Here is a 55,086-nt window from a genome sequence, read left to right as displayed (position 1 = left end):
ACTAAAACGCATGCTGCAGGAAAACTGGTTAAGTCATTACGTAAGTTTCCTAAACATGAAAAAAAAAATGATGAGAACTTTAATAAGTACTTGACCATGGTTTAATCCAAAATGTTTTGTCTAGAAAACCACTTATTAATAGTAGTATTAAGCGTATCAGGCTACTAAACACATCTTCGACCGAAAACTTTTAGAATTAGTTCATATGGTATATATGTGTAGCCAGTCTATGTGAAAAATGTATATAGATATATAAGAAGTACAGCCAACATAGTTAATTAACCAGAAAAAGAAATTATAAAACTCGCCTGGGTTGCTTTTTGAATTTGTTGTATTTGCCAGTGATAGTTGTATGAGTTTAATTAAAATCCGCAGCCATTGTTTCGGAATACCTAGCTTATGTGTCCAGTATTTAAAAAAAATATTTAACATAACACTTATATATCAAAGGCAAAAGGTCTGGGGAGTTGTAGGTGAGGCGGAATGAGGAAAAAAATTATTTTTAAGTAGATGCAGGGTCTGATTAGCTACGTGGTCAGATTTTATCCTGCAGCCGAAACTGTCAACATCCTTGACTGACTAATTAGATGTGCCCAGCGAACAGTTTTAGTCATTTGTAAAGATTTATCATCTTTACGTTTCGATTCCGTGATAGATTTGTCAGTTAAACGATCTAACAACACATATGGTGGTTCATGATCTAGATAAGCCGGCTTTAGCCTATCAATACTTACTGTGTCGATGTTTCCATGTTTTTCTATCACGAAATATTTAGATTTTCTTGAGACGACTTTGAAAGGACCTTCAAATGGAGGACTGAGTGGTGCTTTTATTTTGTCACATCTTATCCAGACGTGCGTGCAATTGCTTAGGTCTTTAGGTACATATACGGCGCGCGATTGTTCGCGAGTACTAATTGGCTTAAGTTTGGACATATGGTCCCGTAGTTGATCTACGTAATTTTCTAAATTATGTTTTTGACTGTTAGTATTAGGGTTAATAAATTCACCTGGTAGTCTCAGAGTTGTTCCGAAAACCAGTTCCGCAGCTGAACACTGTGCGTCAGTTTTGACAGATGTTCATATTCCCAACATAACTAACGGTAGGAATTCTGTCCACTGATTGGGGTTTGAGTGAGATATAAGGGCTGTTTTTAGCTGACGGTGAAAACGTTCTACCATCCCATTAGCCTGAGGATGATATGCAGTGCAGCGTATCCTATTGGAGCCTAGAAGTTTAGCCAAGTTATTAAATAGTTCGGATTCGAATTGCGCTCCTCTATCCGTCGTTATTGTTATGGGTGTACCAAAAATGGTTACCCAGTTCTGCATGAAGACTTTGGCTACTGTTTCCGCTGTGATGTCCGCTATCGGGATGGCTATAGGGAATCTGGTAAATCGATCTATGCATGTAAAAAGATAATTAAAGCCGTTTGAACGTGGTAAAGGACCTACCAAGTCGATATGCACATGGGCAAAACGTGCATCTGGTTGCGAGAAAACACCTATGGGTGAATTTGTGTGACGATTAATCTTTGATTGTTGACATGCTGAACACTCTCTAACCCATTTGTGTACATCCTTCTGTAAATTCGGCCATATATATCTGGCATTGATTAGTTTTGTTGAAGCTTTCGCGCCAGGATGAGACAAAGAATGAAAGTTATTATATATCAACTTTCGCATATTTTTGGGAACGTAAGGTCGCGGCATTGTCTTGGTCGTGTCACAATAAATTAGAATACCATCGATAGGTGATGGGAATTGTTTTAAATTAAGACTTGAATTGTTTGTTTTAAGTAGGTTTTGTAATTCTAGGTCCTGCTCTTGTTCGTGTCTTAACGTCTCGAAGTTTACTGTGAACTGCTGTGGCACGTTCATTTCTAGCCTAGATAAAGCATCTGCCGCCTGATTGTCCTGACCTTTGACATGTCGGATATCGCTTGTGAACTGTGATATATAGTCAAGGTGTCGGACTTCTCGAGGTGAGTATTTATCGGCTCTCGCTTTTAATGCATTCGTCAGTGGTTTGTGATCCGTAAAGACTATAAATTCCCTACCTTCTAACATGTGTCGGAAGTGTTTAATGGTCAGGTAGATTGCAAGAAGTTCTCGCCCGAAGGTAGAATACCTTGTTTCGGCTGGAGCGAGTCTTTTTGAGAAGAAAGCAATTGGTTTCCAGGCGTTTTTAACCAGTTGGTTAAGGGTACCGCCTACTGCTTTATCTGAAGCATCCACCATCAAAGCAAGTGGGGAAAGAGAATTCGGATATATCAACGTAGTTGCTTGAGCCAGTTTATCTTTAAGCTGTTTAATAGCTTCGATGGCGTCAGAAGACAGTTTGAATTCTTTTGGTTTTCCTTTAAGTGAATCTGTCAAAGGTTGCATTAATTGTGCACAACCTGGTATGAATCTGCTATAAAAGTTAATTAGGCCTAGAAAACTTCTCAGTTGTGTTAGAGAACTAGGTACGGGGTATTGTTTGATGGTATCCACTTCTTTTTTTATAGGTTTAATCCCTTCTGGGCTTATTGTGTGACCGAGAAATTCTAAAGCTTGAACACCGAAAACACACTTACTTTGATGTATGTTTATTCCATGTTCATCCAGTCTTTTCAACACTGCTTGTACATGCTGTTCGTGTGATTGCAAATCGGGGCTGGCAATTAACAAGTCGTCTATATACCCCTGCGCAAATGGCATATCTCGAAGTAGGTTATCTATGAATCTTTGAAATGTCTGTGCCGCATTTCTCAGGCCGAATGGCATGCGTACAAACTCGAATAAGCCAAAGGGTGTAGTAATAGCTGTCTTGGGAATATCTTTATCAGCCACCGGGATATTGTGATATGCCCTGACTAAGTCAATTTTAGTGAATATGTTCATACCCTGCAAACCGTTTGTGAAATCTTGGATATGAGGTATTGGGTACCTATCTGGTACGGTTTGACGGTTTAGGGCTCTGTAATCCCCGCACGGTCGCCAGTCACCTTCATTCTTCTTTGGGACCATATGCAAAGGGGATGCCCATTGACTATCAGAGGGACGGATAATACCCAATTGTAGCATATAATCAAACTCGGCCCTAGCGATTTTGAGTTTATCTGGTGCTAGTCTCCTGGGTTTTGCAAACACCGGTGCACCTTCGGTTTTGATAGTGTGACTCACTTTTAGTTTGTCTTTAGAAGGCTGTGGGTTTGGTTTAGTTAAGTTTGGAAATTCCGCGAGTATATCTTGGAATTTCGCTGTTGTTACTGGAGGAGTTTGAATCAAGTTAAGAGAGCTGATGTGACTTTCTTTGCCTTTTGTGTAATACGAAGTTTCTTTTAGTGTTAATCGCCGTTTCTTGGTGTCAACTAGAAATTCGTAAATCTCTAGAAAGTCCATCCCCAGTATTGCCAGATCTAAGTCGGCTACCGTGAAAACCCAAGGGAATTGCCTCCTGAACCCCTAATCTAGTGTTAAAGTTTTCTGCCCAAATGTCGCAATTTTAGTTTTATTTGCAGCTTGAAGTGTAATTGATGATGTTTCTCGACTAATCTCAGTTTTATTTCGAGGGATGATGCTAAGAGCAGCGCCAGTATCCACCAAGAAATTCAAGCCAGAGTTTCTGTCTCTAACATAAAACAAGCGACGGTTTAGGCGCCCCTCCTCAGTCGTCGCGACCTGGGGAGGGGTTACTCGTTTCCCGCTGTCTTAGAATTATGCTTAGGCCAGGCGCATGGTTGCATGCACTTGGTTGAGTTGACACCAAACTTCCAGTGGTACCAACAAAACTGCCCAGATTGTCTGGACATTTGTGACCTGTTTTGTGACTTGGATCGTGGCCGTTGTGGTGACCTGCTCCTGTTTCTATGACCCATTTGCATTCTGGTGACAGCCTCAGTGAGACTCTTAACACTCGCAATGAGTCCTTCTATGACGGGGTCTTTTGCTGATTCTACTTTTTGTGTGTGATTTATTGTGCCTGATCCAGTTGGAGGACCTCTTTCCATTATTCTGTCGGCTATACGCGCTAAATGAGGTAATGAGGTTTCAGGATCTTGTGCATCCAAACAGTGTTGGACGTAGCATGGGAGAGCTTGTATCCATCCTTGTTTTAGGACTGCTTCACCCACTGTGTTATCACCCACTAAGACTTGGAGGTGACGTAAAAACTGTGACGGCGACCGATCACCTAGTGTTTCACCTTGAAAAAGTCTTTGGATTCTTTTACTGTCTGATAATGATAAACGGTTGATTATCTCTCGTCTTAAGATGGTGTATGGTTGTGGTGATGGTGGATCTAAAACCAAGTCACGGACTTCTTTGGCGACTGAAGGAGGAAGGATAGAACACAAGTCTCTATAGCGAATCCCTTCAGATTTGATATTGTGTCTCGTGAAATAATGCTCTAGTTGAGCAAACCACAACTCAGGATCACTACGATCAAATTCTGGAAGTCGGGATTTCGTAGTCATAACAGTGTCTATCTCCACTGGTGACAAATCCTCCAGATTATGGGTTTCTATTGAGTCTGACATGAGGTATGTGACAAATATAGCAATAAAGTTAGCACAAAAAGTGGTTACTATAACACGAATAACTTAAGATAATACGGAATAAACTAGTTATATACTCAAATTAGTTTACGGATAATCAGGTCTACTTTTACGATTAAGTAAAAAAAATGTTAATAACAGAAATCAGGTTAAATTTGTGTTCAAAAAGGGCTCACCAATTTCGTGCCTTAAGGTAACCCTCGTGCTATTGATAGAAGAAACCAGAGAAGTAGTGAATAGGTCTTTATTTCGATCTTCGCGCAGTCACAGTGGAGCGTGGGATTATCTGTTCAGACAAACAAAGGCTCTCAACATTCAACATAAGATAATAGGGAATATAACGCTTATACAAAACAAGGAAGTGAATGAATACTTGAACAATACTGTTTTGGCATATGCTTGGTTGTTTGGGGTCAACTCTTAACCAACCAACCTAAGCTGTTACAGACTCACCTAGCTGAAGGCGCTCGGTCAGGCATCCGCACCAGATCACGTGTGTTAACGCCGTGCTCAACATCAACCGCAATCGCTAGCCAGATTAGATCAGAGAATTCCGATATATTGGTCATCGCCAAATATACTCTTCCGGTCTCCTCGACTCTGTCTTTTGATTTCTCTTGGTGGGAACGAAATATATTAGAAGGTGTTACTGGTAGAAGCGTTGTCAAACACTGAATACCTGTGACATCATCAAGACCCACCCACGGGGAAATCTCAGATGTTTCAGATCTCAGAAAGTCAAGCCACCCCAAAGTTGCTTTAATTCAGTTACGTTTCTCCTATCTCATTCCGGCTGCAGACATTGTTAGCTTTGAGGAGGGCATACGTTCTTAGATTAGACCAATCCTACGAGCATAATTTGCAAGTTTCCCACCACTTGTGTCAAGATTTGGTACCTTACGTTACACTTTTTTTAAACATACAACTTAGATTAAAGTCATTTTGTTTATTAAATTCAGATGGTCTTCACGGTTTTTTTAGAGAATTCTAGTGTTGTTTCGGACTTCTAGAGACTATCCTCTTAATTTCCAGCTGAGACGATCGAAATTCTTACAATACTTGTATACACAGCAATTGACAGAAGAGTCTTGGTGAATTACGGTTTTCGTCATCGGTATACCTAACAGGAAACATAGAACTAACCAAATTTATCAACTTTTATACGCATAATGGCCGCACACTCATGTCTGTATGCCAAATCGCTCATAAATACATGACAATCATAACAGTTTTCGGAAATTGACAAAACTACTACTCAAACACCCAATTGTAGCCCAGTGACATTAGTCCTTTGAATCTGAGCGTATAATTACTGAGATTCGCTGTCGATATGTAACACTAAGAGATGGTCGTGAATAGTCAACGCTGGAAGAATGAATCGGTATAGAATGGCTCAGCCTTGCAGGTGTGGTTGTTTCATATGAAATATATTATTCTATTCCCAGCTCAAACGTGTTCTTTAGAAGTGCTAGCATAGTGTTGCTGACTGTCGCGATTCGATAAATCAGTGTAGATAATGATGTGACTTCCACGTAAGGTCATATAGATTAGGTAGTCACATCACTGCAAATCTACAATTTCGGGATTAGGTCTATCATTTTTATTGGAAAGCATCCCCATGACACTTAATCAATCATAAAATCGAAGAGCAATCCTTAAAGCATAGATAGATATATTTGCGTTAGACACCTACTATCAGTATTAACATTGACATCAAAGATTGAGTCCAGGACGTCTAAAAATCAGCAGGAAAATCCACAGAATGTAAGTGAAAAGGTTCTTGATGAAAACTATATATCGTTGAAATGAAGCAGAGTGAAAAAATTTGGCGTATCAGATTTAAAGTTCAGGAGACAATACCTCCAATCTATTTTGCTTTTGCTTACAAACACGTTCATAGGGTAGTTGAGTATTTTAGAACTGATTTGTGATGGAAAATAGTTTCATTTCGCCTCGTATTATTTCTCATACATTTCAACATAATAATTGTCCCGTAGCTATGTTTTTGAGTGAGTGTACATGATCAGTTGCATGTATTTTTCTGCCCATTCCTTCTGCTTACTTGCTTTAAAAACAGTCGCTTAAAACGCTTCATGTAAAATATCAAACTGACTACTTACACCCAAATGCCCAAAAGTTTTAGCATGCTGAATATATTCTTTCTTTGTCTAGATTTTGTCGGTCTCATTTTTCGGATCTTGTATCGCAAATAAGTCGTCATAACAACTAATCTATATTTTCTGAATATTATATGCTGTATATAGTCTTTCCGATATCTACATTCATGTCAAACTGGCTATGAAGTATATAAATGAATTTTCTAGTCTTTACTGCAAACGTCTGAGCGACATAAGTCCCAAACTCTTATGATGCAATTTTTGGAGATAATCGCACAATGTGGTAACACCAAACCATTGCCATAATTCATCCCCACTGGTCAATGAATACTTAACGTTAAATGTTGAAAACCATTATTGACCAAAGCGGAAACAAGTACTACGGAAACGAGTATTTTGTGCCCAAATATATTCTATGAAGTTTCTTACAAATAATTCCACAGAATGCCAAAATAAGAATATTCTGAATGGATAGTTGTGTGTGATCTGAAACAAGAAGATCAGACATTTAATAACCACTAGTTGTACAGATATTCAAGAGACTTTGAGGTCATTGTGTCAGATCTATTACACAGCGCCTAGAATATGTGTAGTGGGAGTCCCTAATTTAAACGCACAAACCTTCTACTACTCAGTGTAGAAACAATAAATACAGAGATTATACAAAATGGGGGAGTAAAACACTTCTTATCTTTATTGTTGTGATCCTAGAAAAATATAGACCAACTCCTAACTGCCTAATTTGGACCACCGTAAGATCATGTGGGTTAAGGTTTACTCTCGTCCGTGGTTCCGGTACATTTGCCCGGCCTACACGATTGACGAACCTAAGGGGCCGCCCTTGGAAAATATTTCGTGTTGTGTAGTCAAGCTAACTGAATCCCAAATAGCGTGCACAGAAGACAGAAGTCACAGGAAAATGTGAGCTCCTGAACTCCTACACTTATGTCGGAAAACTAACTAGGACTTCAGTTAGCAGCTTCATGGCTATACGGACAAACTCTCACTCTCACGCACTGAAGGTTTCATTTTCAGGTTCATTAACAAAAAAGGATAATGGGTTGCTGTCACAAATAACCAGAACAACACGGTAATCAACGTGGTGAAAATCGTGGAGCGAGAGATATGCTACCGACATGACCTACCCAATTTTATCGTCGCATCGACCAGTGACCGGAACATATGGTCATTCACACCGGCTATAACTGTTGTTAAAGGGTGTGGATAGGGTAAATACTCGTCGTAGTAACAGAATAAGTAATGATAAACTTTTTGTCGGAATAATTACATAGTTCTCAGCAGTTTGAAGACGTTTTGTGGCGTGTGTTATGGTACCAGCACCACCAACGGTGTTTGCCATCATGTACTTGTAAAGATCTCTTATGTGAATATTTTCTTGGTAGAGTTTAAAAGTTTGTAAAGGCTTTAAAAGTTAAAGAAACGGGTTGCAGAAATCAGCACTCTGGATATGGGATATGTAACATCTTTCTCTCATGGTGCACCCATCAGTAGCGAGGTTCCTGGTAAATTCCAGCCTGCAGAAAATGCTGATATACCCACTGTCTCTTTTAAAAATAAGAAACAAATTGCAATTGTAGCGTCTTGAAGAGAAATACTCGTCAGAAACATTAAAATGAATATGCATGAAATACACATAGGTTTATAGATTTCACAAGTATTCGGAGTTTGACATCACCATAACCAGTATCACCCTTTATAAACGAAGCATGCCAACCTAATCAAATCAGAAGTCAGAAGTGAGGAGGTTCGAAGATATAGTTGGTAGGCTGCCAATATATCTAGAAGTGAATAATCTCAGCTGACTAGCGGTTGTAGATATGTAGCCCAGCGTACCCACTTGTGATCTGGTGTGGATGCATGACTGAACGCCTTCAACTAGGTGAGTCCAGTAAAACTAATGCAGTCAGTAAACGTCAAGGACTTACAGAGCTATTGATTTTGGGGATTTATTTACCGCTACGGGTTAAAATTTGGTATAACTTTCTAACATGTCCTTTGGAATATCCGGCCATCAGTAGCCTACCAATAAAGATGTGTAGCGGTATTGAAAAGGATAGAAAACCATTGCCCAGGTTTTCGTTACCAATCTGAATCGATAACATATGAGGAGGAGGGTGAAAACGGTATGAAAGAAAGGTATATTTGATTGTTCGCTGGAGAGGGAAACATAACAATTATAGATTGGCCATAAAGGATGCTAAAGGCACTTCCTGTCAAGTTATACCGTGATATGATGATGCTTGACAAAGCTTCCTCGACTAGGAGTGGCCATTTAAAAAAACAATTCTGTACATTTACCACAAGTTCAGCGTAAGTGCGGAGTGCTTCCGAAACACCTGATTTCAGAGAGTTAGTGTTACATCTGTCTATTCAAAAAATGTATTAACTTTAAATGGCTCTTTCAATACACGACGGTCAGTTTGTTAGACTAGATTCACTTTATTTATGTGAATATATCAAAGCATAACACAGCATCAAGATGAAAGCATGACTGTAACTAGCTTTAGCAACCCTATTATTACATTTGTTATTGAAAGGACTGACTAAACTCAAATCCTCAAGGTCGCTCCCAGAGATGCCTAATATAAGCAGCGGGTGATTAGATCCTCCTGCTAAAATGTGATATATGATGTGTTCTGCTAAAGTTGCCGACGTTATTCCAGCTGTTGTCGCCTGGAGTCTTATAGTAGGTATCACGGCGGTATACCTCACCTTCATGTAACACAGTTTTTACCTATATTACTCACTCTTAAATAGTTGCTTCCAGTTCGCTGCAACTTACTCCTGGTCTATATTTGTTCTTCATGCTATCCTAGTTTTTTATGTGTTATGCTGTCTAACGCGAACAACTTTCATGGACCCTGGTTATTTTCCTTTCGGTAGGTGATCTCTCTTTACATTTATCTCTTGCCAGCAACGGAAGGAGAGGCTGAATATGAAGAAACCAAGTCTGCTCCTGTTCATCGTGAATATAATATTAATGGAGTATTGGCCAAAGTCAAGTGGTGCAGTACATGTTTGTTCTACCGTCCCCCAAGGTGTTCACATTGCTCTATTTGTAACCGGTGTGTGGATGTAAGCATCAGGTTAATTATATTACTTCTTGGTAGACTTTTGATCATCATTGTCCTTGGGTCAATAACTGTATTGGAAAAAGAAACGCGCGTTACTTCTTCATGTTCTTAATTTCGCTTACACTTCATATGATTGCCGTGTTTAGTGTAACCCTAGCATCATTATTACTTAACGATCAGCCGATCGTATTCTATACAAATATTATACGGTATCCTTTGTGCCATATGGGTTTGTTTTCTCTATACTTTTCCGACCCTAGTTCTTTGTGTCCTCGTTTTTGCTTACATAGGAACACTAGAAATACATGGTTGTCATTTAGCATCGATAAATTCTTTTACATCAGATCTTTGGATATTTATCGTTTTAACTATTTATAGCATCCACTAATATTGAAGAAGTAAACTAACAGCAATTTAGCTCATCTTGTTTCTCTACTTATTTGGCCATGAGGCAGCTTAGATGTAGTTATTTCAAAGGTCTGGAGGAATTAAATCTATTCTGTTTGTAACTGCCACCTAAATAATTTTCATCAATATTGAGGGTAGACGTTCATGCTTTCAGAAACTCCTATTCAAGCCACCTTGGTACCACACCGTTAATCTAACCGCGAAATTCCGGGTGTACAACTCGGATACTGGCTGTTCTGACCCGTGTTTGTAACGACGGACTCCTCTACGTTAAGTGATTTTTTCGACCATCGTTGTCGCCGAGGAATTAGTTGTATACAGAACCGAGATTCTTCATGAAATAATGCAGCATATTGAATTCATGGTCGTCTTAGTCTGACAGCAATTTCCATGTGGGATCGTAGCGATTATCCAACTCAGTGACTTTTGAAGTTATCACATGAGATTTATAACTAGTGGTGACCCTGCAGGATATACAGTTGGTTGTACATTAAGGGATGTAGAGTGGTGACTTATTAAAAAATACCTGTATTTCAACTATTGGGATCCGTGCTCCGAGCCATTTATTTCGGTTTGAGGAGCTATGTAGTATCTGTAGACTTGACGAAGTGCGACTCAAATGTAAGCACAAACAAATAATTGACCACCTCTGGGAGGGGTACGGTCTTTATTTATTTTCGTTTATAATGTTACATTTACTGTTATCATTCTTGCCAGTTTTTTACGACTTGGATTCTTAAGAAATTATCTTACTTGATTCAGGTCTTGTCGTGCCAAACATTTTCGTGTTACACATAGACGAAATATATATTTTTCGACAAGTTAGCCTGTTTTTATTTAATTTATGAACAATTGAGTGTAACTTTATCCGTTTCTTGGCGTTGGAAATCCTACTTAACTACAAGCGTCACAAAACCCCAATTTTTTCCGATTAGATGTAGAAGCCAAACATTAAAAACTTAAGACCGACCGTCTCTGTTTAGCATCCTTTATATCTATAACGACAGCATCAGCAGAATTTCTAAAAAAAATACGAGAAACATACATCAACAATGTTTAATTTACTCAACTCAAAATTAGCTTAAAATTTTGTCAGATTTGACTTGTTTCCTATCACTACTTTTGATTCAGTTTTGGTTGTTTTACCACCTTAACTCACCGTTATAGAATTATTACACTTTCTCTAGTTGGTGTTAGTTTTATTCCGGTTTTTGGACTAACTTCATTCCATGTATATCTAATATCCCGAGGAATGACAACCAATGAACAGGTTAGTTATTTTTCAATATTTCCCTTAATCGTTCTACATGTATTTTTTGTCCTTTTAAAATGAAAACTAGCAATTTTGTTCTGATAGTAGTTGATCAGGTTAAAAAGAGTGTGAAATGTACTTTTTAACAGACGATTCAATGCAGAAAAGGAGGTAGTAATTACAGTTATTTTGTTAATCTAGTGAAATGTTCTAGTTAGTCCCTCTTAATCGTTTTTTTAAGAGAGGTACACGTTATCATGATACTATTATACTGTTCGCTTTTCTACTAAAACTGGTATAATGTTTCTCTATTAAACTATCAAGTGATTACTGCTCTCCTTTGTTCAATAATCGTACATATTCCCAAAATAGTCAAGTTACTGGAGTTTACAACTTTTTGCCATTTGGTTTCACAGTCAATCCACTGTAAAAATAACTTTCAGTTGGTTTATATGGTTGACCGATTTATCCACGTGCTAATTTCACTAATAAGTATGTACAATTTTAATGTGCCACCTAAGTTACTTATTATGCAGTTATTAATAAACAGTATACTTAACACTATTCATACTACGTGGCACTACTTATACCTTGCATTCCTCTATAATTCATCTTTGCTGGTTTAATCGGTTCGTCTTGGGATAAAAGGGAACTGAGGATACAATATTTTAAAAATAAGGTCAGCACTTCACCACCACATTCCTACCCAAGGACAAAAATGACCCAAAATTTCATCAAGTAGTGTACCTACAAAAGCATGACTCGATCAGGCTGTATTCTGAGTTTTTCCTGTGATGCCACACACTTCTTACCATTTTATACCATTCTATCAATAATCACTTAGTTCATATAGGATCCGTTGTTGACGCTATCGATCAAGACATTTGAAACTCCTAATAACTTCGTTCTTGATAAGTTTTCATCAAATTCATGAAGTTTTACGGGTCAAAATGACAAGTTATCTTCTGCTCCTGTCCTAAAGATGGACGTATTTCATCTCCAGTTCATTTGTTGTGTTCTAAGATTAATAGATAATTATCATCAACTCTGGCTTAGGTTTAAGGTTATCAACTTGTGAGATTATAAGTTACATATTTGAAGAAATATTTTGCCACTTCCAACTAGTAAGGGTTTATCGATCCATATTCTTTCAGACATTAGTTTTTGCCCAACGACATTTATCTTAATCTTCAAACCCTAAAACTGATGTTGATGTTTCATAATTGTCTTTATTTTAATTCAGTGATGTCATTCTGCATTATGATGTGTATGCTCTTGTGACTAAAGCCTTTTTAAACAGATATGAAATCTTAAAGAAATTACGTTTAAAAGGAAAAAAAGACAACTTCTGAAGCATGTGGATTAGACGCAAAATACACATTCTTGTGTAGTTGTACGCAACTATTTTCAGTAGTAATTAGTTTCCACATTCCGTAAATTTCACTATATCCTTCACAGTATGACTGTTGATTGAATGTTATTGAAGTGAATTATTTATCTCTGTAAATGTCCGTTTATTTTACGAACTTATTATGTTCCATGTAATTAAGGCTGCGAACTAGTTGACAATATATTAACTTTAAATGACTTAGCTGAAATCAGTCAGTAATCCAGATGCAGTCATTATTTTCTTTTTCCTTTATGTCTAATATTTTGTTCTATTTTTCCACTTTGCTTATAACCAACTGATTTACAGCACTTATTCAGTAGTCATCTGTTTGATTCACAATGTTTCTACCATTGTTATTCCTCATCATGATTAAATGTGACTTTGTAATAAATATAAACCCACTCAAACAGATCTCATATAAGATATTAATTAAGTCTCAGTAGTAATTTGACTCTCTGTTTAACTATAAAACAACTTTAAGTAATATAATCTAAAGTGAATATTTACTGAAGATTGTCAGTTTTTTATGGCATAAGATACTATGTAATTTTTACTTCCATGAATAACTAATAATTTCCACTAATTTTACTAAATCAACTGAGCCGTCACTACCATGTCTTCCACTTTGACATGGTCTTCAGGTCTGTCTATTGTGATGACAACCAGGTTATATTGGCAGGAGCGTTTGTCCTCCCAAGCCCTACTACCCCAAACAATTTGGTTAGAGAGCAGTAAGACTAAAAGCTGTAACTCGGTATTCGAAGGTGAAATCGTACTGCTAACTGCACAGGAGTGTAACGGCAGTAGGATGTTTCTTTCAGATAGTCAACATTCACAGTAATGCTGCATTTTCAGAACGTACGGAAGGGATTAGTAATAGTCGGCTCTGAGAATGCCACATGTCACTTTACCCCATGGATTTGCATCGCTATTGGAATGATCTTAAAAGTACGGAGCTAACAAATCAAGAAATTCCCACGCAAAGGCCATTTGTGATCGACCTCAAGGAGTTGTCTCTTGAGTTCTGTGGTCGCGGCCCTAGTTTGTCAAGACCACTATTAATCCTCCAATTGCCGAGAGTGGGGAGAGTTAGATCTCCTTCTCGAAATACTCTCACATGACCACGTGCATACAGCCACTGCCAGGCAAGTCCTACTCACTGCCTTCTCGCGGCGGGGGTGTTGTCTACGAAATTGAGAGGAGGAAAAGCGAATATCCGGCGCCTTAAACCGGTTGGTGGATACGGAGGCTTCACCCAGGGGAGTTGGAAAAGCCTGATTCCAAACCAATGGTGCACATGGGCTCCAAGATCCTGAGAAAACATATGGCGTGTGAAGATATCGTTGGTGACCGGCTACCATGGGACTGCATCTCCTAAAGTTGCTCCGCCACATTATGGATTAGACCTTCAGGTCAAAGGCTCGAGGTGTGGCCCCCTGAGAAAACCACGTGCTTCGGTTTGGGCACCCGGGGCAGTATCCCGGCCCTCACACAAATCGAGTGATTTATGTGGCGCATATCTGTTTGGTGCCTGTGTGTACCAATGTTTATGTGTTCAAATAAATAAATAAATATCTCTGAAGAAGAAATTTCGAATTATGCCCATATATCGTAAGTTCTACATCGTGTATGACCAACTGAATTGACCAGTCCTAATTGTTTGTACCGAACTATACGAAAATTTTGGTAGATTAGACATTGTTTTACATTATTAACCAAGGTTTAGTATTAGATTGATAAATTATGATTCATTATACCTTGAAAACGAATCATATATTTGTCATACTTGAACATCTTGGATAAGTGGACTGTATGTTTTGTGATGATTGACTCATGATTGATATGTCAGTAATAATACATCAGACATGATTCTTGTCGTATATCACAATTTTAGTCGGGATTAATAGAGTTACTTTCCAATACCAACTGAGATTAGTGATCGAGATTATTATTATTATTATTATTATTGTCACTAATACTTGTAAATATGTCAAAACATTCAGATGTGTAACTACTTTGTTCACAAAAGATATCTCGTTGTCTACATTATTACCGTTATATTTTTCACTCCAATCAGGTTACAGATAAATTTCGTGGACTGTTAAATCCATTTACATTGGGTTGTTTGTTAAACTGGCGGAGATTTTGTTGTGAACCTCAATTTCCTCGGTAAGTATAATTAAGTATTTAAATCCTCCTATCAATAAATGAATAAAATACAATCGATTGATCATCGAGTAGTGATCAGTATTATGTTTGACTTATCCTTTTAGTGATGACCAAAAGTCAGTTGAAGCCTGAATAGCTCAGTTGTAACATATCAGACTGTTGAGCGTGATGCAACAGGGCCAATTCCACTAAAAAGTACCAGTTCTCTTAAGAACTACAGGTACATTTTGCTATCGAGTGCTGAATTGTACAAAACGTAGGTCCAAGATTTCCTATCGACTACCTCCAATACCTAACACCTGAAGTAAAATATTTATCAAAAAATGTTTTATACGTTTATAATTTCATGGTATCACAAATAATTACAGATAGCTTTTATTAATTGCTTTTCGCTCTAACTGTTTAAATAGAAATCTTTTCTATTAAGATTACGAACAAGCCCACGTAAGACAAACACCGAAAACCAGAAAGCACTATCCAACTGTTTTACCCTAGTATGGGACTTCATAGTGACTTCTCTATCCGAACTAGGTAGAGGCTGTGAATTTTCACTCTTTTTAGTGGCTAGAATGTGTTACGTATACTCAACTACCCCCTACCTTGATGCCCAATGCTGAATAGATTCTGGAGCAGGTTGGAAAAAGGCTAGATACAATCAAATCAAGATTTGACACTATTTCATGAAGACATTGGTCTAAACTGTGTGGGGACATTCAGACTACGGGATCTTAACCCCCTGTGTAATGATAGTCAATATGTGAAGAACTTGAATGATATGGCTTAAAATCATTTTCAGTAACACGGATACACTCATTCTTTATCTTTCCCCAAATATTGAATCTCAAGATTATTCCATGCTTTTCCTTGTATTGTGTTTTTTTCTAGTCATATTCTCAATGTTTAGTTTCTCCTACTATCATTAATGATGTTATTAATCCAACTCTTTCGTTGTACATCTTGTTGATATCCACCCACTGTTAATATAGTGTTGCAGCTTGAGCCGATAAAAATTCACACCATGTTTCACATCAACACAAGGCCCACAAATTATATATATAATCCTTCCGATCCAGACCAGGATATATAGTCTGAGAACTTGAGTATCTGAATAATCGATTTTCTTCAAATACCAAGCCTCGTTCAAAATACCTCACCTACTGTTTTACCTTGAAATGGCATATGAGTAAACACATAAACTCTCACAACCTGTAATTGTCTACCCCGAAAAGCTTTTATGTCTAGTTAATGCTCAAAATCATGATCCAGTAGTTTAAGGTTTCTCTGTTAAATCCACTTGTGTGAGAGGTTACATTGCATTGCATGTAAGGTTAATAAGTTAGAAACACTTTTAAGGGAAACATATTGTACATAAATGTAATTTGATTTACGTGTTAGTTTGCATTTTAACCTAATAACATTTCTTGTCTTTTTTTTTATCATTTTTCTTATAACATTGCATGTCAACAGTCGTTATTTGGAAGTAGTTCCAACCAAATCCCGTCGTATTAAATATTTTAAATTGAGAAAAAGTAGATTTAGCAAATTCAATCATTTCATGATTAGTAGCGGTGGCGCTGATCCCGGGTGTACTGATGATGCCGCTATCAGTACATACACAGAATCAAATCATAAACTACTCATGGATCATATACATAGTACAACTACCAGTGATAATAATAATCATAATTATAGTACTGAGAAAGACACTATGCTTGACAATACTGATACTAAAATGCCTAATATCAACAGTAATACATTCTATGACAAAAAATCACTTGGTGGTGGAAAATATTTATACACTTTAAAAGTTCCACAAAACCATTCACATCATCATCCACGTCAACAACTAACTAGTCAGAATCAAGGTAGTACTCGATCAACAAATCAATTGATACCACGTGGACCATTAGTTTGTGATAATGAAGAACCATTATCTTCGATTATTAATAATTTAACATCAAATCGTAATAATGTAATGACAACAGCGATAACAACAGCAACAACACCGACTGGAAACCATAAATTGGAAGGTAATAATGATACTTGCTCAATTAATGAACAAAATCTACCATGTACTAATGCTAGGGTATGTTAAAGTGAATTTCTTTTTGTTTATTTGTTCGTTCGTCTTTTTTTACAAGAAGTTTTTTATTGTCAGTTATGAGTATGTTATATTTTTTTACCGGTTTAGAACCTTAAAAGTATTCACGAGTTAGACATATATATATACAGGTTCTCAATTTGTAACGAAATAACTATTTATTGTCCCTGATTTTTGAATTATTCTGTTTGATAGCATCCAAACATTCATCAAATAAATCGTGTAAAATAGTTCCTGTCCAGTTGTGTTAATGAGGCATGGCAACTTGGACCGATGCATATATGTGCCTGATCCTACGTTGTAGCTGATTGACTCCTGTCCAGTTTATTTTATATCATTTCCAGTAAATAATTGAATAATGCTAATTAATATTTTTGTTGAATAACACGTACTTCACTCATAAAAAGTACTTTAAAGATAATCTTAACAACTAGGAAAATGTTTTAGTATATTTAACATTTATTTAGCTAGTTGTGGAATCTAAGATTTTCACTTCATCTTATTTGGAACTCATCTGTTACATATGTATCTCCATCCTAGTTTTAATTCTCATATTGAAACATGAATCTAGTGATTTTTACTTCAAATACCAACATTTTATCAACTGAGCTACTGAGTTCAAATAGTCATTAAATTGTTCAACAGGTCAGAAATTATTAGTAAAGATTTATAATTTACTACTGTTGATGTTCAAGACTATAAGTGGACCAGTCTCTGTAGCTCAGTGGATAACGTATTGGTGTTTGAACGAAAAATCACTAGATTCACGTTTCAGTGTGAGCATTAACACTGAGATGCAGCTACACCCAGCTGACAAAGTCCAAAATAGGTCGAAAGGCGCCTTGTGGATTCTAGCACTAAAACTTTTAACCGAAAGCGGGTATATGAGAGTTATCTGCTTGTGATTAAAATATGACAACGGAGACTGATCAATTTCACTACTGAATATCAGCAGCGGTGAATTACAAACCCTTATAAATAATACTAGGGACAATTGTTTGCATGAGGTAGTAGCTTAATGATTAAGTCGCCCATTTTTTAACCATTGGGCCCTAGGTTCCGAGCCCAATTTTATTTACTTCAGTTTGGGGGCGGTGGTAGTATCACTAGCTTTCACACAAAAATTTGTTTGTCAAAGACAAGTAAAAATAAAAGCTGTTCATTACCTCACTTAGTTTACCAGTTCTAACTCCATTCATTTAATAGCGATCACCTGTTAAATAAAAACTGTTTATTTAAAGTTATCACCCTATCATACTATGTTGTATAATTTCTTTAGTTTGATTTCATTAGAGCTAGTACGGTCAAATAGATCTTACCAACACAAGAGGGAATCTAGCACAGTAAATAAATAGGTTGGATGTCGGTCCCGGAAGTCATTGAGTTTGTAGGGAAATCCAAACTACTTAGTTTAAATCCGTGAGATAATTGGAGTCAATGCTTGGGAGATTTTAAATGACGTGATTTAATATCAATCTCACTAGCAAAGATACACTCATTCATTACCTTACCTTAAATCTTAATTCCCAATATTATTTCGTCACTTCTTATTCCTATATTTCATTAAAAGTGGGGTTGCTCAGTGGCTAGGGTATTCAGTTCGAGATTCAACCTTTGCTCCCACTTACTCCTGTTTTGGGCAACTGGATGATATCATAAGCCCTCACACGTAGAATATGACTCATACCCTCGAGTACTTGGTGAATGAATTGATTAACAGATTTCATCCCTTCCTATGGAATCGTACTCTCTATGTTCAATTTTTCTTACCACCACTGATACTATTTATTATTTCAACTTCTTTGCTATGCATCTTGTTAAGTTCAACTCGCTTTAATGGTTTACTATGTCAACTTTAACTAATACACATTACTGTCATATCCTAAAGTGATTACGATTGACTAACTGATATGAACGAATATTTATGTCTTGGGTTTATTGAGTTTTAGTTGTAACTGTTTATTTTAATCTTCATACTTTCAATCAATAAGTTATGACTTCAAACTTGGTTATCCCTGTGAGTGCTTACATAACTAAGTAGACTGTCCTTAGCTGTCACATCATAAGTATAACTCATAGATTGATGAATATACTTTGGTTTTAAGTATTAATTCTATTCTGTGGAGTTAAACTAGTATAATTTCTTAAAATTATTCAATTTATACGACGTTCCTCGTTTAATATTTCTAATTCTATGTTTTATAATGCTGCACAGTTAAAAGCGATTAACTGAACTTTGAAAACTCAGATTTTGACTTGATAAAGTACTCATTAATATAAATGATATTTCAAGCTGTAAATAAATTTATTTCATGTAAGAAGAATTTAAGTTAACTTTGTAATCTGTGCTCTTCAAATAATCCAACCACATTCGATCTCATAAAGTTCAAATTAACATTATCTATTCTATTTTCAAATCACATCTTCTATGTCTACATTTTTTTCACTAACATAGACGACAATACCGTTACTTCCGAGGTTTCTTGCTATCCATCCTGTACTGATTTGTTATGGGGCAACTTAAGCTTATACAGATCTGTTATACTCGAAAATTAATTAAATTGTTCAGACTACTAGTACCAGGTACTTGATCATTTGATACACTTGACGCAATTATTCGATCTTTCCTTGATCGAGAACTAAATATGGAAGAAAATATTAGTTTATCGATACAAGTACACAACAATCAGCGAGTGAAACCAAAAGTGCGTTGAATTCTACATTATGAAATAGTCCCTTATATTTAATTTGACTAAACATGTCCGTCTCTAGTCATCATAAGCCGATTCGATTCGATAATATCTAGTTTTTCGCCTACTATAATTTATAGTCGTATCATTTAGATTTAAGACTGCAAACCTTGAATTTCGGTTCTAAGTTTATTCCTCCGTATGGCTAAATAGTAGTTTTGCACTACATCTGATAACAGCTCGGTATGAAAAACCTAGCTATAATTCGTAACCTTAGGTTCTAACTCTAAATTCTAATCCTAATTCCTCACACCGATTTCCAACCCTATTTCGATCCTAGTAAATGGTTTAGGTAACTCTCAAAAGCCTTCCATAAATTATGGTCTCACCTAGTATTTCACTTGTTTATAAGATACCAATCTGGAATTAAGCCTGCAGTTAATCATACAAGCTTATACCATACAAAAATACATGTCAAAAGGGTGATAAATTATCTCTATCACCATTAATCTTTTTCTTGATTTTAGCCATCCGCTGATTCACTCGGTACTTTAGACAGTGCATATCAACCACATCATCAAAATTCATGTAATAACAGCGGCAAAGTATTGGTAGACACTGCCAGTATTAGTCTTTCAGGTTGGAGTGAAGATGCAGTTTCGCTGAAAACATTAGATCGTCTTATCGGTATTACACGTCATCACCATCCAACGATTGGAGGAAATGACAGTGCAATAGCCACAAGTATTGGTGGGGGTGGGGGTGGTGGAGGTAGTAGTGGTCCAACTTATTTAACTGTTGAACGTATTCAAGAAAATGGGGAATCACTGATAGATTCTTCAACTTCCGTTCTGGATCGAAATATTTCAACTGATCAAGATTCAACACACCTTTTTAATTTTAACGGTTCACATATAAATGGTTATACGGGTATATTACCTACTTCTACAGCTGATTCAATCAGTCAACATTTTACGCATACACTACCTCTTTATCAACAAAATATTGTACGTTCACTTGGTGAGGTAAGTTAACAAAGATGTTAATTGTTTTACATTACTCTAAAAAGGTTTATGTAGACTGTTAAATTCCTTAGTTTACGTCATAGGCTGATCTTAGTGAGACAATCATTAAAACCAGAAAGCACTGCATAGTTGTTTCGTCTTAATCATAAATTCAAACTGCTAAGGAGTCTTATAATAGGAAAAAACAGCTGTCTAATGCCTTCTGGTCTTAAATAGTTGCTTAACTAAGATCAGTTCGTTAATTTGTTTTATGGCATGGAAAGTTTAATATCAACTTTCACGGCGATCGAAAACTTCATAGGTTATTGGGCCCATCTAACATTCTCTTCTAAATGATTATATTGACGTTCTTTTTTTAAAAAAAATCAATCTCAACATGTAAAATGAGTGAATACCATTAAAATTAGTAACATTGAAAACTTGAACAAAAGTCAATTGAAACATAAGTGATTAGACGACACTGATTTTGTAAACCATTCGAATACCAATAAATTGAAGACTTGATTCTCAGGTTTAATTTCTGCCTCTATATATCAGAGTTACATTTTGGATTAATGTAATACAACTAAACTGTTCATTATCAAAGTAGATAAAACGGAGTTCAAGTTCTCAATCGAATGTTTTGGTTTTTTTTAAAGCTAATCATTTTACTATAGATCAAAAATAACATTTTCAACATCAAACTAAGTGATATAGCGACTGGGGAAAAAAAATGTAAAAGCGCTTATATCAATTGATTAGAGAAACATTCTTAGTTGTTGACATCAAGAATCCAAATTTTATGAATATTATTATATATATGTGCTTAAATAAGGTTGGTATAAGTAAAAAAGATTACTTTCTCCCCTTCACAATTGTGTTTAAACTATTAGTAAGGTGCAAAGTGGGATCTATTAGGTCAGTTCGAGTGATCGGTCATTGATTAATGATAGACATGTCCAGCTAAACTAAATGTAAGAAACTATTAATGGCGTCGTATTCTCAGAGAATATAAAATCCCACCAAAAGCATTCATCTGATCTATAAATCTTCCCCATTATTCCTATAAAAGACTATTCTATAAAATTCACTTACTAACTGCTTTATACAAACTTCCGTTCTGCTATATATTTGGTTCTCAATCAAATGGTTGTATAATTGAGTCGGATGTATCACATGACCATTTATCGTGATCTGATGTCAAATGCCAGAATCATCAACAAATCAATGTGTTTTTTGTCATAATAAATTTAGCGACGAGGATGAGCATTTTAATTGTAGAATCACTACTTCATAAATCTGTCTGACGATATACTGCCATTTATAAGTCAACCACAGTTCTCAGTATGAAATCCCTATTGCATTTTGTATGCTTATATTAGCATCTATAACTGTGATATGAATGCAGTAGTTTATTAACTCTTTTCAAGATTGCAAATACACCTTTATAATAATACCATGAAACCGAATTCATCAGACATAGCTTCCTACCAGTTGCCTATTGAACCACTCAACACATGTGTACATCTCATTGCACAAACCATTGCTATGTTCACTGATTCCGGTCTTTTCATTACATCTAGTTTTCACATCCATCATTTTATCATTTAATATCATACTGATTCACTAATTTTTCCTCTGTTTTCTTTTTTAATTATTATTATTAATCCTGTGATCGTTTAGAATGACTCCTACTGTAATTTCTATGATGGAAGTGTGACAGGTGTTATTGGGAATGAAACCAGTGGAACTGTTGGAGTCAATGTTATACCATCATCTATTAACTCTTTATCGAATACGTTCAATCATGTAGATAATTCTTTATCAGTTAATGATAATTATCATGTTAATTACTCAAACACGAACGATAATAATTCTTTATTCAATTCTAATCCATTATCGATTAATAGTAGTACTAATCATCCAATCACCAGTAGAAATCGAACACAATATTCTACCACTACTACTACTAATAATAATAATGGTGGATCTATGTTTATGGTAAATGAACCACATATTTCCGCTTCTAATAATTTAGAATTATTGAATCCTTCACGTTCAACAATTAATGCTACTACTACTACTAATAATAATAATAATAATACTCAACATGGTTCCATTGAATTAACTTACATTCCGTCACTATATCATACAAGAGATAATAGGAATATCAGTAATAATAATGATAATGGTACACATCCACTGGGAAATTATGCACAAGCAACATTTGTTAATCAAGGTATGTTGAAGTTATTATATTTGGGTTTTTTTTTTAATATTGTTCATACTTATTCATTCCAAAGTATGGATTCAGCCATTTTTAATGGTGATAAACTGGTAGGTTAGATATCTTCTTTAGAAGAAATTAATACTAACGTTCTGAGAAGAGGAGAGTAGTATGTAGTTTTGATAGTGTGTGAAGAAAAGTCAATTTTATCGCCGCCTCTGCATAACAGGAGGTCAGTAATATATGAATCTTTTCCTAGACTTAATTTCTGTTTTGTTTCAAAGTATTTGTTTTTCATTGTTCCGTAATTCATCATACTAGGTTTCTTACAATTTTTGTGTACAAAGTGGAAAAGAGAAGATATATTTTACAAAATTACACTTAAATAATCATTGTGTACTAGACATTTGGCATTAACATTGTCATTATATTAATTAATATGTTTAGGATTTCAGTTAAAGTATACTTTACTGACAACCTTTTAGCGACCCTGAAGAAGTAAGACGATATTTTAGCTATTCAAAAGTCAGGTGATGGAAATGTATTAGGAATGAAATAAGACACTGTTTTGTAGCCATCAATTTATATATACATGAATACTTGTGGTATTGGTTATTTCTTTAATTTAAAACACGAAGAACGCATAAGTTACCCTTAAAAATTCAAAAATCTTGGTTCTTACTTCTTATTTTTTTCACATTTACTAGTGTTAAACATCTTAAGTACTAAATATTACTACGGTTTGACTTATCTTTCAACAAGATGCAAACCATCCATCATCACATTTTGAATTTCGTTAAAAAATCTAATAGCTGTAGTCTTAAATCTGCTTGGTTCATTAATGGAGCATACTCTTATCTGCATTACTACTAAGAAAATAAACTTACAAAATTTTAGCTAATAGGTAATAATATTTATTTCTATTAACATATCAAACATTTTCAAACAACCACTCGGTTTTTCAATTTTAGGTTCCAAACTACTTTCCGTAGCTTTGGTTTTTATCAATAGGGTAGTATTACTAGTAGTCCTCATACTAATTCTATGTTTTGAAACTGAGTGTATACATATGTACTTTATAAATCTGTTACGTTAAATTTCAATCGTATCACTTAATTTTGTCAAAACTTTCATTCATTTTCAATCATACATATCATACAATATTTCATGATGTGTAAAAGCTTATCTTTGAACATTACTAGTTGTTTACACGAATGTTTCCATATAAAATGCAATCCAGTTAACATGTGTTCGGCGACTTCGAAGTTATTACTAAGCATTCACTTTTCAACCATTGGATCCCAGTTTCAACTCCCCCTCTACATATTTCAATTTGTATAGCCAAATAATATTGCTAATCCTCAGTGGAAGACATGCGTGGGGTTCCGGCTTTTGATCATAAATGTATTTTAAGCACTACTTGCTTATAGTGAACCGAATGAGTGAAGTTAGGCATAAGGTACTAAGGAAAGATGAGAATCCGGTTGATAAGATTATGAATCGTCATCAACTGAGATGTCTGTAATATGTGTTACATATGTCCAGATATACCTCCTACCCCAACATCCAGTGAAGACTGAAGTAGTATTATATTGAAAGAAAGCTAAAGGTGGATAAACCAATACATAACTCCGGTTCATGAAGCCGTTGACTGTTCATTTTAGTCATATTTGCAGGTGCAGACTGCCTGGTTAGGTTCCACAGGATAAATGCTACCAGTAGTTGGAGACTTTAGATAGTTGGTCCAATCACAATGGCACAGAGCTATGCATCCTTTGTCTTCCTCGAGATGTTATGTTCCATCATTCCTTCATACATATATTTTCATTATGCCTCTTTGAAATATGCTATGAATGTTTAGTCATTCTGATTATCGTTTTTACTATGTTATTTCCATCCTTTTACTATTCATCTTGTTGACTTCATCTTATAATGCTCATGTGATACGGCAGCTTGAACTTATGTATAATTTAACTTAGCTGTATGTTGATTATGACTGATTAACCCTCTCTCTCACACATATATATAAACATTGATTCTTTAAGCCGAGTAATAATAATAAAGATTAGTAGTAGCTGGATGAACAGTTCTCTTTATTTAACAATCAGATTGTGTCACTTTGTGTGTTGCAAACAAGAACATATTTTTGTGAAGAATAGAATAAAAATAGACCATAGACTAACTTTCAGCTTATAATTCAAAGTAAGGGGTTTGTGAAGATTGGTTAAAAATTTTTAGAAGTGCAAACCATTGAATGCTGACTCCGAGATCTAAATATCAAGAGCTCGATACGCACAAGACCTTAAGGTCCCGGGTTCGACCACCAGTTAGGTTATGATAAATGTCCACTGCCAAAAATTCGTGTACTCGGACGAAACAGAGCTCTCCAGTGCTTCCTAGTTTCATAACTGACGTCAACTTCCGGTGTAACCTATGAAATTTCAGTTCATGGTCTGACTTAAAAATTAATCTATGATATTTACTTTTTACTATGAGTCAAAACACTAAATGTCACAACAACAACAAATTAAACTTTTTTCAATGTTCTATGCCAGTAAAATTTGAAAATCTTATTGACAAATTATTAATAGTTAAAGAAACTGATTGATTCAATTCTAAATATTAACTGTTATAAAAACACACCATCTCAGCGTACAAAAGCGTTCTAGAGGATTTTCTAACGTTCTAACACTTACTTACGCCTGTTACTCCTCCTGAAGGAGCATAGGCCGCTCACCAGCATTCTCCATCCAACCCTGTCCTGGGCAATCCTTTCCAGCTCTTTCCAGTTGTTATTCATCCTTTTCATATCTGATTCTATTTCCCGACGTAATATGTTCATTGGCCTTCCGCTTTTCCGTTTCCCTTCAGGATTCCAAGTTAGCGCTTGCCTTGTGATGTCCTATCCATTTCCATCGTCTTTTCCAAATTTCTTCTTCAGCTGGAAGTTGGTTTGTTCTCTCCCACAGAAGGCTATTGCTGATGGTATCCGGCCAATGGATGTTGAGTATCTTGCGTAGACAGCTATTTATAAATACTTGTACTTTCTTGATTGTGGTTGTTGTAGTTCTCCAAGTTTCAGCTCCGTACAGTAGAACTGCCTTGACGTTCGTATTGAAGATTCGCACTTTGATATTGGTTGAAAGTTATTTTGAGTTCCATATGTTCTTCATTTATAGAAATGCGGCCCTTGCTTTGCCAATCCTCGCCTTTATATGTGCATCTGATCCTCCTGGTTCATCGATGATGCTTCCCAAGTATGTGAAGAATTCTACATCTTCCAGAGTTTCTCCATCATGAGTGATTGGACTGCTGTTCTCCGTGTTGTATTTGAGGACCTCGGTTTTCCCCTTGTTTATGTTGAGACCCACCGATGCAGAGACTGCTGCTGCACTGGCTGTCTTCATCTGCATCTGTTCGTGTGTATGCGGTAGGGGGGCTAGGTCATCTGCGAAGTCCATATCGTCTAATTGGTTCTGAGCTGTCCATTGTATGCCGTGTTTTCCCTCAGATGTCGAGGTCTTCATAATCCAGTTGACCACCAGAAGAAAGAGGAAGGGAGAGAGTAGACAGCCTTGTCTGCCTCCGGTCCTCACTTGGAATGCATCTGTCAGCTGTCCTCTATACACGATCTTGCACTGTAGTCCATCATATGAGTTCCGGATAATGTTGATAATCTTCTCAGGAACTCCATAGTGTCGAAGAAGTTTCCATAACGTTCTCTTATCTACACTGTCAAATGGCTTCTCATAGTCACTGAAGTTGATGTACAGTGACGAGTTCCATTCAATTGATTGTTCGACGATGATCCGTAGTGTCGCGATTCGGTCTGTGCACGACCTATCCTTACGGAATCCAGCCTGTTGATCTCGAAGTTGGGCATCTATTGAGTCTTTCATCCGGTTCAGCGACACTCTGTTAACGACTTTCCCTGGTACTGATAGTAGTGTGATGCCTCTGTAGTTTTCACATTTGCTCAGATCTCCTTTCTTTGGAATCCTGATGAGATATCCTTCTTTCCAGTCCATCGGCACTTGTCCCTCCTCCCAAATCTTTTTGAATAGAAGGTGAAGCATGTTTGTAGTTACTTCGATGTCTGACTTCAGTGCTTCAGCTGGTATGTTGTCGGGTCCCGCTGCTTTCCCGTTCTTGATTTGTCTGACGGCCATTCTAATTTCTTCCGTCGTTGGTGGGTTGACATCTATAGGAAGATCTGTGTGTGTTGCTTCGATGTCCACTGGATTCATTGGAGCCGGCCTATTCAGGAGTTCCTCGAAGTAGTCTACCCATCTGTTCCGTTGTTGTTAAATTTCAGTGATTGGCTTGCCTTCTTTGTCTTTGACCGGCCTCTCTGGTTTACTGTATTTCCCTGCTAGTTTCTTCGTTGTATCGTAAAGCTGTTTCATATTTCCTTCTCTAGCAGCTTTTTCTGCCGTCGTTGCTAATTCTTCCACGTATTTCTTCCTGTCGGCTCTAATGCTCCTCTTCACTTGCTTGTTTGTTTCTATGTATTCAGCTTGTGCTTGGACTTTCTCTGCTCGTGTTCGGCTGTTGTTAATTGCTGCCTTCTTGTTCTCCCTTTCTTTGATCTTGTCCAGTGTTTCTATAGAGATCCATTCCTTATGATGGTGTTTCTTTAGGCCCAGAACCTCTTGACACGTTGAAGTCAATGTTTCTTTGGTGCCTTTCCAGTTGTCCTCCATAGTAGTTCCTTCTTCCTTCAGTAGATCTTGAAAGGCTTGGAACCTGTTGTTGAGAGCTATCTTGAATTCACTGAGTTTGTCAGTATCTCGAAGGAAGGCTGTATTGAACCTTTGTAGTGCTGTTTGTCCACTTGTCCAGTTCTTTTTCAGATTCAGTTTTGAATTGGCTACAACTAGGTGGTGATCTGAATCTACGTCAGCACCTCTCCTGGTTCTCACATCTTCCATTGTCCTTCGGAATTTTTTGCTGATGCAAATATGATCTATCTGGTTCTCTGTGGTTTGGTCAGGTGAGATCCATGTAGCTTTGTGTATATGTTTGTGTGGAAATATTGTGCCGCCTATGACCAATTTGTTGAATGCACATAGATTTGCAAATCTTTCTCCATTTTCATTTTTCTGTCCCAGTCCATGTCGTCCCATAATATCTTCATATCCGGTGTTGTCTATTCCAACTTTGGCATTTAGATCTCCCATTAGAATGGTGAGGTCCTTTCTTGGGCACTTCTCTATGATTGACTGCAGCCGCTCGTAGAATTGATCTTTAATGTCGTCGTTGCTATCATTGGTGGGTGCATAACATTGGATAATATTCATTGTGATCCCCTCCTTCTTTGTTTTGAATGATGCTTTGATGATTCTGGATCCGTGAGATTCCCATCCTACAAGTGCATTTCGTGCTACTTTGGACAGCATAAAAGCGACTACCTGAGTGTGTGGAGTACTGTCCTCTTCGTGACCGGAGTATAGCAGCATCTCTCCCGTAGCTAGCCTTTTCTGTCCAGCTTGGGTCCAATGGGTTTCGCTGATTCCCAGTACTGCCAAAATGTATCTCCTCATTTCCGTTGCTATTTGACTGGTCTTCCCGGTTTCCCACATTGTTCGAACGTTCCATGTGCCTATAAAAGTTGTTGCTCTGGTTGTTAGAAGAGGCATCGGCCTCGTGGCTTCCGAAGGAACTCGGCTTTCACCATGAGGCGTCATAGTTCTTCTAACTCCCAGGGTAGAGTTTAAATGGCTTGAATTATTTTTTCTGGTTAGCGTTTTTTTAGCGAGTTAGTTTTCTACGGGATGTGGTCGCTAACCCCATCTCCAACCCTCCCCCTTTACCTGGGCTTGGGACCGGCAGTAACTCTAGAAGAGCTACAGGCGGAATTCTCCTAATAAGCACTATCTAAATTATCTGCGAAACCTATCACATTCCCTTGAATCTAAGCTGTATGAACCATCGTCATTGTTATGATATCATACTCACTCTACAGTGAAACTGTAAAACTTACTATGTTGCCAAATATCTTATATCCAGTGGCATGTAGTGTCCATTTTCTGATAGACTATCACATGAGTTCGACCTTTAGAAATTTAACATGGCACTGTTGTAGATGTTGAAGTAACTGTCTAATGTTTAAAAATCACGACTTCCAACTTCTAGACGACAGATTCAAATGTTAATTCCGTTTTATCAGTCCATGTAACCGCGAGTAGTATCATTATTCTTCATATGAAACACAGCTCCTAGCCAAGCATTTGAACCACTTGCATTTAGTAAATTAGTTGATGTAAATATTGATTGAATCCTGATATGTGTATACTTCCATTTAAAGGAAAACGGCTCAGAAGTATTTATAATATGAATTGTTAATTTAGCTGAAAACTAGTGTACCATGTTAGTAATCAAGGTTTGTTGAAGATCTGAGGTACTAAGTTTTGTATTTGATCACCACTTAGAAATTCATTCATTTGAATAAATTACCCCTATATGATTCATATCCTCTTCATCTGAAACGGCTCAACAATTGCATATAATAGATCGGTTGCTTACTGAGTAAAACTCTCGATTTTCGAACCTTCCTTCACCTAATTAAATGGGTACAGTCGGATGGTGTCAGTCTCTAAAGCGTTTAGAGTACACAACAGATCTTCGGTTCAGGCAAACAGGTATTATCAGTAGATCTCACATTTAGAGTTTGGATTATATCCAAGTAGCTAATGAACAAGCTAATTATTTTTTATACGATTTATATAAAATATACCAGTAATTTACGTTTTCTAATCAATAACCACTATGTAGAGTGAATTTATCTGTCTCAAAGGCGGAACGGTAACTGAGTGTTTAAATCACCTCCAGGTTCGAAATCCACTTTATCGAATTTCCACATAGATTGTATGACTCACTGCTAATTTAGTGAACCTGTACTCGGTAAATAATTTACACTCATTCACTTTTAAACAATATGGGTTGTAAATATCTCTTTTTGAGACTAAACTAAGTCCTTAATCTTCCTATTATTCTTTACATTTATTCAACTTCATTGTAATTCAACTGATTAGATCTTTCATAATTTTTTTAATATTTTAATTTCATTTAAAAGAAAGAGAGAGATGCATCTACTTTTCTATTAAAAATTATTTTTCATTCTTTTTTCAATTGTTTTGTCTTTATAGTTTTTCATGGACAGTCATCTGATCAATCATCGCCTAATACAAGTCGATTCAGTTTTATTTTTTCACCATTAGACGTTAATGCACCTCATGCATCACAAGAGACTCTAAGTACAGCTACATCACAAACATCTATTCCTCTACTTGCTTCACCATCTAGTCCAAGAGGTTTTCTATCATCGTCTCAATCTCACAACAACAGGAGTCCGGTAAATGATTCATCAGCACCGATCGATTATGAAACTGATGACTATTGTGTCAGTCGAACTGGTACGATGCTACCATCAAATCGTATGTCAAATTAAAAATAATACATTATAATTTCTATGTTGTTGTTTGTTTGTTTGTTTGTCTTTAACATAATATTCATCATTCAATACCAGTTAGACTACGGCGATGAATACCGACTGCTTCCAATATATTTCCATACATTTATTGTACAACATGATACGTGATATTATTGATATTGACAAGGTTTATTCCAATTCATTGTTTCATTATCTCCAACCTTATTTGTTTTCATGAGTAGCATTTGTTTATCAATCTATCAATTGAAATAAGCAAAACGTTTCGATTGTATGTATGTGTGTATGTATGTATGTACGTGTGTACGTTTTTACAATTTCTGTTTGTATACAGCTCTTTTCTTTTTCGTTTTTCATATTATTGTATACACTGTAGATAAAGGATATTATTTACATAAACATACACATTCAAGACTAATATTTCACTCATTTGCACCTATTATACCAATTCTTTTTTTCTGTTTACTACTCATCATTAACATCCATGTACACTCAATTATTCCTGTCTGAGTTTCAACTGTTTTACGTCTCTCTATCTCTCTCTCTATGTGTGTGTATGTGTTTGTACTCATATACATTCTTTTCCTAAATGTCTAATCTCTGTCTACGGTGAATATATTTCTTTCGTGAATGTAGACTTTTTTATCTACCAAATACTTAATCAATTAGTTTTACACTTTATTTTCTCATCGATATCAGTCAATGCTACCGAGTGGTTGTTATTATTACTATTAATATCAGTATTCTCAAGTGTCCATGTTCTCATGTTTACGTCTGTGTATTTGCAAAAATTATAAAATAAGTTATAAACTATTTTCTTTTAGTTCATTGATTCCAGTTGTAAAAGAAAAGAACCCTAGAATTCATATGTAAATCTAAATTGCATTCTCTCATGTATATGTGTGCAACATAAGATATATTTTTATCAAATTTCCATTTGATTGTCTTACAAACATTGCCTACCTTCCTTTAGTGAAGTTAGTTATCTTCAGTGTTCTCTCTACCATTGGTGACACTTTCTGTCTTTATTTAATTTGTTCCCTCTCTTTTTTCTCCTAATCTTGTTTTTTTATCCCTTTCCGTTACTATGGTGACCTTTTTCACCTCAGTTTCAGGTTACAGATGTGTACTAGGAATAAGTGATTGAGTTATTTTCATTCCATCATTCATTTTATGTGAACATATATCTGATATATATATATATATATACGTGTGTGTATCAGTTTGTGGTTCCATGTGTTGCGTATGCGGACCTCAGTGTTTTTGCAAATGTTCTACTGTTTTGTATGATGAAAACGTGTTATGCAACATTTGACTAATATTTACATATATGTATCTATTTGTAATGTCTTCATTTTGCTTACTACTTATTTAGTTAGTTGCTTAAAAATTTCTAGCGAAATAGTTTTCCTGTTTACTGTCCTCATTTTCAGTTTACAGATTACTTGTTTAAGTCTGCTATCACCTATCTGATGCCCAACTGAGTATATTACAATTAAAGGAGAGAAATTTCGTCATATGAAAAGTTGAGTAATGTCAATATTATGCAATAACTGTTTGCTGTTATATGTTGCAATATCGTTGTTCCTCCTTTCTAAATAGTGCAAAACTTGTAAAATTCTGTGATTTGAAAAGGATTTTAATATGTACATTCCGTTGTTCCGATGAGTTTAATAATATCGGTCTGAAATAAGTAGATAACGCGTTAGGTGTTTGGAGCGAAAGGTATTTGATTCAAGTCCCAATGTAAACATCAACACAACACCCAGTTGGCGAATACCAAATGAAACAAAACGTACATACTGGATCCTACCGCTAGCCATTACCCAACTTTACTTAAAATCTTATGATGTTATGACAATATCGAGGTGATTTTCTCGGGATAAAAATTTCAAAAGAGACCGATCAATTACAGTCTTTAACAACAAGATAATTCAAACCCTTACAAGTGAAAATGTCCTCCATTGTTTCCAACAAATTTCGGAGTACATATATCTTGTCTATACACTCGCTTTTAGAACCTCATATTCCATGGGAGAGCGCTAGTAATAGTAGTCAACTGTTTAAACTGAAATGCATGGAACAGGTTTCAAATGCAAAACCCAAAAGTTGGATACTTTACTCACTACACCTCACTTACTACTCTGCTTACACTTCAGTCTATATAACCAAGTGATACATGGTGTATATACAGTCCAATCCACAAATGTGTATTGACGTTTTGTAAACGAAATTTCAGTCATTACTGTGATTACTTAAAATAAAGTTCTAACTTTAATTAGAATTCTAGTTGCAAAATTACCTACAAATACTAAACTGTAACGTAGTTTCCAGCCACTGATTAATAAGAAAAACTCAGTTTGACAAGTAAATTGTTGGTCAGAAGTGATAAACCAATTTGACCTAATATTTAAAGCCTCAGATAACTCAACGTTGATGTTTATTGCTTACTCCAGACAAGATAACTTGACGTGTTTTCCTACGTACTCAACAGAAGGTCTAAATAGTATACAAAATTAGATTTATCTATTTGTACATTGTATTCATTGTGGATTACCGTTAGTTGTGGCACAATTAAAAATCAAAAAGCACTGAATGATTGTTTCTTCTTTAGTTGTCGTCCGTATCAGGGGTCGAACACGTAATCTGGTCTTTTAGAGAGCATTTCGCCTTTAGACCACTGGGTTAGATTCTCATGAACCACATCAACTCGCAATACGGTTCGACGATTATTCATATGCTTTCGATGATGATTATTTCTCTTTGGGCATAATTGGACTCCAATTGTCAACACTTCTAACTGAAACTTCAGGAAATCATTTCGAAACCTGTTACCAGTGTACATCAGTTTAATCTGCAGCTTTACCTGTCACAGATTAACATCACGAATATTCACTACTAAATGGTTCTATGCCCCCCTCCAAGAAAAACAGCCATTCAATACTGTATCATTTTCAATTTCATCCCAACTTGTTTCAATTTATGACCAATACAGACCTGTTAAAAATTGTGTTTATAACTTCGATAAGCCAATCAGCATGGAGTTTCATTCGTTCATATTTCCAGTCGGGAACAAATCATCTAATAATTATCGTATTATATAGCGGACTGGTTAGACTATTGTTTTAAAAAATCCTTATGTAACTATGTTTAGCCAAAAGATATATCCATATCTTATACATATTTAATCATTCACTTAAATATTTCTATCTTCTATGATTTATCAACTCTGTTTTGAACTAAGCCAAAAATTGACTGAAGATAGTTTGAATGTGTCCACCTACCAATATCCTACAATCTCAATCAAGACTACTATATATATATAGTAGTCTACGTATCCAAGTGACGTCTAGATGAAATCATCCATTTTTCATCATTATTATTAATCGATACAATTCTGAAAAAGCACATATCACATCATTCTCTAGTTATTATTATTATTATTTAATTACTAGTGATCGAATGACGTTTAATTTATGCTCACTATTACATACATTAATGTACTTGATAGTGAGTATGTGTGTGTGTGTGTGTGTGTGTAGAAATGGAAGCATTATTTTAGAATAGAATAATCCAAATTAAACATGTTTATTGAAAGGATCATTACTTGAAAGTGAATAAGGCTATTTGTATATAAATTAATTAAATAGAATAATTATCCCACTTAAAATTAAATAAATAAATGTGTGTTACATTTTTATCAGTTTAGTTTTTAAACTAAACAACTTTTTAATCTAATAGTTGAATTCATGAGTGGATTAAAGCTAGATCATCATGGAAAACTCAGAAGCATTAAACGGCCGTTTCGTCTTAGTGTAGGACTTCTCAGCAATGCGCATCCAAGACCCTACATGCGGAACTCGAAACCAGAACCTTAGGTCTCGTGTGTGGACGATTAAACTCTAGACCACTGAGCCGGCATTCAACGGTGTTAATGTATAACTTCAAACAATCCACGATGTTGCTCCACTGTCAATGATTGTCTTCAGTGAGTCACTGCCTTACAACAGACACGACTGAACTCCACTGATCAAGTCTTCTCACTAGAACTCCAGCGAATATATATTGAAGCCAGTCACTAGTGAGCATATGATCAGAATGGGGATTTGTGGAGATTGTAGTAATTTTAGTAGTTGAATTTATGAGTCGATTGAAGCTGAACCACTATAGGAAACCTGAAAGCACTGAACGGCCGTTTGGTCTATGAAATAATAGTTTAAAGGGGACATGGCTGGTGTTATTTTAACACATCGACTTAGAAGATCTACTGGAAAGATGTTTTACGACGCTAACGTGTATATGAATTTGTCAACTAAGCCAGCACTTGCGCAACAAATCAAGGATAGGATACCGATGATGAACTGTTCCATATGTGTATACCAATCTAACTGGTTTTGTGGAGCTAGTTAATTAGGCCGTACTCAGAGAGCCGGAGTGGTTAGGAAAAAGTCACCAAGTCAATCAGTAGCATCATAGTTTCGCACTTTGTAAATAGCGAATATCACATCGAAATGGTTGAAGCCTTCCCGGTTCTGTATCAAGTCCCGAAAATTTCACCTAAAGGAGCAAAATTATGGCTTCTCTACAAAGCGAAAGCCGTCAGAATTAACTCTTAAAAACTGTTATAATCTATCTAGAAGAGATATATTCTGCTTCCCGTGGTCTGCGGTTGAGTCATTCCATACCTAAACCATATAATAAACCCTTAATCTTCTTTATATTCATCTTTGCATCTCATTTTTCATTACCACCTTCGCGTTTCTCAATTTGCATGAATTTCTTATTTCAATTACATTTCTCTTATTACATATTTGTTTCACAGGAATGAATTATTATTGTCATTATTAACATTTCCCTTATTGTACATTTTATTCACAAGATTTACTTCACTACATTGATTGTAATTCAATACTATACAATAATTTTTCCTGCCTATTTTGTTAAACGACTTTTTAAATTGAAAAGTAACATGTTTGAAACGTATTTCAATCTTGACTGATGCAAAAGTCCGGACTCGTTATCCATTCTTATCACTCATTATAATCTATTCATTGCCATGTCCTTTTGTCCTGTTAATTAGCACGTGATACGATCGCCAATTAGAACACCGACTTACTGATCAGACCAATGATGCATAAACCAGTACGAACAGACTAGAGTCATTCTGAATTCTTATTGGATCTCCGAGATAGTACCCGATCGCCTAACCCATCCGGTTCGGTTCAGAATACCAATATCATTCTCTGTTATATGAATCATGTATTTCAGACATACTTAGTTTATATACAAGCAGATCAGACCTCATCACAGCATAAAGTAGAAAATAATAATTACACAAAGACCCAAAAGTGGCTGTGATTGTGAGAGACTGTAACTAATAAATTGGGAATGGTAAATCGTACAGTAGTGGTCAGTAGGTCATATGGAAGTTTATAATAAAAGGAATATATATATATATATATATAGTCAGTTAATGGTTATACAATAATAATATATATAATAACAGTTCATAAATAGATCTTAGAAGTTACTATTCACTTATTCTTCGTCCAGATATAACACTCACCATTATAGGGTCAATCCACTCGGCCAAACTAAACTATACAACTTCTTTAAATTAGTTGATTTGATTTCACACTTAAGATACCATCTCATCCCTGTAATTTGTAGTGCTATTTTAGGATGGACAAGTGTTTGATTCCTGTATGTTATTGTATTCATTCTGAAACTTGAAAGTCACTGAATAGATACCGTATTAATTCAAGCATTTGTTCTTATTACAACTATACTCTGACGAATGAACTATACAGTTCAGTGATTTGAAAAATGGGCCAAATATTTCTGTTAAAAAAAGAACAATACGATATTAATGTTGAATTAATTGTTAACTTGTTTTTTCTCTATTACTCACTGATTTCAGTTTAGCCAGTTGTTTTTTTTTCTTGGCTCTCTCTTCTTTTTCGTTGATAGTGTTGTTGCTTGTTTAACGGTCACGCATTTTTAATACACATTTCCAATATTTATTTAATCTATTCGCGTTGGCACATGATTTCAACTGATCGATAATAAGTATTACTTGAATTTTTCATCATTCTAACTAATTCCTTTCATTTGATAGATGACCTGTTTGTCTAACGACCATTTCTACTACTATTACTGATAGTAATAATAATAATTACTATATGTGTAGGTGTGAGTGCCAAATGTAACGTTTAAAAATTGATTAAATATGAAACAAGTTTTCACGTCGTCTCTTCAAACTATGATCACATTCTTTAGAATTCCTTTTATATAAAGTGGACATAACGGGTGTATTTTACTACAGAGCAACACTCTTTTACTAAGTCTCCTATGAGTGTGATGCCATTTAGTCAATAACAATTGGTTCATAGTTTTTGTAAATTCTAGTCAATTCACGATAAATTATGATTAGCATCATTGAGTAACTTTGTCCATCTTGTCTAATTCAGCTCCTCAAAACAACCATATAATTGATTAGTTCTCCTAATTCAGTAATAAACAATGGAAACTCTCTTCTTCCATAGAACAAATATTCTTTTCAGAATACATAGACATGATTTGTAAATCTGTATAAATGATATGATCTATGGTTTAATTCAGTCATTAATACACCCTAACTACCTGGAAGAAAAAGACAGTGAGTGGAAATTTACAACACATGAATGAATACTGCTTACAGGTAAAGTGCATTCATAGGTAGGTAATCAGACTAACCGAAATAGTCCATTTACGCAAGCCTACACTTCTCTGTAACTTACAACATATATCTTTAAAAATTAATTGTCTTATTAAGTTTAGTATGGTTTGCTTGGTGAATCGATTGTACTTATAACACAGTACCTATCTCTTTAATCAGTCAGGATAATATTTAATTCATAATGACCTTTCTGCCTACAAAACAACAAAGTATAAAATAATGAAGATCAGATATTTCTTTCTTTCGGAATTATCTCTTGTTAACAATACCTTACACATATTTTTTCCCTGTTTTAATACATTACATTGTACAACTGTTCCTCTTCTTGTTATTAAAAGAGTATTAAGTGATTGACTTGATTGAGTTTCTTTTCTGTCATTGATAGGTTTGAAGCTGAAAAAACATATATTTAAATTCACTTGGCATTGTTTGGCTTGTATCTTCCCATTGAGGTTTAAGACTGCAATTGATCAGTCTGTTATTGGCATATATGCATACTGTGTGTATGCCTCGATATTGCCTCAGTTCACAAGCTTTTTGTAAGCAATGATGGATAGTGCCTTTCAGTGGAATCCAGGACGCGCGTTTCATCCTATTTGGGACTCATCAGCTGGATACACCTGCATCTCAGAGTTGATGTTCACTCTGGGACTCGGACCCAGTACCATTCGCTTCAAACGCCATCGCGTTATCCACTCAGCTACTGAGTCCTGATAGCCACTTGCTTATGCAATAGGGTGACTTTAAATTCACTTGGTATTGTTTAGCTGGTATCTTTCCATTATTATTAATAAATTGTTACACTGTTTCACCACCGAAGTATAACTAATATCATACTTGTTTAGCGCTTATTTTACAAGTTTTTTTTTTCACTGTTCAATCTGTATGAAAATCTCAATCTTACGACATGGTTATTTTAGGACTGAGTAAATTATTATCTCTATTTTCTTCGATATAATCATTAATTAATTGGTTTATGATATTTTTTATATTACGCTATTTACAAGCTTTAACTGAATTGTCGTTATACGTTGTATCATTTCAGACTATTGTTAATTAATTGCAAATTTATTGGCCAGTTTTACGCTACCTTTAACTTTGTTTATAGGCATCAATATTGTTGGGGATGTTAGATTTCCAGAATGCACTTAGAGAATGCCTTATTTTTATAATTCTATTTTAAAAATTTGAATTTGTCGTTTTCGCGCTAAAAATATCCATTTTCACTTTCATGTTATATTTCCCGCTTGAGAGGAACTTAAATGCTATTGGTTAGTTATCTCTTTTAGTATGCTATTTTGTACCGTTTCTCAAGGATATTTTTATGCTGTATATATACGCTTGCGTTGTGCTTGTTGTTATTGTTCGTACTTCTGGTTGCTTGTGGAAAATATTTCCCTCTCCCGAACTTGGACTTCTCTCTCTAGTTAGCGGGTCTGGGACGCATCAGGTTAGGTGAACTCATAATAACATAACAAATACCAAGGTTGGACTTGATAGCTTCAAATAAACTGAGAATTGGGTATTTTTTGTTATGTCCCAATTCGTAGAAAAATTGTATTTCTGGCGTTGAGTGATTTAATGTAAGCCACTTCCTTAGAGTAAACTTCGTCGTTTACAAACTCTGATTTCTTCTGTGTGATGTGTTGCAGCCTCGTATTTAATTTATACTGCCCTATAAATGTTTAAACTAGACTATTGGGATTTATCGGCATGTACTTTATTTAACTTCTGACTGGTTATTGGGATAGAGGGGAGGTGCCCTGTGGACCAATAGGTGTAATAATGATACTCTTATTTGTTGATCAGTGTTACTTGTGGTCAGTCAAATTGAAGATCATCTGTCTAATAGGAGTGGAAGGTACTCGTATAAATGGACTATATCTCGCGAATCGATTAGGGAAATATGAAAGGACAGGACTCTATAACACATACGTTTCAACTTGAATATTCTAATAGTAAGGTTTTCCATACAAAATCCGTCTAGCACCTTCCTGTGTGCCTGGGGAATAGTTGGACCTGTCTCACGACTTAACGTGAGTGGGTCGGTAAAGATAAGCTTAATCCACTCCACAGAAACAACAAGATTAAAATTATTTTCTCCTAATAAATGCACGGACACATCTATACATATGTTTGCTGCATAGATCCTAGACTTACGTATTTCTGATGTGTATGTGGCTCATACTTGCAAAGAAGAAACCAATAAATATTCCCTTAAAGTTTAATGATAAGTGATTTCTCATTGAAAATATGTACTACATCCGGTATTTGTACCACTTAACTAAATAAACATTATTCAGATAAGCCAATCGGCTTTCCACAAGGTCTTATCAACATTCATGGCTGGAATAGGCAAAGTTACTATGTGTGGCATCAAACGATGCTGATTTAAACTCTTCAGGGAGTATTAGTTTTATTAAGATTTCATATACTCTTTGCTAACGAGTACCAACTAGCACGAAACCTGAGTCAAGCTGAACTTCTTGCATCTAAATTAGACTATATTATTTTCTATATCCTATTTTTTGTTGGGGTTTATCACTTGGAGTGTTAATTCACATAAATCTATCTATCTTATAAGGCTAAAATTATAAACCATTAAAAATTCTACCTTTTCAAGATCCTTAAAGCAGCCTTCATTTTATAAATAATTTATTAAATCATTTTTATACTGGTTGCTTGCGACTGAACGCTATATCGGGTCAATCCACACAGTACGTACATATGTCAATAAGAGGCTGATCAATTGCAGTCCTAAACGTCAATGGAAAGATTCAAGTAACCAGTACAAAAGTGGATTAAAATTTCACCCCATTGAACAAGCTAGCGACTATCTGGACTCAGTAGCTAAGTTGATAACGTGATGGCATTTGATGCGAACGATATTGGGTTCGAGTCCCGGAATGAACATTAACTCTAGGGACAGGTGCATCCAGCTAACGAGTCTCAAATAGGATGAAGTGCGCGTCCTGGATTCCACTGCTAGCCACCATCATCTCAGCTTATAATTTATTAAATCTTTCCGATCAAAATCTTAAATTCACAAATACACACACGTACCTGAAATGTTTATGCAAAAGTTGATAGACATTTTCTAAAATTCATAAACAGATAAATAAATATAAAATTATTTTTTAAGATCATTACCACTGATATATCAGAACTCTGGTCTGTTTTGATTTAATTTCTATCATATCCAGGCACTAAATTCTGAATAATATTGCCAGATGGTCTAAGACTTATTGCTCTCCACGTTTCATAAAATTCTCAGCCTTGTAGACGCGTAAACATCTATAAATTAAGATTGACTTATTCAGATAATTAATTCTTTATTTACTTGCTGAAAGATGTTTGTAAGCAACTGTAATGGGTTTGGAGAAGATAACAAAATCCCATGATTAAGATTAAATAAATATCAAGATGACTAGTTGTTAGTAGTTAGTTAATCTATGAATATTTTCTTTGGTGTTTTTGACTTCTACAATTATCACTACGAATTAACTGTTTGATCACAGCATCACTAAGTAAACAGCACTATTTATGAAGATATGTTTAGTTAATAAGTGAGTAAGTTGTTCATATTTGTTTTTCACTTGGAAACCTTTTTGGCATATTCTCTTGAATCGACTGAAACACAATATTAACATGACAGAATTCTTTAGATCCTAGTTATCTATTCATATGATTAGCAGTATATTATGTGATATGAAAAGCTTACTGATGAAAGATTATAATTTTCTTCTTCCAATAAATTTATACTTATTATGCAATTTCAAAATATCTATTGCTATCAGAATGGGGGGTTTGCTGAGATTGTAACAATTTACTGGTTGAATTCATGAGTCGACTTAAGCTAGACCACCATGGAAAATTTAAAAGCACTGGGCGACTGTTTCGTTTTAGTATGGGACTCCTCAGCAGTGCACATCCACGACCCTGCATGCGGGGCTTGAGACCAGGACCTTAGGTCTCGCCGCGAACTCTTAACCTCTAAGCCACTGAGCCTGTATCCAACTGTGCTAATGTTTAATTTCAACCAATCCACAATATTGCGCGACCGTCCACCATTGTTTTCAGTAAATCGACCAATGAATTCAACTATTAAAATTACTACAATCTCCACAAATCCCCATTCTGATAATAGTTATCATATACTCACTAGTGACCGGCTTCAAGATATATTCCCTGGAGTTCTAGTAAGAAGCCTTGATCAGTGGAGCAATGTCGTGGATTGGTTGAAGTTATACATTAACACCGTTTGATGCCGGCTCAGTGGTCTAGAGTTCAGTCGTCCACACACGAGACCTAAGGTCCTGGTTTCGAGTTGTGCACGTAGGCCCGTGGATGCGCATTGCTGAGGAGTCCTACACTAAGACGGAACGACCGTTTAATGCTTCTAAGTTTTCCATGATGGTCTAGCTTTAATTCAATCATGAATTTAACTATTAAATATTTATTGCTTTATTACCCTAAGTAAACCATTTTTTGCTTACAATGAAACTTTAATGCTTGAACCATATGATTTAAACAGAAATAAGATTTATCACATTGTCTTCATAGAATACAAACACTCACAAATACATACATTAGTGCCTATTTTCTGCAAAATATTTCGATAAATTCAGCTTCTGATACTAATAATAATTTGCGACGTTTATAATTGAGTTTCTATTTTGAGAAATTGTGCTTGAATTTGATATGGTTTATTTTGGTTGCATATAATTTTAAGCTTTATGTGAAAAACAAATTTCAATTTGTACATGATTCTTATTTATAGTCTACTAGTATTGTCAAATGTGATGTTTTAATGATAGAATCAGTTTGATATGTCAATTAAGAATTTTAAAAATGGTTCACACTCTAATTGTTGACAAGAAAACATTTTCAGTATAGGGTTGTGGAGTCTATTGAATTGCATTAAAATCATGAGTCGATCTAAATTAGTGTCGGGTGTGAGACAGTTATCTGTCGAAGACAATGACCTATAGTCGCTTAATGTTGTGGATTGACTGAGGTTAGACACTGACACTGTCGGATACTAGCTCATCGGTCTACTGGGTAAGAGTTTGCGCGAAACACCGAAGGTCCCTGGTTCTCGTCTTGCGTGTAGAGTCATGGATGCACATTTCTGAGGAGTCCTGTACTTCCATATTTTCATAATTAGTCTAACTCAGATCGCTTCATGATCCCAATCAAATAGAACTCAAATGGGTTTCACCGATAGTTATTCGACTTTTTGATTAATTCCAACGGAAAAAAGAACATAAACACTCACACAACGCGACTATTACCATACGTTCCACAACTTAACACATGTGATTCCAAAATTAATGATTATTTCTAAGCTCTCTATGGATAAATCTCATGAATCTAAGTAATTAACTAACTTTTGTTTTGTTTGACATAATCATTTCAATCAAATGAAATTCATGTACAAGAAACCAGCCGAAAATTTGAAAACATCTTCCATTTTACCATTCATTACTTAAAATTCTTGTGGAAAACTAACTCAGATAAGGAAACCACTGATAAAAATTGGGACAAGATGCTTCACTACTGATCGATTTGGATACAGAGGTCAACAAAGTTCTAATGACAAATTGGAACTGATGGAAATCAACCATGTCAATGAGTAAGATTATCATCACCCATAAAAATTGTTTATGATTGTTCTCTATCCTAAACTGAACAATATTGAAGGTCAGGAATACTGAGTTCCAATATAGCAATATAAAAGTAACACTTTCTCTATGAGACCCAGGGGTTATATGTTCATTCCTTAGTGTGGTTATAGGTGTACATTAATGAAGAATCCTATAAATAAGACGAGACAAATGTTCAGTTCACCTTTATTCGTAGTGACTCAGTTAATATCAACCAACCATCTATTTATAATATGACCAACTTAAAAATGATTATATTTCAGTTCAACTTTGTCAGTAATAAGATATATTTTATGAATCATAAATTATGCTAAATCATAGTATGTTCATTAATGATTCAAATGAACTTAAATTTCAATTCACTTGGTGTTATTTGCTTGTATCATCTCATTGTTGTTTAGGACTGCATTTAATCAGTCTCTTGTTGGCATATGTGCATCATATGTGGATCGCCTCGATATTACCTTAAGTCACGAAACACGCGTCCTAGATTCCACTGTTAGCCATTATCATCTTTGCTTAAACTTAAAATTGACTTGGAAATGAAATAAAACAGCTCTTTCCTAGATTTAATATGAGACTAATAAGAAAGATTCTTATAAAACATAACTATTTCATAAGCAAAGATGGATAGCGGCTAGCAGTGGAATCCAGGACGCGCGTTTCATCCTATTTGGGACTCATCAGCTGGATACACCTGCATCTCAGAGTTGATGTTCACTCTGGGACTCGGACCCAGTACCATTCGCTTCAAACGCCATCGCGTTATCCACTCAGCTACTGAGTCCTGATAGCCACTTGCTTGTGCAATGGGGTGAAGTTTAATTCACTTGGTATTGTTTTACTTGAATCTTCCCATTGATGTTTTAGGACTGAAATTGATCAGTCTCTTATTACGCGTCCTGGATTCCACTGCTAGCCACTATCCATCTTTGCTTATAATGCTTGTAAATTAAGGCAATATCGAGGCATCCGCACAGTATGTATATATGCCAATAACAGACTGATCAATTTCAGTCCAAAAACATCAATGGGAAGATTCAAGTAAAACAATATCAAGTGAATAACTATTTCATCTTTAAAGTCATATCATTATTTCAGTAGAAAATATATTCAGAATAAGAAACTAATTTTGCTATCCAGACAAGAAAAGTAAAACATACATCATGTAAATTTGTAGTGATAAATGTGACATATGAATAAATTATAGTTAATAAACATAAAGTGATTACACCATTCACTGGTTAATATTCAAGTAAAAACATCAGTTGTATCAAAGTCAAACTTAGTTAGTGACATACTTTTAAGGTACAATATGAATAGTTACTTATTTAGCTTTCAACAAACTATTAGTCATAATGCTCTAATTCAAGATAAACATGTGGTTACAATTTGATTTGAAAATGGATTAAATAACTAAAAAAATATACCATAGAAATGACCTTGATATATTGGATACAATTAGACAATAAACCTTTAATAGAAAGTGTTGTGACTTTAAGTTCGGCTAGTTATCACGTGATTTATTTGTCAATCGACTTATTCAATCTTAGTACTGTGCTAAACCAATGATGTTCGACCGGTATGAGCAGCCTAGCGTCCTCATTGATTCTTTGTTCATCTAGCCCATCTAGTTGAGTCCAGAATGCCAATAACAGCTTCCACTATGCGAAACATTTATCTCAAACATATTTGGTTTATATACCAGCCAAACAGACGGCATCACATTATAAAATAGGAAATAACATTTATACAAGATCAAGCCAAAAAGTTGCTGTGAACGTGGGAGACTGTAATTAATAAATTGAACATAACTTAAGATCCCTAAATCGTCAAAATGAAGCTTATAATAAGAGGAATATAGATATACATAATCTAGTTACTGAATAGTTAGTTATATAATAAGAATGTCTATAGAATATTGGTCCATTAAAAGATCTCAGAAGGTACCCGTAGTTTAAGATCTTCACTAGGATAAAACAGGAAGTAAGATTATGTATATAGATTTTAAAATTTTTCATCAATCTATCTAAAATCAACTTCATACTTATTCCCATTGTTAACATGGAAAAGAACAACGAGTCGAGCTGAATAGGACGAGTTAATCTTATTCGGTTTAGTGATAAGATTCAATACTATCTATTCATTCGGAGAGAATTGATTTAATGCACTGTACAACTGTGATTCTAAGCAGGGCATGTTGTTACAGAGTTACTTGGTAAAATAGAAAAACCATATTATAATACCTCATTTGCAAAATGTTCAGTAATTGTCTTGGACTTCATTGTTCTTGCATTTCTATACTAATTGCTTTCTATTCCCGTCCTTCCTTTCTTTATCTTCCCAATCTTCTGCTGCCAGACATTACATTCCTGACTCGCGTTATATACTACTTATGCCAATATAAGTAGCACGCACCACACTTCTAGTTCTTACATTCTAGACAACAACATCAGTTAACTACATTACTTTGTTTCCTATCCCACCAGAATAATAAATTTTTTTATTACGCACTAGTTTTTTTAAGGGAAGTCTTTGAATACAGTTAGCTGACAAAAAAGATAACTTTCCCAACTAATGAAGATCTTTTTTTAACTGAGATAGGTGAGATCAAGTTTTTGACTCTTTCATACAAACATATAAAGATCGTACAGCAGTAGACGAACATATTACCATGTTTTTCATTTCGAATTTACTCAATTTCCTACTCGATGAAGTATCTAAACTTTGTGCACGGAAATCATGACATTTGTGAAATCAATCTCCAGAATACTAACAACTGAAATTCATATAATACTTCGGTGATATTTCGTTTCCCTTCGTACTAACGTAAGATGACCTTGGTTTCGGAGCAACATAAATAATATTTCATACTGATAAATTAATTATGACCATATCATCTGATGACCTTGGAAATTACCCACTATTTAAAGCATCCACTTGGCTGATGAAAACAAAAAGTACTTTATATATGAAAAAATGTAGTGAAATACCAAATCAAACTTACAATTCTGACTAAGTCATACAACAAATGTACCACTATCCTCTAGTTCTGGGATGATCTCCTGATAAAGCCACAAGTGTCCATTTTCCTAGAACCTTATTTTAGAACAGAACAGTTTCCCGCTACTGTTTCCCAATTTCTAGTAGTTCCACAGTTGACACTAGTCCATGACGACAAACCACTTTAATTTGCCACCACAATTGAAATTTATAAACCTTAAATAATACTACTACCAAGTAAAGAATTAAGGAGTATAAAATATTATTAAAAAAAACCCAAATGAAATCAAAGGAAAAGTACGAAATTATGCTAGAAAACACTGAATTGGGTAATTATACAGGTGGTTGCATTGTATTTTTTGCCAAGTGTTATAAGTCTTTTTATCCTATTTAAACATTTTCTTCAATACCTTCTACCTAATAAAACCAGTGCTTTCTAAAATTGAAGTCATTGTTTATTATTGATTTAAAATGGATATAAAACGAGAGGATAATTTTCTGCAAATGTTTGCAGCAATTATAAACAATAATTTCTCAAGAACTAGAGAAGAGGTTTCGAACGTAGTCTTCATATCAGGAAATATGGTTCAAGTTAACGAAATACATACTTATATGAACAAAGTGTAAGAAATTACACAGTACTTCAAAGTTATGCCTCTAAATGAATTTTACGAATATCTTCTCGACGAAGATAACGGTTTGCAAAAGGTTTTCGTTACGTAAGGACATTAAACTATTTAATACTAGAAAAAAAGCGTTCTGGAAATAGAAACGTGACTGCATAAAATTATTAATAAGTACAGAAAGCATGCAAGGTAGTGAATAGAAAAAATTTGCCAAAAATCACACAAAATCTATCAAACATATAAGGATGAAATAATAGAAAAACAATAAACCACGAGGACAGCATTGTTGACATGCCGTCGGACGTGAATTTCGACCTGCATAGTAAAAGCCGCAGCTTAACCTGGTCCAGCCCGAGTTCCAACCGGGAAACTTTCGCGTGTGAGGCGAACGTGATAACCACTACACCACTGGGCCCACAGTTCGACCACTCAACAACATGGCACACTCACCACACAACATCAAATCACAAATCCACAAACTAAATAACTAACTAACCAACCAAATAACAAAGTAACCAACCAAATAACAAAATAACCAACCAATGAATCAACTAACCATCGATCACTCATCACTCGACCAAACAACCAAGCGAATCAAAAACATCCCACACATTCCCCTACAAATCATATACTCCATCCACTACAATTCCATCAACATGACCATGACCATGACCATGACCATGACTGCGACGACGACTGCGACGACGACGACGACGACGACGACGACGACGCCTTCTATCCGCATTGGAAAAACATACCAGACCATTCAGCAATCAACATTTCTCTCCATTCCACTTGAACACTGTCTCCAACTGACGACCTCTAACAGGCAACAATCAGACAATTTGAATAGCTCCTCCACACCACCCGATCACTTGTCGCCATCACGAGAAGCACTTTCACAACTCGCTGTCTCAATATACACTCCAACATACTTACTCACACTGGTCCTTCATGAATTCGGCGGCCAACAACTATCCACTTACAACCCACAAATCACAGTTTGTCATCATCACGTGGTGCTGTGTGAACGCAAGCAATATTGTCCACCCATGAGAGCCTAGCACAATCTCTCTGCACGTTTGCATACGATCGACATGACAAGATTGAATTTGTATCCAACACCAGTCATTTCACTGGTGGGAAGTGCCAACCATCTATCATGAGTGCGAATTGTACAAGCAAAGCACTCAGTAGTGAAGACATACAATGTGTGGTGGCCAATCGACCGAGTATCATTTCGTGTGTTCTCAAGGCCTCTTCCACAGCACATCCCACCTCCTACACACAGCTCGTCTCTTAGATTAGACCACATCACTCACATGTGGATAAACATTCACCAACACGATCCATCAACAACAACACCAACACCCCACCATCACCACCACCACCACCACCACCATCATCATCATCATCATCATCAACAACAACAACAACATCAACATCAATATGATGATGTCACCTCTCGATTTCACGAGAAAAATGTCATGCTTCCCGACAGAAAATGTTGTGCGGCTCACGTGAAATTCAATGTATTCATCACTGACAATCGACTATCACAATGAAATGCAGTGGTGCTAACGAATCCGATGGACACCATCTTGTGCACCCAGTCACGTGCACACCGACCAATCTCAGTCAACTTCACACAAATTTACCCGTCTGCACATCACAAATAATGCAGGCATTTAGCGAATACACGAGCCAGACGTAGTGACCAGTGCGCTGTTCACGGTGTCAGCACGCATGTTATTACTCCGACGTCATTGCCACCGTGGACACGTCCACCAGATACCCACAAATGCCCTGGTACGGCCGAGAATGGTGAGAGTCAGCTCTCCCGCTCGAAATGCTCTCACATGACCACGTGCATACGACCACTGCCAGGCAAGTCCTACTCACTGCCTTCTCGCGGCGGGGGTGTTGTCTACGAAATTGAGAGGACGAAAAGCGAATATCCGGCGCCTTAAACCGGTTGGTGGATACGGAGGCTTCACCCAGGGAGTTGGAAAACTCTGATTCCAAACCAATGGTGCACATGGGCTCCAAGATCCTGAGGAAACATATTGGCGTGTGAAGATATCGTTGGTGACCGACTACCATGGGACTGCATCTCCTAAAGTTGCTCTGCCACATTATGGATTAGACCTTCAGGTCAAAGGCTCGAGGTGTGGCCCCTGAGAAAACCACGTGCTTCGGTTTGGGCACCCGAGGCAGTATCCCAGCCCTCACACAAATCGAGTGATTTATGTGGCGCATATCTGTTTGGTGCCTGTGTGTACCAATGTTTATGTGTTTGAATAAAAGCAGATGATAATACGGACTGTTCACACGGTCACCAGACTGGTCGCATATCCGTTGTCCAACGCCCGCCTCACGACCTATCATTGGTGTTTGTGTGTGGTGACACGAAATCACGAGGAGAGCCTTGTTGACATGCCGTCGGACGTGAATTTCGACCTGCATAGTAAAAGCCGCAGCTTAACCTGGTCCAGCCCGGGTTCGAACCGGGGACCTTTCGCGTGTGAGGCGAACGTGATAACCACTACACCACTGGACCTACAATTCGACCACTCAACAACATGGCACACTCACCACACAACATCAAATCACAAATCCACAAACTAAATAACTAACTAACTAAATAACTAACTAACCAACCAAATAACAAAATAACCAACCAATGAATCAACTAACCATCGATCACTCATCACTCGACCAAACAACCAAGCGAATCAAAAACATCCCACACATTCCCCTACAAATCATATACTCCATCCACTACAATTCCATCAACATGACCATGACCATGACCATGACCATGACTGCGACGACGACTGCGACGACGACGACGACGACGACGACGACGACGCCTTCTATCCGCATTGGAAAAACATACCAGACCATTCAGCAATCAACATTTCTCTCCATTCCACTTGAACACTGTCTCCAACTGACGACCTCTAACAGGCAACAATCAGACAATTTGAATAGCTCCTCCACACCACCCGATCACTTGTCGCCATCACGAGAAGCACTTTCACAACTCGCTGTCTCAATATACACTCCAACATACTTACTCACACTGGTCCTTCATGAATTCGGCGGCCAACAACTATCCACTTACAACCCACAAATCACAGTTTGTCATCATCACGTGGTGCTGTGTGAACGCAAGCAATATTGTCCACCCATGAGAGCCTAGCACAATCTCTCTGCACGTTTGCATACGATCGACATGACAAGATTGAATTTGTATCCAACACCAGTCATTTCACTGGTGGGAAGTGCCAACCATCTATCATGAGTGTGAATTGTACAAGCAAAGCACTCAGTAGTGAAGACATACAATGTGTGGTGGCCAATCGACCGAGTATCATTTCGTGTGTTCTCAAGGCCTCTTCCACAGCACATCCCACCTCCTACACACAGCTCGTCTCTTAGATTAGACCACATCACTCACATGTGGATAAACATTCACCAACACGATCCATCAACAACAACACCAACACACCCACCATCACCACCACCACCACCACCACCATCATCATCAACAACAACAACATCAACATCAATATGATGATGTCACCTCTCGATTTCACGAGAAAAATGTCATGCTTCCCGACAGAAAATGTTGTGCGGCTCACGTGAAATTCAATGTATTCATCACTGACAATCGACTATCACAATGAAATGCAGTGGTGCTAACGAATCCGATGGACACCATCTTGTGCACCCAGTCACGTGCACACCGACCAATCTCAGTCAACTTCACACAAATTTACCCGTCTGCACATCACAAATAATGCAGGCATTTAGCGAATACACGAGCCAGACGTAGTGACCAGTGCGCTGTTCACGGTGTCAGCACGCATGTTATTACTCCGACGTCATTGCCACCGTGGACACGTCCACCAGATACCCACAAATGCCCTGGTACGGCCGAGAATGATGAGAGTCAGCTCTCCCGCTCGAAATGCTCTCACATGACCACGTGCATACGACCACTGCCAGGCAAGTCCTACTCACTGCCTTCTCGCGGCGGGGGTGTTGTCTACGAAATTGAGAGGACGAAAAGCGAATATCCGGCGCCTTAAACCGGTTGGTGGATACGGAGGCTTCACCCAGGGAGTTGGAAAACTCTGATTCCAAACCAATGGTGCACATGGGCTCCAAGATCCTGAGGAAACATATTGGCGTGTGAAGATATCGTTGGTGACCGACTACCATGGGACTGCATCTCCTAAAGTTGCTCTGCCACATTATGGATTAGACCTTCAGGTCAAAGGCTCGAGTGTGGCCCCCTGAGAAAACCACGTGCTTCGGTTTGGGCACCCGAGGCAGTATCCCAGCCCTCACACAAATCGAGTGATTTATGTGGCGCATATCTGTTTGGTGCCTGTGTGTACCAATGTTTATGTGTTTGAATAAAAGCAGATGATAATACGGACTGTTCACACGGTCACCAGACTGGTCGCATATCCGTTGTCCAACGCCCGCCTCACGACCTATCATTGGTGTTTGTGTGTGGTGACACGAAATCACGAGGAGAGCCTTGTTGACATGCCGTCGGACGTGAATTTCGACCTGCATAGTAAAAGCCGCAGCTTAACCTGGTCCAGCCCGGGTTCGAACCGGGGACCTTTCGCGTGTGAGGCGAACGTGATAACCACTACACCACTGGACCTACAATTCGACCACTCAACAACATGGCACACTCACCACACAACATCAAATCACAAATCCACAAACTAAATGACTAACTAACTAAATAACTAACTAACCAACCAAATAACAAAATAACCAACCAATGAATCAACTAACCATCGATCACTCATCACTCGACCAAACAACCAAGCGAATCAAAAACATCCCACACATTCCCCTACAAATCATATACTCCATCCACTACAATTCCATCAACATGACCATGACCATGACCATGACCATGACTGCGACGACGACTGCGACGACGACGACGACGACGACGACGACGCCTTCTATCCGCATTGGAAAAACATACCAGACCATTCAGCAATCAACATTTCTCTCCATTCCACTTGAACACTGTCTCCAACTGACGACCTCTAACAGGCAACAATCAGACAATTTGAATAGCTCCTCCACACCACCCGATCACTTGTCGCCATCACGAGAAGCACTTTCACAACTCGCTGTCTCAATATACACTCCAACATACTTACTCACACTGGTCCTTCATGAATTCGGCGGCCAACAACTATCCACTTACAACCCACAAATCACAGTTTGTCATCATCACGTGGTGCTGTGTGAACGCAAGCAATATTGTCCACCCATGAGAGCCTAGCACAATCTCTCTGCACGTTTGCATACGATCGACATGACAAGATTGAATTTGTATCCAACACCAGTCATTTCACTGGTGGGAAGTGCCAACCATCTATCATGAGTGTGAATTGTACAAGCAAAGCACTCAGTAGTGAAGACATACAATGTGTGGTGGCCAATCGACCGAGTATCATTTCGTGTGTTCTCAAGGCCTCTTCCACAGCACATCCCACCTCCTACACACAGCTCGTCTCTTAGATTAGACCACATCACTCACATGTGGATAAACATTCACCAACACGATCCATCAACAACAACACCAACACACCCACCATCACCACCACCACCACCAACACCATCATCATCATCAACAACAACAACATCAACATCAATATGATGATGTCACCTCTCGATTTCACGAGAAAAATGTCATGCTTCCCGACAGAAAATGTTGTGCTGCTCACGTGAAATTCAATGTATTCATCACTGACAATCGACTATCACAATGAAATGCAGTGGTGCTAACGAATCCGGTGGACACCATCTTGTGCACCCAGTCACGTGCACACCGACCAATCTCAGTCAACTTCACACAAATTTACCCGTCTGCACATCACAAATAATGCAGGCATTTAGCGAATACACGAGCCAGACGTAGTGACCAGTGCGCTGTTCACGGTGTCAGCACGCATGTTATTACTCCGACGTCATTGCCACCGTGGACACGTCCACCAGATACCCACAAATGCCCTGGTACGGCCGAGAATGATGAGAGTCAGCTCTCCCGCTCGAAATGCTCTCACATGACCACGTGCATACGACCACTGCCAGGCAAGTCCTACTCACTGCCTTCTCGCGGCGGGGGTGTTGTCTACGAAATTGAGAGGACGAAAAGCGAATATCCGGCGCCTTAAACCGGTTGGTGGATACGGAGGCTTCACCCAGGGAGTTGGAAAACTCTGATTCCAAACCAATGGTGCACATGGGCTCCAAGATCCTGAGGAAACATATTGGCGTGTGAAGATATCGTTGGTGACCGACTACCATGGGACTGCATCTCCTAAAGTTGCTCTGCCACATTATGGATTAGACCTTCAGGTCAAAGGCTCGAGGTGTGGCCCCCTGAGAAAACCACGTGCTTCGGTTTGGGCACCCGAGGCAGTATCCCAGCCCTCACACAAATCGAGTGATTTATGTGGCGCATATCTGTTTGGTGCCTGTGTGTACCAATGTTTATGTGTTTGAATAAAAGCAGATGATAATACGGACTGTTCACACGGTCACCAGACTGGTCGCATATCCGTTGTCCAACGCCCGCCTCACGACCTATCATTGGTGTTTGTGTGTGGTGACACGAAATCACGAGGAGAGCCTTGTTGACATGCCGTCGGACGTGAATTTCGACCTGCATAGTAAAAGCCGCAGCTTAACCTGGTCCAGCCCGGGTTCGAACCGGGGACCTTTCGCGTGTGAGGCGAACGTGATAACCACTACACCACTGGACCTACAATTCGACCACTCAACAACATGGCACACTCACCACACAACATCAAATCACAAATCCACAAACTAAATGACTAACTAACTAAATAACTAACTAACCAACCAAATAACAAAATAACCAACCAATGAATCAACTAACCATCGATCACTCATCACTCGACCAAACAACCAAGCGAATCAAAAACATCCCACACATTCCCCTACAAATCATATACTCCATCCACTACAATTCCATCAACATGACCATGACCATGACCATGACCATGACTGCGACGACGACTGCGACGACGACGACGACGACGACGACGACGCCTTCTATCCGCATTGGAAAAACATACCAGACCATTCAGCAATCAACATTTCTCTCCATTCCACTTGAACACTGTCTCCAACTGACGACCTCTAACAGGCAACAATCAGACAATTTGAATAGCTCCTCCACACCACCCGATCACTTGTCGCCATCACGAGAAGCACTTTCACAACTCGCTGTCTCAATATACACTCCAACATACTTACTCACACTGGTCCTTCATGAATTCGGCGGCCAACAACTATCCACTTACAACCCACAAATCACAGTTTGTCATCATCACGTGGTGCTGTGTGAACGCAAGCAATATTGTCCACCCATGAGAGCCTAGCACAATCTCTCTGCACGTTTGCATACGATCGACATGACAAGATTGAATTTGTATCCAACACCAGTCATTTCACTGGTGGGAAGTGCCAACCATCTATCATGAGTGCGAATTGTACAAGCAAAGCACTCAGTAGTGAAGACATACAATGTGTGGTGGCCAATCGACCGAGTATCATTTCGTGTGTTCTCAAGGCCTCTTCCACAGCACATCCCACCTCCTACACACAGCTCGTCTCTTAGATTAGACCACATCACTCACATGTGGATAAACATTCACCAACACGATCCATCAACAACAACACCAACACACCCACCATCACCACCACCACCACCAACACCATCATCATCATCAACAACAACAACATCAACATCAATATGATGATGTCACCTCTCGATTTCACGAGAAAAATGTCATGCTTCCCGACAGAAAATGTTGTGCGGCTCACGTGAAATTCAATGTATTCATCACTGACAATCGACTATCACAATGAAATGCAGTGGTGCTAACGAATCCGGTGGACACCATCTTGTGCACCCAGTCACGTGCACACCGACCAATCTCAGTCAACTTCACACAAATTTACCCGTCTGCACATCACAAATAATGCAGGCATTTAGCGAATACACGAGCCAGACGTAGTGACCAGTGCGCTGTTCACGGTGTCAGCACGCATGTTATTACTCCGACGTCATTGCCACCGTGGACACGTCCACCAGATACCCACAAATGCCCTGGTACGGCCGAGAATGATGAGAGTCAGCTCTCCCGCTCGAAATGCTCTCACATGACCACGTGCATACGACCACTGCCAGGCAAGTCCTACTCACTGCCTTCTCGCGGCGGGGGTGTTGTCTACGAAATTGAGAGGACGAAAAGCGAATATCCGGCGCCTTAAACCGGTTGGTGGATACGGAGGCTTCACCCAGGGAGTTGGAAAACTCTGATTCCAAACCAATGGTGCACATGGGCTCCAAGATCCTGAGGAAACATATTGGCGTGTGAAGATATCGTTGGTGACCGACTACCATGGGACTGCATCTCCTAAAGTTGCTCTGCCACATTATGGATTAGACCTTCAGGTCAAAGGCTCGAGTGTGGCCCCTGAGAAAACCACGTGCTTCGGTTTGGGCACCCGAGGCAGTATCCCAGCCCTCACACAAATCGAGTGATTTA

General features: G+C 37.2%; 1 protein-coding gene across 1 annotated transcript; it reads left to right on the top strand.

The window, feature by feature from the left end:
• The first annotated feature begins 9,221 nt into the window (after positions 1–9,221).
• On the top strand, positions 9,222–32,016 carry ZDHHC5_1 (Zinc finger, DHHC-type containing). Its single transcript, XM_051216255.1, has 9 exons — positions 9,222–9,557; positions 9,593–9,753; positions 9,789–9,961; positions 11,328–11,430; positions 14,880–14,971; positions 16,439–17,057; positions 20,290–20,787; positions 22,450–23,005; positions 30,142–32,016. The coding sequence occupies exons 1-9, from the start codon at positions 9,533–9,535 to the stop codon at positions 30,441–30,443; spliced, it is 2,529 nt and encodes an 842-aa protein (XP_051066826.1). The 5' UTR covers positions 9,222–9,532; the 3' UTR covers positions 30,444–32,016.
• The last annotated feature ends 23,070 nt before the right edge of the window (positions 32,017–55,086 follow it).

The sequence above is a fragment of the Schistosoma haematobium genome, chromosome 4 (genome assembly GCF_000699445.3).
Source record: "Schistosoma haematobium chromosome 4, whole genome shotgun sequence".
In the NCBI taxonomy this organism is placed as follows: domain Eukaryota; kingdom Metazoa; phylum Platyhelminthes; class Trematoda; order Strigeidida; family Schistosomatidae; genus Schistosoma; species Schistosoma haematobium.
The sequence above is the reverse complement of the archived record's forward strand: the minus strand, read 5'-3'. Positions and strand labels throughout refer to the sequence as shown.

Coding starts and splice junctions, on each gene's coding strand:
- ZDHHC5_1 (XM_051216255.1), top strand. CDS start 9,533: ATGGACCCTGGTTATTTTCCTTTCG. Junction 9,558..9,592: donor CCCTGGTTATTTTCCTTTCG/GTAGGTGATCTC, acceptor ATCTCTTGCCAG/CAACGGAAGGAGAGGCTGAA. Junction 11,431..14,879: donor GAATGACAACCAATGAACAG/GTTAGTTATTTT, acceptor CACTCCAATCAG/GTTACAGATAAATTTCGTGG.